The sequence below is a fragment of the Cnephaeus nilssonii genome, assembly GCF_951640355.1.
Source record: "Cnephaeus nilssonii genome assembly, chromosome: 10".
NCBI lineage: Eukaryota > Metazoa > Chordata > Mammalia > Chiroptera > Vespertilionidae > Cnephaeus > Cnephaeus nilssonii.
This window is the reverse complement of record NC_137081.1, coordinates 13,255,407-13,325,017: the sequence shown is the minus strand read 5'-3', so window position 1 is coordinate 13,325,017 and position 69,611 is coordinate 13,255,407. Positions and strand designations below refer to the sequence as shown.

Genomic DNA, 69,611 nt, shown 5'->3' with positions numbered 1-69,611 from the left:
TAAAAAGAGTACATATTGTGCAATTTCATTAGTAAAACAGAGGGAAAGCTTCATGACATTGGACTTGGAAATGACTTCTTGGTTGTGACACCAAAAGCACAAGCAACGGCCCTAGCCGGTTTGTTTCAGTGGATAGAGTGTCCGCTTGCGGACTGAAGTGTCCCAGGTTCTATTCCAGTCAAGGGCACATGCCTGGGTTGCTGGCTCAATCCCCAGTAGGGGGTGTGCAGAAGGCTGCCAATCAATGATTCTCTCTCATCATTGATGTTTCTATCTCTCCCTCTCCATTCCTCTCTGAAATAAATAAATAAAATATTTTTAAGCACAGGCAACAAAAGTAAAAACAGACAAGTTGGACTTCATCAAAATTAAAAACTTTTTTGTGTCAAGGGACGTTATCAAAACAGTAAAAAGGCTAGACAACAATAGCAGCAGCAACAAAAGGCAAACTGGACAAAAAAAAACAAACTTAGGAAATTAATAAATTAATATTGATGAAAAAATAAAGTGGGAAAGACACAGAAGTATATTTTGAACAAGAAATGATGATCTCTTTCCAAGGGCTGTCCCGTCTGGCTCCGTAAAGGAGGAGAAGTGTTTCCCAGCTTCAATATTATACTATCTCCTATTATTATTGTATAATATTAATATATTATTATTTTGTATAATTACACAATATTATACAAAAATCACAAGCATTATGTAAAATGTCAAATTTAGCTGATTAAAAAAACAAACAACTCTCACAAAAGAGTGAAAAGGCAACTCACAGAATGAGAGAAAATATTGGCAAATCATATATCTGATAAGGGATTGATATCCAGAATATATAAAGAAATCCTACAGCTCAATAACAACAACAAAAACTCCAACAACCCCCTTTTATAAATGGACAAAGGATCAAGCGACATCAACAAAACGATGAAATAGGAGTTTTCGACTATCTCTCCCCTACGAACATCGATTCTGATAACCATCCACAGATAGAAGTACCTTTGTGAAAGTTCAGGGTCCAGCGAAGAAGTTCCAGCACACCACTGGAGCACAACATCCAAAGCTACGTGCATTGAAGAGGGTAAGAAGAATAGTTCCACTTTACCCCATCATCTCTCCCCCAAGGCAGTACCGCTTAAGAAGAATAGTTCCACTTTATCCCAGTCAGCTCTCCCCCAAGGCAGTATAGCTCAGTGCCAAGAGACACTCCCACAATCTGAAATTTCTCCCAAAAGGAGAAGGGAGAGCATACTGTGTGAGCACCCGGGTTCCCTGGCTACGCAGGAAACACTGTCCAAGAACCCCACTTCTTTCTTGCTCCACACTGAATACTAAGATGACTGACACAACTGAAAAATTGGAAGAAGTTGGGAGCACAGCAAGCAGGGCTCATAATTCATCAAAGAACATGGATTCTACTAACAACTTCATGGATTCCATCAAGAAGCCCGCTCATAGCCACCAGGGACACTTTGACTGTAGACACCCTCAACTGGCCGATGGGTACCCCCAGTGCTCCAAGTGCCTCACCCATACACCCTGCCACGGTTGGCTCACACGTACGCTCTGGGGATGGCATGAGAATGAGCCTTTACAGATGACATGCGAGTCTATGCAGACAGCCAACCGGAGTCCGTGGGTTTAGGAAAAAGCACACAAACTTGAGCAATTCAGAGAGCACTGTCCTGGGGGCTCTCAGCCTGGTTTTGTGGGATCAAGAAAACCCATATGATCTTAGGAGTTCCTCTCTCACCCCCACCCCCAACCCCCAGGAAGGAGCAAGAGGTGTGGAGTGGGCACATCCATAGAGATTCAGAGAGAGCCTCAGAATCCCTAAGAGGGCTGAGTGATGAGAGAATTTCTCTCCCACAGGCAGTCAGTAACAGTGGAGGCGGTGATTGCTTCTTCACACGAAGACAGCAATGCACAATCTCAGGGAACATGAAATGTCAAGGACACCATGACACCACCAAAGGAATACAATAATTTTCCAGGAACCAGTTCTAAAAAAAAGTGGAGATCTACAAATTGCCTGTCAAGTAGTTCCAAATAATTGTTTTAAGAAAGCTCAGTGAGCTCCAAGAGAACACTGATAGACAACTCAATGGAATCAGAAAACAATACATGAACAAAATAAAAAGTTCAACGAAGACAGGAATCATTTTTTTTTTTAATATCAGACAGGAGCTGAAGAATGCAATAAATCAAATGCAAAATGCAGTCAGAAAGATGGTGACATAGGTTGTTCCTAACTTCAGTCTCCCTTACAAGAAAACCAACTAACAAGTATCCATAGGCGAGACACCATTGTAAAAATCCCAGGGGTGAGGTGGAAGCGCCCACTGGACCACAGAAACTGAGAAGAACTGCATGAGAATGGTAAGAAGAGGGGCTTCCCTCTGACCACATCGCCCTCAACTGGGCTGGCACAGCGCCACAATGAGAGGGGCCCCCACGCCTATAGAGACCCCAGTGTGGTCATCTGGCTCCCCCAAGATTGGGTTTCACTTCACAGGGATCTCAAGTGGAATCTGTGGGGCTTGAGTACTTGAAATCGGATTGTGACAGAGAAGGGAACAGGGCTTAGAGCAACCGGCACTTGTGTCTTTGCAGATTGAGTTTCTACTAGCAGCTGCACCCAAGTGGAAATCCCAGCCAGCAGCTTTGCCCATCTGCGGGGACAGGACAGCAGTCCTGTCCAGCTACGGAGCTTGGTGAGCTGTTCTCCCTGATTTAAGACCCCAAACAAGGGGCCTTGAAGCCTGTTCTTCTGCGCTACCTAGGGAAAGGAGGCTAATTCATAACCCTGCCCACTGTTCAGGGCACACCCACTCCATCCTCCCACCCAATCAATCAGTAAGCATGGCTAGGGAATCCAGGCCACTGCAGAGCCCAGTCTATAGCTGCACTTGGACAGGGAACCAAGCCAGCAGTCCTATCCAACTGTTCCCAGCCAGCAACACACCCCCACACCTCAGAACTCCAGCAGTGGCCTTGCCCAAAAATAGACCCCATAGCAAGCCCCACCTGACTAAGGATGCTACCAGCTGACCAGTCCAAAACCTCACGCTGAACAGTGGAAGACTGTTCTGCCAAAGCAAACCTGTGAAGTCTGGAAGAGGGGACTGCTTACTTAATGCACAGATAGAGAATCAAGAATCTCAAAAAATCATGTGAACATGACACCACCAAAGCAAACTAATACAAAGAATACAGAATTACCCTCTTAAAGAAGTTTAGTGAACTTCTTTAACACAGACTCGAAGGAGCAGAAAAAATAATCCTGATATTTGGTACAACATGGATGAAACAGAAGGACATTGTGGCAAGTGAAATAAGCCAGACACAGGACAAATACTGCATGATCTTACTTACATGTGGAATCTTAAAAAAATCAAACTCAAAGCCAACGGTGTAGAATGGTGATTGCCAGGGGCTTAGGGGTGAGAGGAATGGAAAGATGTTGGTCAAAGGACACAAAGTATTTTAATTATAAGGTCTAATGTACACCCTTGTGACTATAGTTAATAATAATGTAGTATATAATTAAAATTTATTAAGAGACTATTCTCAAGTGTTCTCACTACACACAATCATACTTCAATAAAGCTGGAAAAAATAAACAAAGGACTTGAATAGACATTTCTCCAAAGAAGATAATACAAATGACTAATAAGCATATGAAAAGATGCTCTCCATCCCAAATCACTAGAGAAATGTAAATCAAAACCACAATGAGATACCACTTCACACCATTTGTATGGCTATTATTTAAAGGAAAAGAAAAAAAAACAAGTGTTAGTGAGAATGTGGAAAAATTGGAACCCTTGCCCACTGATGGTGTGAATGGAAAATGATGCAACAGCTATGGGAAATGTTATGATGATTCCTCAAACAATTAAAAATAAAATTACCATATGATCAAGCAATCCCACTTCTGGGTATATAACCGAAAGAACTGAAAGCAGGGACTCAAACATATTTGCACAGCCATTTTCAAGCAGCATTATTCACAAAGCCAAAAGAGTCCATCTATGATGTGGTACATACATACCATGGGATATTATTTAGTCTTAAAAAGAAAGGAAACGCTGACATGTGCTACAACATGGATGAAACCTGAGGGCATTAATACTAAGTGAAATAAGCCAGCCACCAAAGGACAAATACTGTCTGATTCCAGTTACATCAGGTACGTAGACTAATCAAATCCACAGAGACAGAAAATAGAATGTGGTTGCCGGGGATCGGCGACAGGAGAGAATGAGAAGTTACTGTTTAATGGATGCAAAGTTTCAGCTGCGGAAGATGACTGGTGGTGATGTCTACATAACAATGTGAATGTACTTATGGCTTCAGAACTGCACACCGACCATTGGTTCAAATGGTACATTTTGTGTGTTTTATCATAATAAAGAAGTAATGTGCAACAAAACATGGCCTGCAGCTATCGCTGTCTATGCCAGCACCTCCCAAAAATCTATCAGGACACTAGACTAGTGCCCAGCCACCTGCATAGGAATTGCTTTAAGACTTTGGATAAAATACAAACACTTGGGCCCACATCAATACTCTAATTTATAATGTGCAGGGTGGGGCCTGAACATTTTCATGTCCCCGGGGCAATTCTAAGGTGCAGCCAGGTGTGAAGAAAGCTATTCTGCCATTTCCCCATATCAGATTTAGAGGCAAAAGAAGCAATTCCTCTGTTTATAACAAACTCAACTCTAAATGTACTAATTTTATATAACAAAACACACATTTTTGTTTGTTTTGTTACATTATGCTATATTGACATTCAAGAAAAGCCCAAATTGAATAAATCAAAGTCCGAAACCTTCACTCCACAGACGTTTATTACCAAACAATTGATGGATGTTAATCTTTTATAATTAAGTTTTAGACACATTTTCTCAACTCCCTGTTAACTTTGTGTTGAAATTTCTTAAAAAGTCCACAGAACACTTCCTGAGCAGCAGGGAAATGTCATCTCACATTGTGCTTGGCAAGTGCTGGCATTATAAAATGTCTGATTCTTTGCTCATGGGCACATCACAGTTTATATTGTAAATGTCAGCTTCCACCTGAAATAATCAGTGGATTGCTCAGTGAAAGCACTACATAGTAATTACATCCCATTTGCACCTACAGATTCATTCATTATTAACAACTTTATGATTTTATATTACCAAACAGCATCTTTCTGGAGGCAGAAAATGTATTTAATTACACGCTAAATCAAAAGCCTAAAGATGTCTACAGGCAATTCTTGATAAGTAGTGACACATGGTGTCATGGAAACATTGAACTGAAACCCAAAGACCTGATAAGCTAGACCGTGTGCACCCCGACCCCCTCTTCTAAGCACTCATTGCCTCAGCTGAATGAAAGAAAGGGCCGCCAGCCAAAAGGTTCTGTTTCCTCCCAGAATCAGGCTACATATAAGGACTGATGGACCCAGACCTCTTGCCTCAGTTCATACATCTCTGAAGGCTCAGCCCCACTTTAGTTTCCTGGCTAAGGCTTGCCTCTGAGACAGCTGCATCACTGTTCAAGCTCTCTCTGCCCAACCCTGCTTCCCTCACTCCAAAGAGCTAGCTCTAATAAATCCTTGGCAACAGAATCTTCATTGCAGAATCCGTTTCCATGGAAACCAGACCCGCATCACCTATTCTCTCAACTAGCTCGGTAACCATGGCAAAGTCACTTAATCATACCACTGTCTGTAATTGAAGAAGTCTCACTGAGCTTGAGGCCACCGGAAATCCCCCAACGCCACACCAAACAATGTTCTGTGGTGGCAGAGACCTGCTCTCAGGTCTGCTGTGACGAAGTTCATACATTTTACAATCCATCCCTTTGTATTCCACCCCCGTTCCATGGCAAGGAAGGGAAATTCTGTATCACTACCAGGTGCCTTTTTAAGGTTCATCAATTCCAAAGGCATCTAGGGCCTTTTTCTGGAGAGAACATGCCCTGGGGTGGGGGGGTCGCTTAGTGCAATCAACTCACCCAGGACTTCTCCAACTTGAGCACTAACAGTCCCATGTCCCAGGAAGCTCTCAGTCTCCGGCAAACCTCAACCATCCTGCACTCTAATGTAGTTTCATATGTCCCCTGGCCGTTGGGCTTGCACATGGGCTGCCTGACCTATACACAAGGCAGAATGTAAGTCCCAACCCACATGGCCCTTTCGTTTTTCCTTTGTTAGGCTTATCAGACTTGCAATTAGTTATGCAATTAGTTGTCTAATTTTTGTCTCCTCAGCTAGACTGCAAGAGGCAAATGGACCTCTGTGCCTTGTTCATGATGGTATCCTTATCATGACGGTCAGTCAATATTCGTGATGAAGGCGGGAGGAAGGAGATGGGTAAAAGAGGATGAAAGACTAAGAAGAGGACCAAGGGCGGGTAAGTCAGAGTGGAAGTAAATAAAAGTCCATTTTCCTATGTCACACCACTACATGCCTGAACTATCATTAAATGTTCAGTAAATTATGACACTCAGATTTGACATCTATTCATAACTTACCATCAGATCAAGTACACTGTGCCTAGAATATAGCAGACCCTCATTAAAAAAAAAAAAAAAACACCAAAAAGAAAAATGCTGTCTGAATGGATAAGCTGCATTGCCATTGTCAGGGTCCCTGTTTCAAATCAGTTCCCTGACAAGAATTCAGGGAATTAAATTCTTAGGACCATAGCACTTGATCTAGAAGAAATCCTAACAGGGATTTGATCAAGCCTTCCCCTTCCTCTCTCAAGGCAACTGCATAGCACATCTTTGTTTCCTTAATGTAGTATTTTCTGTGGGTGTCTATTTTCTTTTCTCAGTGACTACTGCTGGAATAAAGCAAGTCCTTTCATATCACTTAAAAACACTGAAATTCCCTTTTTGTATATCCTTGGGACCATAATAAGAATTGTTCTGGTATAACTCCCCACCCACATAACAGCTTTCTGATCTTGATGCTTAAACTGAAACGGGCCTAAATTGAAACATGTGCTTAAGGAAAACAAGGGACTTCTGTGTCCTGTGAAGTTACTTATCAATACTGAACGTAATCCATTTTGAACAGCAATTCATAGAAACAGAATTCATGTGGAAAATGCCAGCCGATCAGATGCTGGCCTAATGATAATTACTTCTGGAACACCAACCTGGATTTTGCCAGTATGAGATACCGGAATTGATTGCTGCCCTCGTCCTTTGCTTCTGGAAGTGACTTTTATCCCTGGACCACCTATAGCTCTATAGAAGCTGAACAGCTTCATTTGTCAAGCTGAAAGATTATCTTTATCTCATCCATCTATTTCATACCAACTATAAAATATTTATAAAATTGTATTGATGAGTTCACTGCTGTAGCTTATAATGTAAACCATGTGAGCCAAGCAATATAAATAGCAAACAAAGCAGATGATAAATAGGTAGTTGGTAGACTAAACAGGTCAGAGCTTCTTTGTCTCGCTCCTAACTTCAAAAGTGTGACATTTGCAGCCCCCTGCCCGCACTCTCAGGGCTCAATGGCTGGGATGGAGAGGGAAGCTCTTAGGAGCAGCGCATTTGGGGGAAAAGATACGCTAAGGCAGCAGCTCCAGACCACGACCCGTAGACCACGGGGGATATTGGAGACCCTTTCGTGGCATCCATGAGATAAAGAAGCAATTTCATAATATTACTAAGGCATTGAGGTTTTTTTTGCCCTACCATGTTAGCATTTCTATTGATAGCACAAAACAATAGTGAGTGACTCTGCTGGTCCCTACGTTCCTATCAAGACAGTGGCTCCAAACTGTGCTAGGGGTCATTACATTCTTTACCAAAATGCACTTATTGAAAAAAAAATTTAAAAAGTAGGTTTCACTTAACAATTCCCTTGATGAATCAGTACAAATTATTAAGTTTATTAAACATGGACTGTTGAGTACATGTCTGTTAGATAGTCTGTAAGATGAAATGGAAAGTACACATAAAGAACTACTGTACGCTAACGTAAGATAGTTGTTTCTAAGAAGAGCGATTGTGCATTGATTTACAAACTGGACTAGCTGCCTTTTCATGTAATACCGTTTTATTTGAAAGAACAGCTGGCAGGCAAAGCATGCTTATTCAGATTGGAATCTTTGGCAGACATTTTATTGAAAATAAAGTGAGCCTTTAGCTTCAAGGAAAACAACTGACAATATTGCTGCCAAGGATAAAATACAAGCTTTCAAGTAAAAATTAGGGTTTTAGAAATCTGTATTCAATACTGTGAGTTTAACGGGCTATCAATACTTAAGGATTTTTCTGATGAAAATTGGTAGCAATATAAACAAATGTGATTTCTTGATATTGTATAATGAAACATTTGGAAGATCTATGTAAACTCAATATTTTCCAAATGACCAATGCATAATGTAACAAAATCATGCCTGGGTAAAAAAATCCATTCAAAGTGCAAAACAGGCCAATGGATTTTAATGTAACAAAGTATAAAAAGATCATTGGTATGGTTTTAGATTCCACTTTACAATTATCCTTTACGAAACCACCACTTGTCAAGTTTGGTGTAATTTCCAAGACAAATATCCACAACTACCTGACAAGGCTATTACAATACTCCTCTTTTGCTCCAGTTTACATCTCTGTGAGGCCAAATGTTCCTCATAAGTCAATGACAGCCACAGATCCAATGCAAGAGGAGATATGAAAACCCAACTGTCTTCTATTAAGCACCAAAAAGATTTGAAAAATTGTAAAATAATGCCACTCACCGATGTTTTCGTTTTGTAAAATATAGTTATGTTTTGTTAAAGATGTATTATTTATGTCAGCATGTAGTGGGATCTTTATTGCCATGTTTAATGTAATTAATAAATACTTTAAACTTTCCTCCGGTTTAATTTTAATGTAATAAATCTCAATAGATATAACCTATATAATCAAACAAAAGACAGCCCTTTGTGATCCTCAATAATTTTTAAGAGTATAAAGAGGTTCTGGGTCCAAAAATTTGAGAAACACTGATCAGGATGGGTTTTTGTTAGTTTGTTTGTTTTGTCACTTGCAACAAAGGTTGGAAATGAAATGGAGGGAAAAGAAAAGAGTTGAGTTCCCAGTTTGGCGTCACATCAACACAGAGATAGAGAACCAGCTTCAATATTCATAACAAAGAGCAAGAATGCTGCCAATGCAGGATATAGGAACTAGAGGTGACTGGAAATTTCAGCCTTCCTCACGCCCCCCACTTAAGGATCTATAGAAATATTGAGGAAGCTCAGATTTGGAATTTATTCAAAATATGAAGAGGAAAGGTGATTCAAAGTGACATCTGGGTAACAAAACATTCTAATAGAAAAATCACCCCCATAGAAATTTGATTTCAAGGAATTATACCCAAATGTCCATCATTGATGAACAAATAAACTAAAAGTGGAATGCCCATACAATGGAATATTATTTGGCCATAAAAAAGGAAGGAAATGCTGATTCATGCTAAAACATGGATTAACCTTGAAAACATTATGCTAAGTGAAAGAAGCCAGACCAAGATGCCACATTTGTATGGTGCCATTTACATGCAAGTTTCAGAACAGGCAAGTCCATAGAAACAGAAAGGTGATTGCTAAGGACTGGGGTAAGAAGAATTGGGGAGCTGCTGATAATAGATATGAAAATGTTCCAGAATTGGGTAGTGGTCAAGGCTGTACAATTTTGTAGCTATACTGGAAAAAAATATCACTTAATTATACATTTTAAAGGGTGAATGTTATGGCATCTGAATTATATCTCATATAAATAATATTATAAACCTGGTATATTAGCATCACATGGCTGCTATAATCACCAACCATGAATTTGTGGCTTAAAATAACAGAAGTTTATGCTCTCACAGTTCTGGAGGCCAAAAGTCTGAAATCAAGGTGCCAGTAGAGCTGAGATTCTGGGGGAAAATCTGTTCCTTGTCTCTCCAGTTTTGATAGTTGCTGGCATTCCTTGATCAAATTATTACAATCTCTGCCTGCCTTCAGTGTGTGTGTGTGTGTGTGTGTGTGTGTGTGTGTGTGTGTGTGTGTGAATGATCTCCCTCTGCCTCTTTCTAGTAAAGACACTTGTGGTGGCATTTAGGGTAATATTATCTTCATCATATCTATAGAGATTCTTTTTATAAAATAAGTATTTCACAAGTTCTGGGGATCAGGAGGTGAACATATCTTTGAGAGTCATTATCAACCTACCACACCTGGGTGTATATGTAAATCACTGATGTGGTATGGCAGCCAACAATGTGTGCCAATTGACTCTATCTTTGAGAAAGAACTTGCCAATCAGCATATGGCACGCAGTTAGCTGACATCCTCCAGTTACAGTACCTCAAGATGTGCCATACTCTTTCTGGCAGCCCAAGCCAATAGCCGAGCATGGCATGTGTGCAAGGGATTGGTCATCTGCACAACATGGGACCCTCTACCAGCAGTCTTTGTGCCAGAGCTCTCCATTGAGTCGACTGAGCTTTGACGACTCTTCCTACTTAATTTATCTTCCCTTTCCCTCTCCTTACCTACCCCTATTCCTATCCCTCTCCCTTTTATATTTCACAGGGTCACTCCATGAATTTCTTGTGCTGCCCAATTCAGCCTGACACCTTCTTCTCAGCAGATCCAAGTTCAGTCAGTTAATGCTGAGAGTGGTCCAAGGCAGCTGATAGCAGAGTGGACTTTCAGGACTGTTACTCACTGCCCAGCTGCAAATGATGACCCTTTGCCCCAGACTCATTGATGGTCACTGGCACCAGGTAGCAGCCTATTCATTCAACTTTTACCAGTGGTGACTCAGAAGAGGGTTCTGGTGGAGGAGACTTCTCTGGCCAGTACAATAATTCAGGCATTTGAGAGTGAACAACACATAGAAGGACAATGGAATTGGCTGGTCATGATTAAGGGACATGAAGGGATCATTAGAAACTGAAGGCAGTTAACATTTTAAAAATAAGTGTGAGCACCAACAGACCTCCCTGACAACTTACAATGAGACTCATCTCCTGCAGTGAAAGAACAGACACAGCTGTGGAACAAATTCAGGACAGCCATACTTCGAAGACTATTGAATACTCAGCCAAGCCAAGTCTGTTATGCTAAGATCAGGGCTCTGGATAGAAAATACAGGACCATGGGAAAAAGACTTTGGCTCTGTAGCTTACCCTGAACCCTCAGACTTCAGACACTACCTATGCCTCCCCATTAAGAGTTAGCACTTTCTCCATGAGTCCCCATAGTGAGTTGGACTTTCCCTGTGCAGAAAGACACTGCAGAGATCTCTCCCCTACAAAACATCCCCACTCAGAAACTGACTCTATCTCCTCACCTGGTTTCCAGATAGATCACTAGAATGAATGAAATCCCAGCATAACACAACTGGGCTCTTGCCAGAAAGGATTAGAAAAGAGGAGATTACACCCTAAAAGGAGCTGCAAGGATTCTCCAGGATGTGCTAGCAGAAACCATAGGATTGGATTTTGAGTGTGCTTGATCAACTCCTATACCCACAAGCAAGAGTTTATTGACTTAGGGCCACTCTCTCAGAACACAAGATTTAACACTTGGCAAGGAAGAACTCAAGGGAATGGGGCAAACTCACTGGTAGGGAGCCTTTGAAAACCTGGACAAAGCAATGGCCCATGCTAAGTAAATTTGAAATGTGTGAGTTGCTATGGCAGGAGGTGGACAAAGTAATTGAAAGGCTCAGGGAATTAGGCATGTTGAGATGCATATATCATGTGGGTCCAGAAGACCCATCAGAGTATTAAGTTCTACAGGAGAACCTAGAGGACACATTGTTCACAAAGGCTATCAGAAATGTAGTGCTGAGAGGGCCACCAACATCTCTAAGAAATTCAGTGGTGTCCTCTTCTGCAGTTTAGGGCTGACCATAGAAGAAGCAGTCACTGAGAATGGCTTGTTATTAGCAATGGTGGTAATGGGTCCCTGAAATAGTAGAGACCAGGTAGTGGCACATAACTGTTCAGCAGAAGCCCTTTACAAAATGGGAAAGTGCAAGTGGGATTAAGCTCATGCAGGACCAAAGAGCATGTGTAAGTTGCAAGAAGAAGTAGTCCAGACTCCCATTTACCTTACAGGATGGTACCAGTGCCCCTCCTTTAATGTACACTTTATGCTCATGTGGACGGCCCCACGGGACCACTTGAAGCAGGAGGAGGAAACTTGAGTTCAGTTTATAAGTGGGTTATCTCTGAATGTGGGAGAAAGCTGAAATAGATGCTGCTGCATTACAGTCCCAGCCAGGGGTGATGTTTAAAAACAGGGAAAATCTTTACAATGGCCGGAGCTTTCAACTGGGATCATTCACTTAGTGTGGAAGGAGAAATGGTTCGCGGTGAGAATATGTATAGAATCACAAACAGTAATGAATGCCCTGATTAGCTGGTCAAGGGCCTAAAAGGAATATTCTGGGAGTTTGGAGCAAAGAGTTCTGCAGTTGAGGCAAGTGGGTGGATATATAGGAATGAGCACAAAGTATAAAGATGTTTGTATCACATGTTAAATCCCATTAGAAAGCACCCACCACGGAAGAGGCAATCAACAATCAAATAACAAAATGGCTCAACCCACTGACATTACCTAGCCTTTGGCATCAATCACTTGAGAACTGAAAGATGGACATTTAAGTAGATTAGTCACCATGTTGGAGATGGAGGCCACACAGGGGCCCTACAGCATGGACTCTTTGAACCCACGATATGGTGCTATTTGTCAAGGGAATCGACCAACTAGTCACTTGAAAGCAAGTTGACTACTTTGGACATTGCATGATCTAGAAGGACCAGTGATTCATTCTGTTAGAAATAGACATTTACTTCAAATATGTGGTTCTCTTTCCCGCCTCCACCTGTCTTCCAGCATCATGATCTGGGGACTTCGAGTGACTTAATCTGCAGCTATGAAATTACACAATATAGCATCCAAACTACTTCACAGCAAAGGAAGTACAGTAATGGACTCATGACCATGGGACCCACTGGTCATGTCATACACAATATCATCCAAAAAGCAACCAGCCCACAGCCTGCTAAGGTGCAGGCTTAGAGACAGTAACTCTGTAACAACCCCTGGTGACGCTGCTCCCCACATGTATACGGAGAAGTGTGGAGCTGCATGGTTCAAGGAAAGGACTGTGGTGCCCATTACCCATGGAGGTGTGCCTCTTGGGTCTCCCTTTAAGAAGAAGCTGCTATCGATCAGACCATTAAACCTCAGAGGAAAGGTAGGGGAGGGTGGGGACAAGGGGAAGAAATCAACCAAAGGACTTGTATGCATGCATATAAGCCTAACCAATGGACACAGACAACAGGGGGGTGAGGGCATTGGCGGGCGGGGGGGAGGTTAGTGGGTGTAATGGGAGAATAAGGACACATGTAATACCAAAATCAATAAAGAAATTTAAAAAATAAAGAAAAAGCAAACTTAAGAAGGAGGAGGAGGAGGAGGAGGAGGAGGAGGAGGAGGAGGTCAGCAGTTAGGAGTGCCATTACCTGACAGCTTCTAGCTGCAACACCTTCAGAATCCAGTAAGTGTTTGAGGTGAGCCCATCAGCCTCCCGAACAGCCCCCAGCCAGTGACTGAGTCATTTTTGTCTAATATGGAACTCTACTATGCGCCATCTTTGTACTGACGCTCCTTTGGGGCTGCCCAAAACTTTATCAGACTGCACCACAGCCTGTGGCTCTTCTCACCCAACCCTCTTTCTTCCCTCCTCTCCTTTCACGGGCATCAGACATACACTGCATCTGAAGGCTGTCTAACTGCTCTTGCTCCCCTCTTCTCTTCTATTTCACAGGTATTTTATGGGACAGGTATGTTTCACAGTAAGTCTCTTCATGTGTTTCCCAGTGTTTCGTCCTGGAAGATCTGAACTGACACATGCAATAAAAAAAATTTTCTTAACAACCAATACAATAAAATTCACTTACAATTCCTGCCTCACCACTACCCCACCAATGGACCTCTACTTAGCACCACGCCATTCAAGCACTCATTAATAACCTCAATGTGTATTGCCTTAGCTACAGCACCTATAAAAAGCCCAGTCATTAATTTATTCATTCAGCAATTATTTATTGAGGATCTACTCTGTGTTAGATATAGGCACTGGAAGCAAAGCAATAAACAAACCATAAAAAAATATCCTTCCTTTTATGAAACTTACATTCTATTGGGGCAGACACACAATTTAAAAAGATAGACCTGGAAGTGCCTGGCTAGCTCAGGTGGTAGAGCGTGAGGCTCTTAAAAAGATAGACCACCAGAAAAATGTATATCTGCACTATATTGCTTTCTTTCCTCAGTGGAATCACCTTTCTGGACATGACAATATGAAAGCCTCAGCTTTTGATTGTGGACGAATATAAGAAAGAGCCATTTCTAAAACCTCTGCTGCATTGTTTTGGTAGAACAACTAATTATAAAACCAATTTAATCTATATTTGAAAAATCACTTATTAAAAATGCACATAGGCTTTGTTCCAAAAATTTCATTTCTAGGAATTTATCCCAGAAAAATAATCATGAATATTCAAAAAGCTTTATCTATAGGAATATTAGTCGCAGGGTTTTTATACTTGAAAAAAATAAACTGAAAACAGTAATCTAGAACCATTTAAATAGACATTTTGTCACTCATGCAATGGAATACTGCACAGCCATTTAAAAAATGGAGAAAAATATGACAAGGAAAGATGTTCATAATGTATCTAGTAGGAGGACAAGCTAGTTACAAAGCAATACTTCATACCCATTTATAGAATCATCCCATTACAATGTGGATCTGGAAAACATACACTGAGTGGCCAAATTATTATGATCTCTGAATGCATAATAATCTGGCCACTCAGTGTATATCCTATATAATAAAAGGCTAATATGCAAATTGTCCCTCGACCAGGCATTCAACCAGCAAGCAGGCCTGCCAACCGACCATGTCCCCTCCCCCTGGCCAGGCTGGCCGGCCCCCACCCATGCACAAATTCATGCACCGGGCTTCTAAGATATAGATATATAGATATATAGATATATAGATATATAGATATATAGATATATAGATATATAGATATATAGATATATAGATATATAGATATGTAGATATGTAGATATGTAGATATATAGATATATACACACACACACTGAGTGGCCAGATTATTATGCATTCAGAGATCATAACAATCTGGCCACTCAGTGTATACCAAAATACACTATTACTTCTGAATGATGGGATTATGAACAATTTCAATTTTCTCAGTTTGCTTTTCCAGAGCTTCAAAATTTTTACAGTAAACAGGTAACTTCATTTTATCTGCTAACTTAAATTTCTTAAAGTTGTGTTTTTTGTTTTGGTTTTGGTTTTGGTTTTTTAAAAGTCACTCAACATTTCTGCCTTGAATATCAATGAGTAAACTTTTCAAATGACTTTCAGGTAGCTGGGGATGTCCTAGAAATAAATATTTTGGTGGCCACAACTCTCCCCGTGACAGCACTCTAGCTGGGAAGGGGGTGAAAGTGGCCTTAGCTCCCTAGTAATTAGCCTAAAGGAAAACTAGTCCCCAAACACAGTGTCCTCAGAAGCCTCTGTCAGGGATGCACAGGTGCAGAAAGGGACATCAGAAATGCTGCTGGGACAACAATGCTCCTTCAGCACATTGATTATTGAGTAATTACAATCCATCTAACCTCTCTGTGTCACAGTTTTCTCCCATATAATAGGACTTCCCCTCCCCTACCTCTCCTAGTTAAGAAAAAACACACGTGTGAACACATATGCTCTCTCTCTCTCTCTCTCTCTCTCTCTCTCTCTCTCTCTCTCTTTCTCTCTCTGTATGACCCCCCCCCCCCAATAGGATCTTGCGATAGCAATTTATTAGAGAGGATTTTTAATGAAATTCAAGGAACAAAAGAGGAAAACCCTCTTTTGCATAATAAGCCAAAAACTTCATGGGAGTTGACAAGAGATTAGCTCTTCCAGAATCCCAATGCTAGGGTTTGAATTTTAATATCTGTTTTCTAAATATATGTAACACTTATTATAGATAATATTATATGATATTAAAATATAATAAATTATAATTTAATAATATATAATTTATTAAGTTATATATTTTATACATAATATATAATTATTTATAGTATATATTTTCTAAATAATTTATTATACATAATTTTATATGTAGTATAAAAATGATTATGTACAATTTCATATATGTATAATCTTTTTCAAGGCCAATCATTTAAAAAAAGCAAGCTGACACTCCAAGTGTATACCTCTCAATTAATTTTCTCTTCTCCATCCTCAAGATATTTTTCTACTTGACTTTCAAAGTTGAAAAAAAAAGTGACTCACAACCCACAATAAAGTCTTGAAAATTCAAAAATATATAGGAGAAATAACCGAGATCTTGAGTTAAAAGCTTATGGGCTGAGTTCCACAGAGGAGGGCGGCTCAACCAGGTAAAGAAGGTACAGCCCACGGGTCTAGGTTGCGAGGACTCCCACTCTGGATCAGGGTCCTGTAAATCACACAGCAGCAAGGAAGATCAAGGCCAAGTTTGGCTGACGGATTCAACTAGGACTTTTTATATTTAGACAGGTTATTATTTACATGGATGGCAAAAGAGTAGCCAAACTCCAACTCCCTTTATCCTTGTCCACACAATAAAAAAGATGGCCCCCAAACAATAAGGACAAGAATATTGCAACACAAGCTGTGGCACATCCCATCGCTGCAGAGCTAACTCTAGACTGCCACTGGTTGGTCCTCTAGTCCAGTGGTAGGCAAACTACAGCTGGCGAGCCACATGCGGCTCGTGAGCCGAAGTTTGCCTCTCTGTTGACTAATGAATTTGCCGACTACTGGGATAGGGGCTTAATCACAAGGAACAACAACAGCCTGTAATTATTGGAATCGAGTGTCTAAGTCAGTGGTCGGCAAACTCCTTAGTCAAACAGAGCCGCAGTTTGCCGACCACTGTAGTCCATAGCTATATTCCAAAGGGGGAAGGCAAAAGCTTCATACCTCAGCAGTACTCCAAGGCAATGAGAAAGTCAAGGGAGATGGCCTTGGGAAAACACTTAAAAAACATTTTAATAGTGTAGTAATGTCATTAACCTGAAGTCAAAACTTCTGGGTAAGGGTAATGCCCTAGCTCAGTGGTCGGCAAACTCATTAGTCAACAGAGCCAAATATCCACAGTTCAACGATTGAAATTTCTTTTGAGGGACAAATTTTTTAAACTTAAACTTCTTCTAACGCCACTTCTTCAAAATAGACTTGCCCAGGCCGTGGTATTTTGTGGAAGAGCCACACTCAAGGGGCCAAAGAGCCGCTTGTGGCTCGCGAGCCGCAGCTTGCCGACCACGGCCCTAGCTCATCACAGACCTTCTATCCTCCTGTGTTCTGGGAGAATAATAAGGCATATTCTGCCAATACTCACATTAACTGTCTTTCAGGCATTTGCCTGTGTGATTTATGTGGGTATGCATAAGGTTGCCAGGGTGCCAAGTGGAATTGCTCCTCTACAGGCCTCACACAGAGTGTATGATTGTGAATCTTATGCAAAGACTCAAACAAACTTTTGGACTTATGTGGATGCTCATTTGCAAAGATTAGGAGGAAACCACTCAGCCAGTCATGCCTAGTAGGGAGAACCAGGGAAGTCCAGAATTTCCTGCCCTAGAGATCACGTGAATGTTAACAGTGAACCAATTTTATTAATGTTCTTTCCCACCTACAAGATAAGAAAATTAGTGACTGAATTATAGAAATAATGATATCCATCCTAGAGTGGTTGTGGAGCCTAAATTTAGATAAATAAATAATTCTAGCACAGTGCCTGATATGTAACAGATGCTCATCAAATGATAGTTCCTTTCACTCATTAATTTGTTTGTAATTTATTTATGCAACATATACTTTATGAAAACTTGATGTCAGCCCAATATTAAATCAGATACTAGATAGATACTGGTGAGTAAAGTAGAAAAGTCCCCATTCTCATGAAATCTCTAAGCTAGTAGGGAAGACAAGTACACAACAAATATATATTCACAAATTATGTATTCTAAGTGCTAAGCAAAAAACCATATATTATACTAGACATATTGAGGAACACAAAATGTAATAATTACATCTTAAAGGAGCATACATCACTTAGTAAAGAGGACAAGATGTATAAGCTTTTCAGCTTCCAGAATTTCTATTTGGTTCTTTTTTCCAATTTCTCTTTATTGGTATTCCCTGATGAAACATTTTTTTAAAATATGTTTTTATTGATTTTTATAAAGAGAGAGGAAGGGAGAGGGATAGAACAGATAGAACAGTAAGAGAAGAGCATCATCCATCCGCTGCCTCCTGTACGGTGGTAAAACATTTTTAGACACATTTTCCTTTAATTCTTTATATTTATATGTTTCTAAAATCAATATTTATAAATATTTATTTCTATATTTAAATCATAAATTATATATATATATATATATATATATATATATATATATATATATACTTAGGACTGATTTAAAGTCTTTGTCTAGTAAGTGCAACATTTGGACCCCTCAGGGACACTTTCTACAGACTGATTTTTTCCTATGTATCAACCATACTTTTATCTTTCTTTGAAAATATTTTAAACTTTTTCATTGAAAACTGGACATTATAGATGATATAATGTGGCAACTCTGGAAGTCAGATTTTCCCCACCCTCAGGTCTGTTGCTATTGCTATTTTATTGTTGTTGCTGCTGCTATTTGTTACTTTAGTGACCTGACTAGATTAATTCTATAAATTATTTATTCTCTGTAGGGTACAGCCACTGAATTCTCTGACCAACTAGCTTAGTGGTCAGCTAGTAATTGGTCAGAGATTTTCTTAAATGCCTTGAACAAATAAGTATCTTCTGCTGAGAAGCTCTGTGTGTAGATATGTTAGGGCATGACCTTGACACTCAGGCAGTTTACAGCTCTGCCTTAGCCGTCACTTCCTGCTTGTGCAGGGCCTCTAGTCAGCCTGAAGTGTGAGACTGGGGTCCCCCGAGTTTTCCCAGAAATACACACAGCCTCGCACATTTGTAGAGCCTTTTAGATCCTCGAGACTATATCAGTTTTTCAACACCCCATTCCTCAGATCTGCCTTTTAAGTCTTGGCTGGGGTCCTGTTTCTCCCAACTGGCATCACAGCTGTGATGTTAAACAACTGCCTCTGGTTGTTTTCAACAAATGCCCTGAGGATGGAGTTTTTCCACAGATTAAACTCAAAGTCAGGACAAAATTAACAACGCCCCTCATTGAGCTTTTCTTTCTTTTTATTTTTAAAATATTTTTATTGATTTCAGAGAGGAAGGGAGAGGGAGAGAGACATAGAAACATCAATGATTAGAAAGAATCATTGATCGGCTGCCTCCCGTAGCCCCCCCCCCCCCCCCCCCCCCCCACTGGGGATGGAGCCTGAAACCCAGGCATGTGCCCTGACCAGGAATCAAACCACGATCTCCTGGTTCATAGGTCGATGTTCAACCACTGAGCCACGCCAGCCAGGCTCCTTGAGCTTTTCCAGAGAGCTGCAAGATATGTCAAATAGTGTCAGTGTTCTGGAGACAGAACTTTCTGAGGAGCTTCATACACAGTCTGCCCCTTCGAATATCTGCAAGGCAGATATGGGAGAGGGTGATGAGAGCAGGACAGGTTAAAATGCCACAAAGCCCACTGTCCTGAGATTCAATTGTTTTTCTTGAATAAACATTTCTCACATTATTGCAAGCCTTTGGTTAATTTACAGTCTGAAAAAGTTTATTTTGACCATTTGTGCCATGTTTTTATGAAGGGAAAGATTTACAGAGATCTTCATTCCATTATTCCGGGAGCCCCCACTTCTTTTAGAATAAATCAGGCTGGAGATGATAGAGTTCTAGACTAGGTTACTGGTCACAGGAGTGGAAATGACCAACTTTGGAGAAATTGTAAGTCAATATTTAATACAATGTTCTATTACGATCTGGTGGCCAAGAAGGATGTGGGGAGACAGAGATGGTGCCAACGCTGACCCAACTTGCAGGATCATTATGTTCATTCAGAGGCTGAGAGATTCACCGCCAGAATGGGCTCTGCTCCAAGAATGGGCCCGGCCCTAGCCGGTTTGGCTCAGTGGCTAAAATGTCGTCCTGTGGACCAAAGGGTCCCAGGTTCGATTCCGGTCAAGGGCACCTCCGTTGCAGGCTCCTCCCCGGGCCAGGCCCTGGTCACTGCTCGTGCAGGAGGCAACCAATCGATGTGCCTCTCTCATACGGATATTTCTCTCTGTCTTTTCCCCTCTCTAAAAATCAATGGAAAATATATACTTGGGTGAGGATTAAAAAAATAAAATAAAATAATGAAGAATGGGCCCTCTTCCTTTATTCAGGATAAGCTCTCAATGCCTCCATTTAACACCATGCACTTGCATTTCAAGCAAGTGTTTGAATGATTTTCATGTGGTTTTATTGTGGTTCAGAAGGAAAAGATAATTACTTTGGCATGAATGCTAAGCCCTAAGTACTATACTAGTATAATGTAAACACTTCTCTACGCCCAAGAGAAAGATAGGTCACATATTGATGATGTAATCCAAAATTTTCCCATTGGACAGGGGTTGAGGAAGGATATCAGGATTCACGATCATTTCATAAAGTAATTTTAATTCATAGAATCTGCATTAAAAATATTTTAAGCACTTACCCTGTTATATAAAAAATCTGTGCCCACAGTATACCTGCACATAACTAAAATAATTTTTTGCCCAGTCTCACCTATGGCAAGTAAATGAGCAGTATTATGATTGAAAAAAACAGAGAGACCAAGATGGAGGCAAATGCCTGTACTCTCTGCCTCCCACACCACATCAAAATTACAACTAAAATACAGAACAATCATCATCCAGAACTGCTGGAAAGTTGGCTGAATGGAAGTCCTACAACTAGAGAAGTAAAAAAGAAAGCACACAAAGACGAATAGGAGACACAGAGGCACTGAACGGGCTGGTCTGGCACCCATGTGTGCCACTTTTTTCAACGAGAGGGAGATTGTCTCTGCAGAGGCTGCCCGGAGGAGCAAGGGGTCCCAGCCCAACGCCAGACACCCAGCCCAGGGTCCCAGAACTGGGAAAAGAAGTCTCCATAACTATGGGCCATAAAAACCAGTGCGGATTGTGGCTCAGTGACACAGAAGATGCTGGAGACCTAGCTGCTCCTCTTAAAAAGCAGGCACCACGAACTGAACTTACAAGGTCCTGCTTCCTCTGAGCTCCAGCACCAGGACAAGGCTCTGGGGGACACAGACACACACGAGGAGAAACTGGATTGTCTGGCATCAGGGCAGGAACTTGGGGGCAGCTTTCTTCCAGATGGAGATGCTTGTAGGAGTCATTGTTCCTATGCTGGGACCTTCCTGGTTGCAGGGCTTACTGGCAGCCCTTTGCTCCACCCTGGTGATTCCCTGAGATCCCTCCCCATCCAATTTGCAGTCCCAACCAATCTGTGTGGAGTGGATTTTGCATATGAATGGCCTGTCCTTGAAATTGTCAAACAAGCTGCAGCTGGGTCATAGAGCCCCAAAACTATCAATAAAAGGCCCAAGACTAGGCACCAGCACCAGCCTGCCTTGTTTCACAGCTGGGCCTCATCTGGGCATTTCCAAACCTGATACAAAGAGGAGGAATCTGCAGATCTCTCTGTAGCTCCTATTGGGTGACCTCGGGCAGTAGCTGACTTGACTCCTCCCTGGAGACCCAAGAGCCAGTGTACTCAGTGGTCAGTGTCAGACCATACCAGATTATAATTCTACACATCCATAAGTGACAGTCAAGGGGCAGATTTAGTGAGCACCAAAGCCCCAATGAAGCAAGTCCTGCTCCACAAGGGTGTCTCCTGCACAACAGCTCTCCCACTGTAGTTGCAGCTGGTCTTCACAGACAATTGGCCGGGAGGTCAATTCCTCCCAGTGACGCCAACAGAAAACAAGTCTCAACTACAACAAGATTATGCACACAGCCCACAAAGGGGTGCACGTAGAGTGTCCACCTCAGGTGACTGGGGAGGCTGAGCCACTGTATCCTATAGGCCCACTCTATCAACTCTAGGAGACATAGCAGCTCTACCCAATACATAGAAACAAACACAGAGAAACAGCCGAAATGTGGAGGCTAAGAAACATATCACAAATGAAAGAAATGGAAGAAAGCAAACTACTGGATATAGAGTTCAAAACCACAGTTATAAGGTTACTCAAGAATCTTCTAGAAACCTCCAAGGACTCAGTGAGACTTTCAAGGATCTTAGTGAGAATGCAAAAAAAAAAAAAAAAAAAAAAGGAAAAGGACCAGTCAGAAATTAAGCATACACTGACTGAAATAAAGAATAATATATAAGGATTCAACAGTAGTCTAGAGGATCCTGGGAATCAAATTAATGATTTGAAATATGAGGACAACAGGATGGCAAAAGCCTGGAGCAGGGCAGGAACCAGGTGGAGGGGAGTAATTGGGGGAGGACATCTGTAATAATCTCACCAATAAAGATTTTAAAATAATAATAAAAAAGAAGAGAACATAGAAAAAAAGAATATGCTTCTTCCAGAGAGTTTAAATTTACATAACTTAAGCCACATCATCTGGAAACAGTAAAATCATTATTAATTGGGAAGAAGCTATTCATCCTTGATTAACACTTAAAGTGGCCATTTTTCTTCAAAATAATGCTCATCAAATCTTTAATTCGGCAGAAACTTCATACATTTTCTAATTATCTCCAATATAGAAATGTTTGTCTGAATCTCAGAAAGTGCCCTGCAGGACCCATTCTGATGTCTTCTGTGGGCTTCATGGTTTTGTTCAGAAGCCTTCAGAGATGGTTGCTTAGAAATAATCACATAGCATGTTCTTGCCATGTTTCCTTAAAAATTTCTCCCTCAAAAAGGGGAAGGGATATGGCTAAGATTGGTGATCAAAGGAAACACAAGTTATTCAAAGTTTTAATACCTTTTTTTAAAATATATTTTTATTGATTTGGGAGAGGAAGAGAGAGATAGAAACATCAATTATGAAAGGCTGCCTCCTGCACGTTAGACCGAGCCCACAACCCAGGCATGCACTCTTGACCGGAATCAAACCTGGGACCCTTCGGTCCACAGGCCAACACTCTATCCACTGAGCCAAACTGGCTAGGACTTAATACCTTTTTTTAAAAAAAAGAGGAAGTGACTTGAAGGAAATATAACACTATGTTAGCTACCTGGATGGAAATAACATGACGTTTACTAAATATTCTTGCTTTTTCCTTTATTTTATGAATCAACATAAATGATAAGATAGATGGTGGCAGATGTGCAAAAGGGGACATCCAGAAGGGACTGCTGAAGGTGGGCCACACCAAGCTAGGCCTGTTGCCAAGTTGCAGAAATCCTATATAATAAAAGGCTAATATGCAATTTGTCCCCTCAGGAGTTCAACCGACTAGCAGCTTGACTGCTTGCCATGAAATATGCTGACCACCAGGTGATGGCTCGGAACGAAGAAAGGCCCCGGCTGACAGCCAGCAGCCAGAGGAAGAAAGGCCCTGGCCGGCAGTGGGAAGGCCCCAATCAGCCCTGATCGCCTGCCAGGCCTAGGGACCCTACCCATGCACAAATTTCATGCACCGGGCCTCTAGTGCAACAATAAAAGGCACATCCCTGCCATTACAGTGTTATATTGGAGTGGTAGAGGGAAGAAAGAATTTCTCACAATTCTGTGATAGAGGTAAGCCAGGAAAGACCTCCTGGAGGAGGTAACATCAGAACTGTCATTGAAATCAAGGTTGGGGCCCATCAACTGATGAACAGATAAATACAATGTGGTATGTCCTTACAATGAAATGTTATTTGGCAATAAAAAGTAATAAAGTACTGACACATTCTACAATGATGAACCTTAATAACATAAGGTTAAGTGAAAGAAGCCAATCACAAAAGGCCACACATTGTATGATGCCAGTCTTATAAAATGAGCAGAAGAGAAATTAGAGACCAAGAGTAGATTAATGACTGCCAGAGGCCGAGATGCAGGGGGGTTGGGGAGGTGGAGGGAGCATTGTGGGGGAGGGGGAACAACTGCTAATGGGCAAGGGTTTCTTTTTGGTTTCAAATGCATAATAAATCAAATGGATTAACTGTGTATTGATTGCTAATGTGCAAGAGGTTTTATTGATGAAGATGTTCTAAAACTGATAGTGATGATGGTTGTACAACTCTGAATATACTAAAAACCATTGAATTGTACTCTTCAAATGAGTGAATTTTATAGGATGTGAATTATATTTTAACATAGCTGTTATATTAAAAAATTTAAGTGCTAGGTAATTTTTTTTCTAGCTATAAGAAATGTATTTATTTATTTATTTATTTATTTTAAATAAATCTTTATTGTTGAGAGTATTACATATGTCCCTTTTTTCCCCCATTGCCCTCTCCAACCCCCACTTCCCCTCTCCCCGCAAGCCCTCACCACCCTACCGTCTGTGTCCATGGGCTATTCACATATGCACATGAGTTCATTGGTTGATCTCTTCCCCCACCTCTCCACCCTCCCCTGCATTGCCTCTGAGGTTTGACAGTCTGATCGATGTCTCCATGTCTCTGGGTCTATTTTTTTTTCCATTAGTTTATATTGTTCATTAGGTTCCACAAATGAGTGAGATCATGTGATATTTATCTTTCTCTGAATGGCTTTCTTCGCTTAGCATAATGCTCTCTAGTTCTATACATGCTATTGCAGATAGTAAGAATTCTCTCTTTTTTATAGCTGCATAGTATTCCATTGTACCACAGCTTTTTAATCCATTCATCTGCTGATGGGCACTTAGGCTGTTTCCAAATCTTAGTTATTGTAAATTGCTCTGCTATTAACATAGGGGTGCATATATTCTTTCTGATGGGTGTTTCTGAATTCTTGTGATATATTCCTCGAAGTGGGATCACTGGGTCAAATGGCAGTTCCATTTTTTATTAAGTGCTAGGTAATTTAACCAGATGATCCAAACATACTAAAAATGGCCCAGCTGTCGGGGGGGAAGCAAAAAAAAAATGGCCCAGCTGTAATCACCTTTTAAGGGGGCCACTTTATGATAGTTTATACTAATATTTTTGTTTTTATTCTGCCACTTATAACTACCTCGTGTTCTGTGCTCTTGTGTGATCATCTGGTACAGTTGAAGAAATGACTGGCTCCCAGTGCTACCTGACAGTTGCTATTGATTCTACTGGGCACTTTGGGGTTACTATGATTTGTTTGTTCCTCAAAGGACTGTCCCACATTGTAATGCCACATTTTATGTAGGAACAGGAAGAAGAGGAACTTTGTAATTCTGCTAGTTTATAGATGTGTTAGGTAGTATGCCAGTATGAAAACTGAAAAATTACCAGTTATAAAAGTCAAGTTGTTTCTTTGACCCTATAGAGATATCAAGGCTACCTCAAAGACTCAAGTAAATATATCCTTGGTCCATAGTATTTCACTGTGTAAAAACTTCAGTAAGAGGCTACGATTTGATACAGTAAAATAACTCCTTTTGTTTATGTTTTGTTAATCCTCACCTGAGGATATTTTTTCCACTGATATTTATTTATTTTAGAGTAGAAGGGCAGGGGAGAAACAGAGAGAAACATCGATTGGTTGGCTCTCACATGTGCCTGGGATTGAGCCTGCAACCAAGGTACATGCCCTTGACGGAATCAAACCCGTGACCCTTTAGTCTGTGGACTGACACTCTAACCACTGAGCAACCAGCTGGGGAAGAACTCATTTTCCAGTAGTCATTTATCTACTAAAATAGTTTCAGCTCAATGGATGGCAGATATCACTTATTTCATTACCTATGACTAGAAACTATTTAAACAAAATCCTCTGTTTCTCAAGTTCAAAAGAGCTGAAAATTTCTCAACTCAAAAGCTAAACATCTGATGAATATACCAAATTGTCCTTAGGAAATCATTTTTGTGCTAAGATTAGTAACTAAGTGAGTCTGTGTATCAAACCAACATAGAGAGATTATTATATATTTTTTTTAGTGTAAGAAGTCACTTTTTTTAATCTTTATTGTTGAAAATATTATGTCCCCTTTCCCCCCCCCCATTGACCTCTTCTAGCCCACCCCCACCCCCTAACCCCCACCACAGGCCTTCATTTACCTATTGTTTGTATCCATGGGTTATGCATATATGCATACAGGTTCTTTGGTTGATCTCTTCCTACCCACCCACTGTTGAGGGGATTACAGATGTCTCCCATTTCCCCCCAGTTCTTACCCCACCCCAGGCCTTCACCACACTATTATTGTCTGTGTCCATAGATTATGTATACATGTATATAAGTTCTTTGGTTATTCTTTGCCCATCCTCCCCTCTTCCCTCTGAGATCCATCAGTCTATGCCATGCTTCCATGGCTCTGGGCGTAATTTGTTCATCCGTTTATTTTGTTCATTAGATTTCACATATAAGTGAGATCATGTGATACTTGTCTTTCTCTGACTTATTTCACTTAGCATGATACTCTCCAGGTCCCTCCATGCTATCTCAAAGGGTAAAAGATCTTTCTTTTTTACAGCTGCATAGTATTTCGTTGTATAAATGTACCACAGATTTTTTATCCACTCATCTACTGATGGGCACTTGGGTTGTTTCCAGAACTTAGCTACTGTAAATAGCGCTGCTATAAATATAGAAGTGCATATATACTTATTCTTAAATAATGCAAACACAGGAAAACAATCTTTTTGGATAATGATGAGACATGCCTTGCAATGGGTCTCAGCACATGGAGAAATTTTTCAATGCCTAATAGCAGTATCTTGTGTTATCTATTTAGGTTTATTAATGAGCTTTAGGACGCATACAAATTATGTTGCAAGTCCACTGACTTACCACTATTGAAATTCTTTCACTCTTATCAGTTAATGAGAGGAAGAGAGATCTGCTTGGTTGATGCATGGAGCCTTGGCACCCACCAGAGAGCCAGGCACATAGTAGTGGTATAAGTAATATTTGTAAAATGTATGGCTAAGCTACTATCTTATCCTATCTAATAAAAGAGTAATATGCAAATTGACCATCACTCCAACACAAGATGGCTGCCCCATGTGGTCAAAGATGTCTGCCCCCATGTGGACACAAGATGGCCGCCACAAGATGGCCTGCAGGGGAGGGCAGTTGGGAGGGACCAGGCCTGCAGGGGAGGGCACTTGGTGGGGACCAGGCCTGCAGGGGAGGGCAGTTGGGAGGGACCAGGCCTGCAGGGGAGGGAAGATGGGGGCGACCAGGCTGGCAGGGGAGGGCAGTTAGGGGTGACCAGGCCAGCAGGGGAGGGCAGTTAGGGGTGACCAGGCCAGTAGGGGAGGGCAGTTAGGGGCAATCGGGCCAGCAGGGGAGCAGTTAAGCATCTATCAGGCTGGCAGGCAGAAGTGGTTAGGTGACAATCAGGCAGGCAGGCAGGCAAGCGGTTGGGAGCCAGCAGTCCTGGATTGTGAGAGGGATGTCCAGTATGATCGGGCCTAAACGGGCAGTTGGACATCTCTCGAGGGGTCCCAGATTGGAGGGGTGCAGGCTGGGCTGAGGGACCATATACCCCCCCTGCATGAATTTCGTGCACCGGGCGTCTAGTCTATAAGTTAGATAGTAAATAACTGCAATTTTCAGTAACCGTGGCCTCAAAATTCAATTGTGAAAAAATATAACTATTTGTTAATTCACCCTCTATGAGAGCCCCCCATTTTAGATTATCAAACGCTCACCTTCTAAAATAAGGACAAAGACTGGATATCTTTAATCACCACTTTATTTAAACAGACATCACATAGTTGCTGTTATGATACACTGATAAGTCCACAAAATTACTGCCCCCACACACACAAAAAGCATTAATTAATTATAAAGAAACACCAGACAAACTCAAATAGAGAGACATTCCACAAAGCAACTGGTTTATACACTTCACTTCAAAATGTCAAGTTATCAAATACAAAGAAAGGCTGAGGAACTGCTCCACACTGATAGAAACTAAAGTCTTAACAGTGTGTGATGCTGGATCAAATCCTGGACCTACAGAGGATATTTTGGGGCAATCTATAAAATCCAAATAAGTTATATGGAGTAGAGGGTTATATCATCTCGATGTTAATTATATCATATCAATGATTTTGGTGATGTGATGGTGGTTATGTAGAAGAGTAATCTTAAGAATGTCCACCATGACAAGTACCATCAATACTTCCTAGCTCTATGGCACATGAAGATTAGGATAATGGGCATTCTGGATATGATTCTCCGTTCGGTCACCTGCAAGCAATATGTTGTGAAAGGACCTAGAACACAAAGCAAGGTGTTGACACTGAACGTGAGAATTCATAAAGCACAGTAGAAAAGAATGCCCAGATAGGCAGTAAAGGGAATAAGAGTCAAAGACAGATGAAGCATAAAGCATTCAAGTATTAGATAAGAGCACTCAAAAAGGCAGATAGCTGGTTGGTCTTGGAATTGGGGAGCAATCAAGGGTAACAGGTATGAGAAGTATAAACAACTGCTAGCCTCCAGCCCAACAGCTTCTATCATATTTGTTATCGGCAGACCTGCATTCTGTTACCAGCTTTAGTAAAAACTAACTGTAAATACTACTCAGCAACAAAAAAGAAAATACTGGTCCATGATACAACATGGAAAACGCTCAAAAACATTATGGTAAATGAAAGAAGCCGGACACAAAAAGACTACATATTGCATGAGGCCACTTATAGGAAACTGTAAAGGCAGAAGATAACTGGTGGCCTGGGAGTAGGGATGGGGATGGCAATGGAGATTAATTTTAATTTCAATTTGATTACAGTAATAATTCATTTGTAATCCCAAAATTGAGGGTCTATGCCTCACTTTTCTCATTTGCTATTCGTGACAATTATAGTACCTAACTCATAAGGGCTCTTTGAAGATCAAATGAGATCATTCAGGTTAAAAGCTTAGAACAATGTCTGGCACTTAGTAAGGGCTCAAGATGTACACACACATGTCCAGCTTAAAAACTTAAGGGGAAAATGCATGTAAAATATAACATGCATGCAATAAATTATAAACATAGGGGAAAAAATTCATACTTATTTAAAAATCCAGCAAAGCCCTGGCTGGGTGGCTCAGCTGGAGCATCGTCCTGTACACCAAAAGGTTGCAGGTTCGATCGCCAGTCAGGGCACATACCTAGGTTGCAGGTTCAATCGCCAGTCTGGGCACATGCAGGAGGCAACTAACTGATCAATGTTTCCCTCTCACATGGATACTTCTCTCTCTCTCTCTCTCTCTCTCTCTCTCTCTCTCTCTCTCTCTCTCTCTCCCTCTCTGCCCCCACTTCTTCTCTCTCTAAAAATATATCCTTGGGTGAGGATTAAAAAATGATTCAGCAACAAACTATACTTCAACCTAGACCTATCCCTTAATCAAAGTAAATAGTTGAAAATACATTGGGAGAACTTTTAAAATATATTCATAAATGATAAGAACAAAGGAAACATACTAAATGTATTATTTCCTTAAGAGTATAAGGAAATGTTGAGATTCTTCCTCAGCCTCCCATCTTTGAAAGTTGACATTTTGATGTGTAATTCTCTAATTACATGATTTTTCAGTATTTTCCATGTTTTTTCTATACATTAAAGTCCTTTATAAGAGACTGGACTTCCATTTTATATTTTTACTTTAGTAATTTTTTTTTATTATAGAGCAGGCTGTTGTTCATATATAATACAATCTTGGACCAAAATAAAAACAAAAACAAAAACAAACAGAAGTCACTACTACTGAGGCCAAAGGCACCTACCTCATTGACATACATACACTCTTCCATGTTTTCTTGTCCTTCGTAACATACTCTATGGTATCGGAGGAATCAAAATTCTCTTCCCAGCAGGTGTCATATAATGATAGAGATACTGCCTCCAGAACTCAATCCTGTTCATTGACTCTTTAAATACAGGTACACAAAGTGAAAAGTTGCTAACCCACCACTCCACCAGACAAATAAATACTTGCTTAATTTTAATCTTTTGAAGTAACTACTCCATTGAACATAACCTGTATATCTTTGGTTAAACAATATTGTCTCACCAGCATCAACATTTACATTCTCTTGTTATCTCTAAGACCATTTATAAAACGAACTTCGTTTTCATTATTCTCTAATTCCTTAAGTATTCCCAGAAAAACCTCCTAACGTGAGAAAGTAGAGACAAATTTCAATATTTGATAAATTTTATCTTGATAACATCGAAAACAAATTTACTCTTTAAATTGCATTATAAAAAATACATTTAGTCTTCACATTAATTTCACATGGAAATATATAATTGCTTGAATATTTAAATATAGCTTTTCTTTACCAAAAGTGTCACTCAAAGCCCTACTTACACAAATAATTTAAATGCACAAATGCCAACACACTTTACACAATATTGCCCACATACTATTCAACTTGGGACAAATATAATAAGAATCTATGCAAGATACTGAACAAGTACAAGATTAGTAAAATATTCATTGTGGCGGTAACTCAATTTTCACTATTAAAAGAACTTAATGCACTCTTGAATACACAAAAAACATCCAACTGTTTAATCTGCAAATTAAGCCAAAATATATTTTGACAAAGGGGCACATCTTGTAACCTACCAAATTCTGAAAGTAACTCATTTCTAATTTAACTGAAATTATAATTTTTACAACTTCCCGCTTTCAAGCTTGTCTAAAATAATGATTACAGCCCTAACCGGTTTGGCTCAGTGAATAGAGCGTCGGCCTGTGGACTCAAGGGTCCCAGGTTCGATTCAGGTCAAGGGCATGTACCTTGGCTGCGGGCACATCCCCAGTAGGGAGTGTGCAGGAGGGAGCTGATTAATGTTTCTCTCTCACCAATGTTTCTAGCTCTCCCTCTCCCTTCCTCTCTGTAAAAAATCAATAAAATATATTTTAAAAAATAATGATTACAGGAACTTAGGTAAACAGTTCCAAAATGTTTTAAAATACATCAGGACTGTATACTTTAACTTTTAGTAATATAAATTTTTAAATATAAACCTTTTTCCTCAAAAAAAAATGGAACTTAGAACAGTTTCTAACATGAAAAAGCTAGTAAATTTTTATGTTTGATCATTTGAATTATAAGAATTGTCTTCTTTGCATGATGTAATCACAATAGATATGATACATCATAATTACACAGTGCATTATTTCCATATCATCTGTAGCTTTTAAATTTACACTAACAGTATGCAGAATGCCTACTGATAGTACTTAGGGGAATTATATGTCTACTTCATAGGAAAAAAGATACCAATACCCACAAATATAATATTTTCATATATTAGCTGCTTGTAGTTCCTAATCAGTAGGACAGTATTCTTCCTAAATTAAAATTGGAAAATTATTTTAAATCAGTGATCCACAGTGATATTTTAAGAAAGGAAATTAAAATATTTTATATGAGGCAAAGTTAAAGTTGCTTTACAACTAAAAGTATAAACATTTATCCACTTTTTCAACATAATTACTGGTTTAAATTTAATGTAAATAAATTTAGAAGTAAAGAAATTAACACCATCATAGCATACGCACAGGTTAAATAATGGCCCCTGAAATAAACTACACTTAGAAATCAACTGTTACAACACTATATTTCATTAATTCTAAGATAACAACACATTTTTATCTCTGAAATCATGGTACACTGATATAGTTTCAATGAAATATGGTTTTATACAATATAGTTTAAATTCATGTTTTCCTTTAACATTAACAATAAATAATCCAGAATCCTTGGCTTAAGGATAAATGGACCCATCTGAACTACCTCAACCAATGTCCTTGAATAAAGGATCTAAACACATTCTGAGTATCTCAGACTGAAAATCTGCTTATATTAACATCTTCTATTTGATCATTAAAATAGTTAGCAAGTTGCCCTGCCGGTGTGGCTCAGTGTTTGAGCGTCGACCCATGAACCAGACAGATGGTCACGGTTCGATTCCCGGTCAGGACACATGCCCGAGTTTCGGGCTCAAACCCCAATAGGGTACGTGCAGGAGGCAGCAGATTGATAATTCTCTCTCATCACTGATGTTCCTATCTCTATCCCACTCCCTTCCTCTCTCTGAAATCAATAAAACATTTTTTTTAAATAAAGTAGTTAGCAAGTTCAAGGAAAGCCAACCTAATGTTCAAATACCTAATTTCTCACTTGCAAAACAAGCCTCCATTGATTTGTCGATTTTATTAGATCTTTTCAGGTATCAAGATTATAAATACGTAATTGGTTCATGACAACAATCAATGGTCTGGTAATCAAATTACCAAACCAATAATTTCAGTTCAAGCTATTAAAAAGTAGTATGGTAGTGTCTAAAATATTTTTAAGAGATACGGCCATAGATAACCTGGATTCTCGTATTAAACCACCAACCCTTCAGGTGCAAGGGAATAAAGGTGATAGAAAAGTATACTCACATTGGCAAGATTGTTTTCCCCTTAAGATACAATAATGCTAAAGGAAAACAGAGATTGTTTATTACAGAGATTGTGTATGTGCATGTGTCCAGATGTGGAAAGTTAGAGATTTGTAGATCCATTTTAAATAAAGCAGAAAGAGTTTGTGCTATGTGTATAAAATTACCAGGCAGTTTTTAAAATCTGGATTAAAGATTATGGAATCTCATTATCTGGAATGCTTTTGAAAGAAAGGTTAAGTCATATCTCGTTTGTGATTAAGTCAACCTCACTCAAAAGTTGAGATAATTACAGTTTCTTCTTTTAATTATCCAGTTAGAATACAATGTTGATAGTGCCACTCTGAGACACACTGAATATAAGTAGATAATCATTGTTCCGATATTTGAAAAGTAAATATAAGATAGCGTTAAATGTTTGTCATATTAAATCTTATAGTATTATAACCTGCTGACATGAGATACAATCAGAAAAATAAATAAATAATCGGGGCTTGAGTTGGGGGAGAAAATTATATATTCTGTGCTAAATTATGTGACATAAATTAAGATGAAGTTCTTCTATAGCAAATGGACAAAGGGTCTTTTGAATCTTTTTAAAAAAGGACCTTAAATGCTAATTTTAAAATAATATAAAAGTTCTGATAAATGATGTCTATAGCAAAATAGTTGAAGGTTAATTTTTTCGCCATAGTTGGGAGAGCTATGTTCTCTAATTACCAAATATATTTCAACTGAAGCTCTGAATCTCAACTGGCTTCAGCATGAACACTTGTGGTTTGCCTTACTGAGCAACAATTTGTGTAAAAGTCGAGTCATCCTTCTATCAGAATATGGTACCTGAGAATATAAACTTCTCAGCTCATATATTCTGACAGGTTTAGGACGCTTTTTTTGCTTTCTTCTGGGGCGTTTTTTATTACCCTTCTTCTTAGTTTCTGCAGTGCTGGGAGAATCCTGCACACGTTGCTTGGGAGAAGAGCTCTTGACAGCACTGAACTGCTCTTCGGCGTCAGCTGATGGAACCGAGTTTGAAAGCATTTTGGCTGGTCTCTTCGACTTCTTTAACCTTCTGAGAACAGATTTTGTCTTCTTAAGATGCATTCCAATAAAAGCCCTTCTGGACTGATATTTGCGACGCAAAAAAACAGAGTATTTTGAAATATACTTTTTAATGATATCATTTAGTTTGGAAGGAATCCAAGTTGACTGTTTTTCTGATGTGATTCTGGTTATTTCCTGAAGAATAACTGGTCGGTACACCTTTTTGAGTAAACCTGGCTTATTATTAGTTGTCACCTTCCTTCTCTGAACTTTCTTTTTACTTTTTAAGTACTTCTTCCTCACTGATTTTCGTGAGATTTTGGCAGCATCACTGTTTAAGAGAGTTAACTGGAAATTCTTCTCTTTCAGAAATTCACTAGAGTTTAAGATCTCCGATTTTGCCAGAAACACGGAAGACCCATTGGCCCCCTGGTCGGATGTTACTTCATGTCTTACTGACACTGTAATAAAAGGTGATGAAGTAGAGCTTTGTACATGAGCATCGTCATCTCCTGCACTGGAGGTTAGGTCACTAAAGCGAATTTGAATCCAGTCATCATTCTTGTCAGACTCTGGTATTTCCATGTTCAGAGGATCATCAATTACAGTTTGTTTATTCAATGGGTCATAAGAATCAAGTTTACATTTGTACTGGATGTTAATGTCCTGTTTGTTTTTATCATTCTGCTGGCTAATTTCAGAGACGTTAAAGGATTCCCCTTCATTCAGCTTAAGATTTGAAGAAACAACATAGACTAAGGCATTGGGGTGCAAAGGCTTCAAAATGTTAGCATATGATTCAAGAAATTCAAGTCTTCCAATTTGGATTTTCTTTTTTGGTCTCCTGTTGTTGTTTAAAAGTAAACGTTTCAGTGATGGCGAGTATGTCTCATGTTCACTTACTCTTTTTGTCACTATGTAACTCATGAGACTGGTTTGACCTCCACTGCTGACTTTCACAGTCTGGTATCTAGAAGTCACTCGCCAGGTTTGTTCATAAGGCATCTTTTCTATAGGGTCATGGCTAGGTTTATCTAAGGCTACTGAAAAGTCATCAACATTATAATCACACTCTAATAGAACTTCAATGAATGCAGTGTCATTTAGGTCCGATGAGACAATCTTCCGTTCTTCATTGGAATATGTTTTTTTCACTTTCTTAGGCTCAGAGTCATCATCAAAGTAACAGTGGAAACGGCCTTCCTTAAATTCCCTCACAAGAGTGTTAATTTTTATGTCATCTTCTATCATTATTTGAGACCATGTTTTCCCTACAAATGAAGGAGGGACATGAGGCAAGGCTTCAAGAACTGGTTCATCAGACTTATCTTCCAAAACCAACTTTGCTTTTTTTGATTTCCTTCCAGAATCACCCTTAGAACCAGAGCTTGAAGGGGAATCACGCTTCATTTCTTTCAGGCTAAAAGACATCTTCTTCACACCTTTTTGAGTCCGGTCATTGTCAGACTGAGAAGAGCGATCACACTGAAGATTCACCCCAGAAACGCAAGTTTTAGAGTTCTTATTTTTTGGATCTGTACGTTTTAACTTTAACTTCAACTTCAAACGGTTATCTCCATTAGCCATTTGAAGGTCTGCTGACTCAGGAGAGGTATTACTATCCTTTGCAGAAGAACCGCGTCGACCGCGCTTACCTCTTGGGCCTTTCTGGTCTTTCCGAGTGTTGTCTTCTTTGTCAGCTTTATGCTGTTGACGAGTCTTTGGCGGAGAAGTTTCTTCCCAATTACATCTTCTTTTAGGACTAGTAGATTTACCTCTCTTGCCTCTTGGGTTATTTTTTTTTGCTCTTTTTTTGTCAGGCCCTGGTGATTGGTGAGTCTTGGGCTGGTGAGAGGCATCTTTTTGAACATTTATTTCAGAACCATAAGACTCACAGGCTGACTCTTCCAGAATGATATAGTCTTTCTTCTGGTTTACTACTTTGAAAGTCTTTCTGGATTGGTTTGACTCTGATTGAGGAGAGGCTTCACAAACATAGCCTAGTTCTGAATCACAACAGTCACAGCATGCACCTTCTAGATCAAAACTTTTTGCATTTATACCGGCAATTCCTTCCACAGTCACTTGAGGTGAGTCAATCACTGGCTGACATGAAGTATCAGAATCAGCAATCACTTCACAGTCACTATCACCGGTCACCAGGTTCACTAACAGCATCTTTTGAGGATCTGCTTCTTTGACTGACACCTGAAATTCGTCAACTATTATTTGAAGAGGGACATCAGAATCAGACATTATTTCAGAATCACTAGTCTTTTCTTCCATGCCAAGATGCGCTGTCTTCTGAAGGTTCATTTCTTTGCAAACCATTTGAGGTTGGTCAACTTCTAACTGCAGATGAATACCAGAATCACATTTTATTCCAGAAACACTCGGTTCACAGTGCTGATTTTCTAAGTCATTATGATCCTTCTTTTCCAAGTTTATTTCTTTGACAGCCACTGGACACTGACCAACAACTAATTGAACAGGAGCATCAGAATCACAACTGATTTGAAAACCATCTACTTTATAGTTATCTCCCAGGTAAATATGGCCTTCCTTCCAAAGACTGACTTTACCAGCTTTTTCAAGCTGGTCAGACTGAAGAGGATCGTCACAAGTAAAACTTATTTCAGGACCACAAGGATCATTGCTCTTATCTACCAAATTAGCATGTTCCTCTTCCAAAATGTGTGGTTGCTCAACTGCTGGTTGAAGATGGACATTTGAAACATAAATCATTGCAGAATCCTTGGGTTCATAGCCCTTATCATGCAGATAAACATGTCCCTCCCTCAGATTTATTTCTGTAGTAGCCTCTTGAATTTCATTAGCCACAGAATGAACATGTTGATTAGAGTCAAAATTTATTTTAGAATCACTACGTTTGACAATCTTACCTTCCATATCTACAGGCTTCTTCCAACGGTTAATCTCCTTAATAATTTCCTCAGTTTGGCCAGCCACTGACTGAAAACGGACATTAGAATCATACATAATTGCAAAACCATCCGGTTTATCCGTTGTCTCTTCCACATCTTCATCCTTCCAAAGGCTTATTTCTTTAACAGTTTCTCTAACCTGCTCAGCCACTGACTGAAGAGGGTCATCAGAGTCAAAACTTATTTCAGAACCACAGGATTTACGGTGTTTATCTTCTAGCTCAATATGCTCCTTCTCCAAAATAGTTATTTGAGATTGATCAACTGTTGACTGAGCCAAGTAATCAGAATCCAAGCTCATGTCAGAACCACTATATTGGCTGTTATTATCTTCCAAGTATGCATGACCTTCATTCTCAAGGTTTGTTTGTTTAACAGCTGCTTCAGGTTGATCAGGCACAGACTGAGGAGAAACATCAGAATCCTGTATTAATTTAGACTCATTAGGCTTATCGACTTTATTTGCTGGGTCAATATCCTTTACCTCCCACAGGTTTGTTTTTTTAATCACGTCCTGATATTGTGCAGTTAATGGCTGAAGAGGGTCATTAGACTCAAAATTTACTTTACAATAGCTAGATTCGCTGCTTGTCTTCTCTGGATCAACATGTTTCTTCTTCAAAAGCTGAGATTTCTCAATGACTGATGGACGAGGGGGACCAATATCCAAATTTATATCAAAACCTCTAGATTTAGTACTTTCAACTTCTGGGTCAACATGGTCCTCCCTCAAAACAGCCAGCTGAGGTTTTTCAGTCATCAAATGGGGAAGGACATTTATTTCAGAGCCACTATATTTATCACTCTTGTTTTCTAAAACATATTCATCTTTCTGGACATTTCTTTCTTTAACAGCTATTTGAGGTTCAGTCACTGAATAATGAGAGACATCAGAATCTAAATTTATTTTAGAACCACTAAATTCAGCATGCTTTTCTTTTTGAAGCCACATTTCTTTGAGAACTACATCAGTTCTCTGAATAACTGACTGAAGGGGGATACTGAAATCCAATCTTGTTTCAGAAACACTTAATTCCTTTCCCTTATCTTTTAAGTTTTTTTGTTCTTCTTTCTGATGGTTTATTTCTTTCACAGCTCTGTCAGGATGATTGGTCACTGAATGAGAAATATAAGATTTCAAACTGTTTTCAGGAACATCAGGTCCATTACCCTTATGTTCTAGCTGGACATGCTCTTCATTCTGGAGGTTTACTTCTTCAATGGGATTTTCAGAATGTCCAATTGCTGAATGAGAATTCAAACTTAATTCAGAAACACCAGGTTCAATGTGCATCTGTTCTTCTTCTTGAAGCTTCCGTCTTTTAACAAGAACTCCAGGAGAATTTGTCACTGAAAGAGAAGGGACATAAAAATCCAAACTTATTTTAGAGCCACTGGGTTCATCATTCTTCCTTCGTAAGTGTGCATGCTTTTCTTTCTGAACAATTACTTCTTTAACACCTACTTCAGGTTGATCAGTCTCTGAAGGAAGAGGTATATTGGAATCAAAAGCCATTTCAGAACCACAGAATTCATTATTCTTGTTTTCCCGATCAACAGGTTCCTCCTCAGCTACTTGAGATTGGTCAACTACTGGGCAAAGAGGAATATCAGAATTAAAAGTTATTTCAGAACTATTTGACCCACAGCTCTCATCTTCCATGTTAATGTCCTTTTTCCTTATCTCTTCAGCATTCAGCTCAGAATGCTCAGTAACTGACAGGAGAGGAGGATCAGAATCAAAGGTCATCTCAGAGCTGGAGCACCCATAGCTCTTAACTTCCATATCAACATTTAACTCTTTCATATTTATGTCGCCCAGAGCTCCGGGAGGTTGTTCATTAGCTGACTGTTGAGGAGAAGCATGAGAATTAACATTTACTTCAGAAACACTAAAGTTAGCACTCTTATTCTGCGGGTCAATAGCTGCTTCTTGAGGGTTTACTTCCTGAACTGCTACTTGAGGTGGGGCAGCCACCAACTGAGCATCAGTGTGGAAATTCATTTCAGGACGATAGTCTTCACAGTTCATCTCCATAGCGTCATTGTTCTCTTTCGGATTTATTTCTTCAGCAACCCTCTGAGGTTCATCAGTCACTGCCTCGAGAGAGACGCCACAGTCAAGATGTGCTTGAGCACTACTGGATTTGTTGTTATCGTTCAGGTTGACAGGGCTCTCCTTTAGATTGCTTTCTTTGACCGTCAGTTGGGGATGGACAATTACTGACGGAAGAGAGACATCACAACCAAAACTTGTTTCAGAACTGCTCGATCCATAGTTCATGTCAACCAAGCCAGGGTAAACCTTCTCCTGAGGTTCTGTGTCAGCGACAGCCCCTGGGAGCTGCTCAATCACTGGCTGAAGTGGTAAAACAGAACCAGCGCTTGTTTCAGAGCTACCAGCCCCACAGTTCTTATCCAAGTCCATGTGTGCCTCCTGAGGAAGGTCTACTTCTTTTGCAGGCTGTTGTGCGTCATCATCAGTTGGCTGAAGTGAGGTATCACCATCAAAATTCATCTCAGAATCACTAGAATCATAGCTTTCATCAACCAGGCGAACAGGCACTGCCTTCTGAACACTAATGCCTTTAACGATTACTTGAATTCGGTTGGTAGGCAACTGAAGAGGGGCATCGTGAACGGAACTTATTTCAGAAACACAAGATTCATTACTGTTATGCTGCAAATCATCACGTACTTCCTCTGAAAGGTTTGTTTCTTTGGCAGTCACTTTCGGTTGGTCAGCCAGTGAATAAAAAGAGGAACTGCAATCAAAACTCATTTCAGAACCTCTTGATTCATAGGTCTTATCTTCTTGGTCAATTTGCTCCTCGCAGCAAAGATCTTGTATGGCCACTACAGGTTGATCAGACACTGACTGAGAGCCACATGCAAACTCCATTTTAGTGATCACTGAGCATTTCTGTTCCAAAGGGGCTGGCTTGTTAAAAACCAAATGCTTTTTTTCTTGGGTACGATCCATATTAGGAACAGATTTCTCATGGTGCTTTGGAATGGTACCTTCAGCGATTCTTTTATTAGAAGGCGTATCATTTTTATTCTGATTGATTGTGGGGTTAACTGCTAATTTGGAAACAGATTCAACATTTAAGGAACCATCAGTACCCATAGATGCATGAGATTGAAAGCCAGTTGACAAAGTTTTACCCCGAGATTTTACATCTTCCTGTATAACCGATTTATCTGGATTTATACACACAGATTTGCTGTTTGACTCTTTAGGTTTCGGATTTAAAACTGAAGCATTTTCTAGACTGGATGAGGGCATAGGATTTCTAGAGCCCCCGTCTCCCTGTTCAAGGTATCTGTCAACTTTGTTTGGGTCACGTTTGTTAACCGAATCTGAATTGGCTGCTACTGGTAACCTAGCAGTACTAGTTATAACTGGTCGAGCATTAGAACTTTCGGGCAAAGGACGAGCAGGAGCAGTAGAAATCACTGAGGGACCTACTGGTTTTTTTCCAGTATTTGTAGCTTGACCAACACCTACTGGATTAAATTCTTTCAGGCCACTCCCAATTTTATAAACAAATTCCAAGGGCTGCTGCCGCCCCTTCTCCAATTTTTGAATAACTGATGGCCGAATTGGAACACCCTGTCTACATTCCTGTGACACACTAGGTCTAGAATGCAACTCTTCAGTAGGCTCAGGATTTTGGGTGGGTATCTCTCCTCTGTCTCCAGGAGCCTCGTCAGCCATTTCTTCAGAAGCAGAATCATCCATGAGAATCACTTCGGCAGGTGCTTCATCATCTCCAGCTGGTGCTGCATCATCCCCAGCAGGTACTGCATTATTTCCAGAAGGTCCGGCATTATTCTCATTTGGTCCTGATCTAAAAGGAAAGGGGGGCAATCGTAAAAAAAAATTTAATATCTGTTTTAAAATGTTTCAATAAGGACACAATGTTATTTTCTTTTTATCCTGGGCCAGATTCTCAGAGGACAAAGAATTAAGCCCATCACACCAGGCTTTATAATGCATTTCAGTAAGGTCATCAGTGCAGCTGGAAGTCGCTCCACCAACTGCTACTTAATAAACACAAATGGCTCCTAAGCGTACGAAAAATGTAAAGGCATACCTCACTTTTCAGTTATCAGAGCAGCAAAAAGCATAAAGTTTAACACAAGTTACTTAACCTTTAGGCTTTAGACCTCCCAGCCCCCCCCCGCCCTCCCCTCCAAAAAAGGATATAATACTATTTCCCTCATTAGATTGTTTTGAAAAGTAAACTAGTTGTTACATGTAAAGAGCATTTTTTTAAATTCTGGAAAGTAGTCATCATTCACAGGTATTAACTATTATTATTTTAACACATTGTTTGGGCAAAGGTGCAATGTCAGGCACTTTAACATATTATTGGTAGAAATATAGATGAGTTTATATGAAGAAAATTTTGTAATGCTTATTAAAATTTAAAAATGCCAAGAAGAGTCTAAGGAGATATGACAAGTTAATGTAATCTGATTATCCTGGATGGGATCCTGAAACCCGCCCCCCCCAAAAAAAAAGACATTGGGTGAAAACTAGGGAAACCTGAATAGCCTATAGAATTCAGTTAATGTATTACATTGGTTCATTAACTGTAACAAATGTACCACACTAATATAAGATGTTATTAATAGGGAAACTGGGTGAGGGGGTATATAAAAACTCTCTGCACTATCTTAATTTTTCTATAAATCTAAAACTACCTAAAGATATAGTCTATTGAAAATTATAAGAATTTTAAATATATTAACACCTAAAAAATTCCTTTATTACATATTTTTAAATTTGAGAGATGCCACAATTGCCTAAGATAATATGCATACAAGCATTGGCCACATGTAACTTTTTTAATGTCATAGGTATTACTACTGATTTTCTTTCCCATAAAAATATCACAATTAATACCAAGATAGTGTTTTGGTATTGTAAAATAAAAATGTTAACCCTGGCATCAAAAATAATATCATGATGAGCCAAAAATTGCCGTAAGTTTTCATACTTCTGAACTCTAATCAATAAAATTGCAGTACAATAACCACTTTACCCTAGTTTTTCAGAACCCTAGTGGAGTATCTCCATTTGTCTTAAACACTATCACAACATTCTCAATATAAAATCAATTTTGTATCATTTGGCTAAGAAAAGAAAGGAAGAAAAAGACAAGCAGAATCATAAAATCCAACAAGATGGCAAAATCCCAAAAAGGTTAGGAATCATCATTTACATGTTTTGATTTGTGTCAACATTTGTGTGTGTGTTTAAAGTTAATAACTAAATCACCATCTGTATTTATACTCATTTAAAACTAATTTTGCAACAAAAAAGCACTCCAAAAATCTAATGACTAAAGGTTAAAAACCAGTCTTTTCTATAACTCTTTTGCTTAAAAGCAAAAATTTTTAAACTATCTATAAATACAATAAAACATGTCAAAATCTATGAGATGTCAAAATGGAAATTTCACACTTTAAACCTTCCATTTAAAAAAAGAATTAGTAAACACAAATTAACTAAATGAATACCTAATTCAAGAAGATAGAAAAATAACTAAATTCCTCCCCCAAGAGAGTTGAAGAATTAAATTAAGGAAGAAAAAAAAAGAAAGAAAGGTAAGCAAGCTGATTTTTAAGAAGGCTAAACTATCCAGACAAGAAGGCAAGAAAGAAATTTTTTTAAAGTATAACAGAAAACTTATATATATAATTAAATAATGTGGTGTTGGCATCTGATTAAAAAACATGTGTATATGTATGTTGGTATTCAAAATCAAATATAAGCTCCATCAGCAGGTGGAATGGAAGACCCCTCCCACCCCGACACCTTGGGCAGCCAAAGGCATTGTACTCCTTCACTGCCTGTTCTGTCTAGAGGACCCACACATCAATGCCTTGTTTCTTGAAGTACTCCAGGGTTGATGGGAGCATCCTCAAAGCCCCACTCATCCCTCAGCCAATCACAAGGGTTTGCACACCCTTCTTGACTATGCCCTCCTCATCTGCAGGCTGCACACCAGGAGAATGCTCAGTTCCTGTGTCTCTCCAATCCCAATCCCAATATCCCCCTGGCCAAACTTGTGGTCCTTATAGATTTTAGTAGATCTTTGGCCTTCCATTTGACCCATGAAAAAGAAGCGATTTCAGGGGAAGACATAGGGAACTTCACTGAAATCCAAAGCCCTCTCTCCAGGGAGTTGCAATCCTAAATGGCTCCATGCTATTTCTCCTCTGTTACTAATCTTTTTTTTATTTCTTTATTGATTAAGGTATTACATATGTGTCCTTATCCCGCCATTAACCCCCTAATCCCCCCACTCATGCCCTCACCCCCTTGTTGTCTATGTCAATTGGTTAGGCTTATATGCATGCATACAAGTCCTTTGATTGATCTCTCCCTCTTACCCCCACCCTCCCTCTGAGGTTTGATGGTCTGATCGATGCTTCTCTGTCTCTGGAAGCTATTTTTGCTGCCGCCTTTTTCCCGTGCCTAATCATGACATAATTATAAAATACCTTAATGATATATAATTATTTACTGGCCTCAAACTTTTATTTGGGGGAAAAAAGTTATATAATCCATATCTTCCCTGGTGAAATGTGCAAAGGGGAGTTACTAGATACCATTTCACATTATATTCCCTGATTCAAAGATGCACTTTAAGAAGGACTGAAATGTTAACGCAAATACCTACTGTAACCTATAATAATAACTATGTACTAATATTATTCCACTCAGCTACTTTACCTGCTTTCTTGATAATGATAGGGGTGGTGCAGCAGGACATCCTGCAAGAATCGTTCCATCAGACTACTACTGGGAACTTCGGTGTCTCGTTCGCCTGCTCCTGCTCCTCCGGATGCTCCTGGTCCTCCTGGTGGTCCTCCTGGTGGTCCTCCTGGTGGTCCTGCTGGTGGTCCTCCTGGTCCTCCTTGTCCTCCTGGTCCTCCCTGTCCTCCTGCTCCTCCCTGTCCTCCTGCTCCTCCTTGTCCTCCTGCTCCTCCTGCTCCTCCTGCACCACCACCACTACCACCACCCATCCGTTCTCTATTCTGTGCAGTCATGAATCTGTGTTCGGGACTGTTCACATGCTGTAAAGAAGAAAGAAACTGAGTATTTTTAAATGGGTATATTCAGCAGTGAGAGTTTCACAACATGGATTCATTTACAATACACTGAAATACCTTCAATAAAGCAATTCTAAAATATGCATCTAAAATCCATAAGATTACCTTTCTCTTAGCTATAATAATTACATCTCTCTAAATCTCTCCTAAGAGAATCATCTTAAATGGGGGCGATTTGTGCAAAAAAAAAAAAAATGATGCTTAATCACAGCGTAACAAAAAAACTGAAAATCTCCTAAAATCCTTAAATTATAATACAAAGATTTTAATAACATAGCAAACTGTTACATGTTAAGGAAAAATTTAAGGGGGTGCAAAAATCCCATGTATGCTTTTATCTGGGTTTGCGTATGATCAGTCTTCCAAAGGGGCTGTTCCAATTTAGACCCTCACCAGCAGTGTATCATAGTCTCTATTACTCTACTTCCTCGTCAACATTTGATACTGTCAGTCTCTTTACTTGTAACTATTGTAGAGGGGGTTTCATGTTATCTCATTGTGATTTCAATTTGCAATTTTTGTGACACCTTTTCCTATTTACTGGTCACCAGAATAATCCTCTTTTATGATGTTTCAAGGCTCTTCCTGTTTTTTCAAATAGATGTTTTTATTTTAAATAAATCATAGAAAATCTTTATTTTATTCTAACATGAGCTCTTTTGTTCAATTATATGTTTCAAGTATCATCTCCCTCTCTGTGGCTTGCCTTTTCACTGTGAGTGTGTGTGTGTGTGTGTGTGTGTGTGTGTGTGTGTGTTCATAAATAAAGGTTTATTAGTGTGCTCCTACATACAAAGTACATCCAATATCTTTTCCAAGAGTACTTACAGGGTACCTTTTTTGCTTTCCTAATCATCTTCCATTGTTTCTAAACTTAATTGAGTCCAGTTTACCAATTTTTGCCTTTGTCAGGGCTTCTTGTGACCAGTTGAAGAAACCTTCCCCTTTCTCAAAGACATGAGGGCATTCTCCTGTCTGCCTCCAAAAGCTTTATTGTTTTTACCTACCATATTGACATCTACAGTATCCTTGGAATTGATTTTTATATCCAGGATGATGTTAGCAATAACGCTTCATGTTCCCCCATATGGATATCCAATTGACCCAGTCTCACTTATTGGAGAAAATGTTGTCATCACTGCTCTTTAGTGCCACCTCTGTCACAAATCAAATAGCCACAGGTGTCTTTCTGGAGTTTCTGGTGTCTGCCCCTGGTCTTTCTATCATGGCCCATTGTCTTAATGACAATTGCTTAGTAATGTTTTGATATCTGCCACGGTAAGTCCTCTGACTTTGTTCATCTTTAAAATTAGCATTCTGCAGCTGCTTATCCTTTTACATGTCCATACATAGTCTTAGAATTTTCATTTTAAAATTTTGCTGGAAGTTTTATTGGAACGTCACTGAATCAATATATCAGTTTGATAGAACTGACATGCTTACAGTATTTATTTTTCCAACCCATGATCCTGGTATAATACACCAATTATGTAAGTTTTCTTAAATTTCTCTCAATATTTATCATTTGCTTTATAAAGATCCTATACATATTTTGTTATATTCCCTGAGAATTGTGTTCTTTGAGGCTATTGTAAGCATCTTTTCTTTAAGGTTTGTTTTTTTTGTGTGTGTGTTTTTTTGGTATTGATTTTCAGAGAGGAAAAAAGAGGGGGAGAGACAGAGAGAAAGACATCTATGTGAGAGTGAAACATCAATCGGCTGCCTCCTGCATGCCCTGTACCAGGAATCAAACCTACAACTTTTTTGTGTTCAGGATGATGCCCAACCAATTGAGCCACCTGAGCCAGGGTATAAATATCTTTATTAAATCTCATTTTCTGTGTGGTGCTTGTATATAAAAGTACAATATCTTTTTATGTCAGCCCAACAAGCTTTTTTAACTCACTTATCAATACTAATAGTTTATCTAGATAACTTTTGGATTTTCTATTCCACAATCACATTGTGTACAAATAAGTATAGTTTTATTTATTCTTATCTGCTCTTTATCATTGTAATTCTTTTTCTCTTCTTATTTATCTCACTAGGACCTCTGGTAAAATATTGCATATAGTTTAACTCAAGCATCAAATCTACTTTTTCTCAATATATTTGAATCTAATCTTTGCTTTAATTTTTAAATCTATTTTTATTATTCTTGCTAATACAATGTCCCTATTTCTCTTCTTTCTTGCCATCTTGTGAACTATTTTTATTATTCCAATTTGTTCCCATTAACTTAGTTACAGATTTCTTTTTCTAGTCCATTAGTGGTAACAGTATATAACAAGCAACCTGACTTATCAAAGTCTAAAATTATTTGTTACTTTTACTCTCGTCTTGAGCAATGCAAGGTCCAATTAACTCAATTTACTTTCCTTCCAATTTATATGCCATTTCTGTTAATCCCATGTGACATTAATTATTTAAATTGCCTACATATTTACACTTCCACTGCTCTTTATTCCTTCCCATATCTCTGAGCTTCCAACTGGAATTCTTTTCCTTACACCTGAAGAAATTACTTTTGCTATTTCCTTTAGTAAGGGTCTGCTAGACATAGTTCCTTAATTTTTGTCTTTGTAAAATAAAATGTTCCTATTGCACCTACTTTTAAATGATATACTTATTAAATAGAATTCTAAGGTAGTGTTATTTTCTTTCTTTTGGCTTCCACTGTTTTTGTTTAATATTCAGCCACATCTGCCTTATTTCTTATTTCTTCACTGCCTTATAAGTTCTCCAAAGCCTTGAAATTCGAGCTTTTTTAGTTAGGACAAATTATTTTTGCTGTCATTAACACAGTCTTTTTAAATGTCAGTTTAGTGCAAGAATATCTAAATGTCTAAAAATTATTTTAAACTTTTAAGCAAAAAAAATTATACAAAAGCTTATTGCATAAAACGTGTTGTTAAAGGTTTAGTATATTTTATCATTATCAAAGGTTCAACAGATAATCTCCCAGTCAAGTGATGATATAATTTATGAAATAAATTTATGAAATAAATTTATGAAATAAATTTATGAAGTAAATTTATGAAATATTAAAAAGAGCTTTGAGATTTATTATCTGCCTCTTCATGTTTATAACCAGCATTAAAAAAGTATTTCTTTTTTAAAAGGCGGAGGTGTGGAAATCACAATAATAAAAACTTTTCCTTAATATAAGTTTAAGTGATTACTATTAGATAATTAAACAAAGCAAATGCCAGGAAACAGATTTTTTCACACATTATAAACCTGTGCTTGATATACAAGATGGAAGTTTAGCACTAGCAGAACCAGAACTTGATTATACTACAACTTCACCGATGACACGATTCCCTTATGAACATAAATGCAAAAATCCTCAACAGAATACTAGCAAACCAAACCCGGCAACACATAAAAAGGATGATACACCATGATCAAGTGTAATTTTTTCCCAGGAAATCTGAAACTCAATCAATTGTAATTGCTGTAATAGACTGAATTCTGTTCCCGCCAAATTTGTAAGTTGAAATTCTAACTGCCAAAATGACTCTATTTGGAGACAGGCAGGGCTTTTAGGAGCTAATTAAAATCACATCATCTAGAAACATTAACTCAAAGTGAATCAAAGACCTAGATGTAAAAGCTAAAACTTTAACACTCTTAAAGGAATACATAGGCATAAATCTTCATGACCTTGGATTAGGCAATCCTTATGAGACCCGTAACACAAGCAACAAAAGGGGGAAAAAGTTCAATTCAACTATTGTAAAATTTAAAATTTTTGTGCATCAAAGAAAGCATAAAACTAAAAGTCCTTACCTTATTTTACAATGTCTTACAGAATCTAATTCTCTGAATTCTTCGCCTGTCACTCAACCCACCTCACACTCTCCCTCTACTGCAGCCACAGTGACCACTTGGCTTTTGGTTAGCACGCCAACCACCCATCTGTCTCAGGGTCTCTGTCCTTGCTCTCCGTTCTCTCTACCTAGAAATTCTTCCCCCAGAGATAAGCAAGCCTGGCTCCTACACCTCATTCAAATCCCAGCTAACGTCACTTCCTTAACCTTACCTAGCCACCCTACCTAATATTATACTCCCTCCTCCCTTATTTTATTTCCCTCGTAACATTTATCACAATCTGACATATGTATTAAATTTATATAACTATTTTCTGTTTGATTGTACCATAGTATAAGTTTCATAAATAAAGGGACCTGGTTTTGTGCGTGGTCATATCCCTAGAACCTTAAACGGTGTCTGTCCACTAGTCGGTTGTTATTATGATCTGTTTAATGAATGAGTTTTAAAAAATGACTAGAATGTGAAAGAAGAGGTAGTCACTGCTAAGTCCTTTGAGGTGTAATAACCATATTAACAGGGTCCTCTCACCTCGTCCAGATCAGTATAGCGCACGAGGCAATAGCTGCAATATCCGTATCTGTTCGGCATGTTGAATAACCAAAGTCAAAAGGTATTGTCGTTGAGTATTCAAGGACTGGGGGAAAATGGCAAAAATCACAATTCCTTACTATCACAAGGATAATAGCCATGATTAATATCAGAGAACAGAGTTTCATTCTTGAGTCCTAACCACTCTTATTTCTCATAATTATGAAAATAGATAAGGCTTCTTCCCATGAGCTACGGTATCAATCAGTGAACCTACAGTGAAGATGATAGCATTATTAGGACTGATACAGTATTGAAGAACATTTTATTCAATTTTAAAGACAAATTACTATTTCTAAGTTGCGACTATCGTATATTTTCTATACACTAATGAGGCTCATGAGTGTTCCCGTTATGTTTCTATACAAAGTCCCAGGTTACTTAAATTGCCAATGTTATATGTAACATCTAATTCTCTGTCATGAGAGGAAAGATCACACTTGGATTTTCTGCATAGTCCAGAAAGAGGCAGATTTTGAAATAATTTACCCAACAAAGTTGCTGAAAATAAAAATAACAACAAATTTAACCTCTAAATGCAAGACATTTCTCTCTGACAATTACATAAACCAAATAAATGAGGAATATTTTTCCAATTGGTGTAATGAGATTTCTCTACAAATAGTTTCCAAGTTTCTACCCCTTAAAACTATTATCCTTTAACATTACATACTGCAGTGATTTCTAAATGAAAATGAAGAAATTCATATCAAAATCATCCCCCAAAATTCTGATTTAGCAGAGTTGAGACAGTCTAGAATTTAGAATTTTTTAAATTCCCAGGTAATTTTTATACACAGCCAATTCATTCACTGACACAAAGTGTATATAGCTTATGATTATTTGAGTAACAAATTCAATACAGTTTTTGCTGTTTTCTTAAAGTTAAAATAGAACTGTAAGAAATAAGTTTACCACATTTTAAATTCTAATTATTTTAAACAATGTAGGTTGGGAAATATATAACAGAATGATCCTATAGCATTATGAATAGTTCTGATAAGAAGGATGGCTCTGCAACAGAAAAAGTTGAGTCATTAAAATAAGTGTTTAAAAAATTATTTCAGAGCCTTAAAACAAGTAAAATGAGAACAGAAAATAGCTTCGTTAAGTAAAATGCTATAACATTCACTTACCTATTACTTTTTATTATGAGAAACTGACTTTTCTACTTCCCACACTTATGTGGAAAGTGAATCAATTAAACCAGCCTCTGAAATAAAGAATATATAAGAAATGACTTACTTGTAATTTAGTCTTACTTCCATTAATTTACTTCATTTGTAATCTGAAGCAACAAAGTGAATCAAGCTTTAAGTTGTATTTATAGATATGAAAATTTTCAGGTTGAGAGAACCCTAGAGCTTAAACCTAAACTTTGAAAATCATTATATATAAAAAACTTCTTAGTGCTTTCTTTAAAATACAATGAAAACATTCATTGAATGAAAGGCAAACACACACACACACAATCGAAATACTTCAAATATTTTTTAAATGTTTAACCTTTATGTCCTTCAACTCCCGTTGCATTATTACCTGCCATTTCCATCATCTCCTGTGTCATATACAGTACGTGCTACAATGACAATGAGCTACAATGAATCAGAAGAACCTGTCGGCATTTTTTTAAAACTCACATGCTAAGACTCACCTGAAAAACTTACTGAATCAAAATCTGCCGAAGAGACAAGCCCATGCATATTCCACATACTTTTTAAAACATACGTTTATTGATTTCAGAAAGGAAGGGAGGAGGAGAGATAGAAACATTAGTGATGAGAGAGAATCACGGATGGGCTGCCTCCTGCACTCCCTACAGGGGGGATTGTGTCGGCAAACCCGGGCAAGTGCCCTGACAGGGGAATTGAACCGTTAAGTCCTGGTTCATAGGTCGACGCTCAGACACATTGGCCCAGGCAATTCCACATATTAAAAATGCTCCCGGGTGACTCTGATATAGGTTGAACCAATAATATGTCATTCCTTTATGTACTAATAAAATTCTTACTTAAAAAGATCATTTCTTTGGGGTCTGGGGATTATATTACATTGCACGACTAAATAGGTCTTTTTATACAATCTCTGAATTCTACTGGTACCTGGTATTTTTTAAGAAGTATCAAGTCATTTACCTTCAGCAGAAAAGGGCAGGTATTTCATCAGCTGTATTAGTTCCAGCAAACATCTGTAAATTAAAACAATTTTTTTTGAAAAAGATAAGCTCCACAAGTGTCTAACATTTGCCAAATGAACACCTCCAAGTCATATTTGTTTGAAAAGGGACACAATTAAGTTTCCAAAAATAAGAAGAGAAAAAATATTAACTCTTAAACACAAAGCACCCTACATGACCGCCTAAGAGGCTCTGGAACAGAATACCTGGGATGGACCATATAATCCCCATCAAATACATCAAATCTCTGCGATTTGAGAATAGCAGCAGTAAAAGAATATAAGGCAAAACTGTGCCTCTAAGGTTAAGAACAAAGATACCATCAGACTCAAAACAACCTCCATCAGAAACGTTTGAAAGAAATATTTATGTGAAATTAAGTTTAGGTTCTGAACTCACCACCCCACTCTTAGTTCCTGGGCTAGTTTTAATGAAAGATACTGTCAATTCTTCACCATCTATCTATATCTACTGACAACTCAGCCAAATTATCATTTTTTTCCCCACACTGTTGTAGGCAAAGTGTTTATTCCAGGATTACTGGTGAACACAAAATGCCCATGCTTTAACTCAAAGGAGCTGGTGACAGCGCTGTATATTCCAGGAATATATATATATATATTCAGCACCTATCCTGTATAAGGTTCCATGGTACAAGCTTTAAGGGATAGAGAGAAATATAAGACAAGCTTTCTTGCCCTTAAGAAGTTTAAAATGGAATTGGGAAATTAGCGCAAAAATACCAGGTGGTATCTGAGAAATGCATTCTGCACAAATAATAACTGCTAATTGGTTTTAACAGGAGGGGCCAGGATGCATAGTAGATATAAGTTTTTTTGTTGTTGTTTTTTAAACTGGAAATTGGAAAATGGGTAGAATTTGCTTACACAAAGGTCAGAAAAAGATATTCCAAGTAACAAAAAAGCAAAAGTACAAAAGCAAGAAAGCACAAGGTATATTTGGAGATAATGAGCTGACAAGTTCAGATAGAGCTAAGGTTTCATTTAAGAATTTAAGGGGCAATAAAGCAAGAAAAGTAGATTGAGTTTTGACATGATAAGGTTTCAAAGCGGACTAAAGAATCTAGACCATATCTTTAGGCAGTATGGAAATATTTTGGAAAGCAATATATATATATACTCAACGAGTGCTTTAAGAAAATTCTGGAACACTGGTTCTTTCCTACTCAAAGGAGCTTTTCCAGGGTAAGGAATATAGCTGTTAAACTATTCGGCACCATTTCCTAGAATACTGGATAAATTAATTTATACCCAAAATATTCAAGTTCAAAGAAACAGTATCCCTTAGAGCAAAAATTTAGTCTCATTATGCTTGCAAATTAGGAAAACACTCACAAATTTTTTCTTTAAAAACGACTTTTGTTCATTTTTATTATGAAAGTAAAACGTACTTATTATAGTACAATTATATAGCTAAAGAAATGAGCATAAAAATCAACCATTAATTAACATTTATCATATATTCTTCTTTGATCTAAACATGTTTTTATAAAAATTGAATGATACTATTTGGTCTAGTCTCTAGCCTCCTCCATCACTTAACCATATGTGCTAAGCACCACTATATGTTCCATAATTCCAAAAAAGAACGTTTAATGATTGCATAGTATTTTTTTCATCTTATTAGTGTAAGAATAAAGCCCTCTTAACTGCTAGAACCCAGTAATTGGTGAACTTTTAAAAACTCAGTCAATAAGATGATTTTTAAAACACATATACATACATAATCTTACTATTTTACCTAACTTAAAATACAGAAATGTACTTATGTTTTATTTAAGATCAATTAGGCTTTTCTGTTTCACTGAGGGCTTTTTGTGCACAGGAGAGCGAGAGTTCAAAGTCTTTTTTTTTTTCTCATTCTTTCAAAAACCTCATCATATTTTACACTCAACAAGTTTCCGTTTTGCTCCTCTAAAGCAGAACAAAAACTTAAAGACATATTCAAAACTGAGAGCACCATTATGATTGTTTGGGAATTTGTGCAACCTTTTACAGTTGTCATGCCCAATTAAGAATTTTTGCAAAAGCGTTTTCTTATAGTCCAAAGCATTTAACTTATTTTTCATAAATATAACAATGCTTACACTCTTATTTCACTGGTTTATGTCATATTTAAAACTGCATAGAGTAACATGGGGCGATGAACAGAGACTCTGGACTGTCTGAAAGGACTTCAGCACAACTGTCTCAAAATCAAAATAAAATTGCATTTTTTTTAGATTATTTCTTGCACACCTGTTTTGTTGAAATGAGTTCAGAGCTATAGTATGTGTGTTTCTTGCGCTGACTTCGGTGTTGAAATATAAGCTAACAAAATTCAGAATCCCTATGGAAAATATTTGTCAACAGTCTGACAAGAGAGACACCAATTTACTAGAAAAGACAATAGAACAGCAATTGGTCTGTTGAATAAAATAATTTAAATTACCTGTCAGGGAAAAGCGATGCGATTGGGAAGCAATGGCCAAATACTATTTTTTTTTATCGTAATTTACTGTCTCTTTTCTTTACAACGTTAAACTGATTCGACTTCCCTTTTTTTTTTTTTTTAATTATCCATTTTATGTTGGTTTACCTCTGGTGACAAGCATTATCCTGGACACCTCAATTCAGTCTTATTAAAATAATAATAGCTTTTAGTGACTACTTAGTCTGACCCAGCGACTATGTCAACAGTTTCACAAGCATTATTTCATCTGAGTATCAAATAGATTTGCAAAATCTAGAAACTGAGGTTGAGAGAGAAGCGGTATTTTGTTCCAGGTCACACACCAATACCCAGTGTTGCAGGGATGTGACCCTAGGTCAATCTGAGCAGTCCCGCTCCTAACCTCTTCGCTACTATAAAATGTTCCCTCTCTGCATTTTCGGGAATGCTAATTGCTTGTTTTAATATTAGGTGAAAACAAGTAATTAGGAATCTAATTTGCCTCAATAAACACTGTCACATATTCCAAAGAAAAGAGTAAAACTAATATTTAGCATAATTGCATCATTGCTCCCATTCTGAGATGAGTGCTGACAGTACCTTGGATTAGTGACTTTCAAAATTAAATATCGTGGCACAGGGAAGCAATACACTGTATATCACAGCCCAGCAGGCACTCATGCACCAAGGCGCGCGCGCACACGCGCACACACACAGTTTTGCAAAAACAATACCTTCATGATGCGTAATGTAATGCATTCTGGTCTTTTCTATGCTATTTTGTTTCCCTTTTTTTTTTTTTTTTGAGTGCTAGTTATGACTCACCAAATTAATTTCACAATTTACCAATGAATGGACTGGAACCTACAATTTGTAAAAAAAGCACTGCCTCACATTATCAAGCAGAACAAACAGTATTTTATAAAAAGGTGGTTGTTACCCTTAATTCATTTTATTGCCATCCAATATCTTGGCCATTATAGTGATGCTTTATCAAATCTTTAACGAGCGTCTTTACTAAGACTGACCCTCGTTGGCCAAGGTGCAGGGGGGGAAAAAACCACTGCCTTCCACGGCTTGGGTCCAAATCCGTGCACGCTGATAAGGCAGTGGAGGGCTGTTTATGCATCTCTATAGGGAAAGTCGTCAATGTATTAAGTAGAAAAAGCAGATCACATTAGTTACAAATATGTAACAAATGAATATCATTAACGAAACCCTAATTAACAGTGACTCTCTTAAAGATGAGATTGCTATGGGTTTTTTTCAGTAATTTTTTTTCCTGATAATACCTATTTGCTGTAAAGATGTATATATATATATATACCTCTATTCTGGGGGGTAAAAAACGTTTTTGTTCCTTGAAAGCCAGTATCTCGTTACGCATTTCTTCCACGCGCTACCAGAATCATCGCGTCGGATAATGTTGGGAGCTGGAAAGGGGCCTTTAGCTGCGCGTAATGACGACGGCGTAATCTGACCAGATTTACACAACTGTTGCGCGGCGATAGTAAAATGATCGTTAACAACAAAAAAAACACCAAAAAACTAACGTTTCCAAAATAAATTCTAATCGCGGGAAGCTGGAAAAGACCTAAGTCTGGGGGCAACTGGACACAGCGCAGGGCACAAGGGGACGGGGATTCGCAGACAGGTGGCTCCGGACCGCGGTCCCACAGGTGCCCGCGCGAGTTCCCGCGGGTACAAAGCCCGAACTCCGACCTCCGCGGCCGCCCCTCTCCCGGCCCCCGCGCAAGGCTCGTCCGCGGACCCCTCCGATCACGGAACCCGACGGAGACACAAGGCAGCCCCGCGCCCCACCTCCACCCCGCGCCCCAGCCACCGCGATCCGCGCCCGGAGACGCCGACCCCGCTCGCGCCCGCGGGGCAGCAAGGGACTGGGGAGAAGGGAAGCCGAGGACCTGCGAGGCGGGTGCGGGAGCCGGGCGAGCGGTCCGTGGGTCCCCCCGGGAAGGAAGAAGGCGCCCGGGGCGCGAGGCAAGCAGGCCCCACCCCCGGCCGCGCGCACAGAGCCCGCGGGCGTCGCCCGGGCTGCGCGCCGAGTCGGCCAGCCCGCCCGCGCCCGCCCCTCCGTCCCCCGCCGCGGTTCTCACCTCCGTGGAAGCCGCGCGGATTCCTTCCGGGCCCCGGAGGAGACCGAGGACCGGTGGGTGCGCTGCCTTCCTATTCCGGATCCATGGCGAGTGCCCGGACCCGGAGCCGTCCAGAGCGCCGCGGCCGCCGAGCCTGCAGCCCGCAGCCCGCGGAGCCAGATACAGGAGCCGCCCGCCGCTCCCGCCGCTGCGAGAGGAGAAGCGGAATGAGAGCGTCACTGGCAGGACCTGAGCCCCCAGTCACGACTCAGCCCACGTCGTCCTCCAGGGGCAACGCTGCGTTGCAGCCCCGAATGAGGTTTGACGTCAAGGAAGGTGCGAAAACAAGGCCCCTTCTGACGCAGGCTCAGCGGACCGCCTCCAGCCCACCCCCACTCCGGGCGCCCGAGCCCCCTTCCTCCCGCCCCCAACACTCCCCTCCCTGCATCTTTTAAAGCGAACACTTCCTCCAGGGTCAGGGCCCCTCTCCGAGCTTGTGAAATCAAACCTGTTCCAAACAAAATGACCGGGCTGAGAGCGCAGCGAAGGCGCGAGATAGACACCAAGGTTGTAACTATCTGAGGGGCCAACTAGGAAATGCTTGCCAATTCAAAGCAACACACAGGAGCTGCAGAAAAGAAAATGGGGCTCAGAGGGGCTGCTTGATTTGCGCTGTTCCGGTGTGTTTACCGCAGTGAGCTGCATCTAACAAAAGCTGCTAGTTCAATGGGCGCTTGATTGGTGCTAGACAGTGTTTTAAGGTTTATATGGGATTCTTGCATTTCATCCTCAGGGCGAGCCTTTATAGGATCGGAGGATGAATCCTACTATACCTTTTGACAAACGGGGAAAAAAAAACAACCTAGGCATGGGAAGGTTAGGTATTCAAAGACCTGTACTGCACACGAAAGGGTTACGAATATTAACCAAAACCCACTCAGTTATTCAGTGAGATTCTGTACTACCCACTGCGAATGCAGTTTTGTGCAAAAACAGCTTAGTGTAATGAGGGACACAAACCTGAATTCATCATGCCACTGAATGTATTATAACCTGTGACAAGGAAAATAATCATACCTAAAATGGAGAAAGACTCTGTTTGGAGAGCTTGTGTCTTATGTAAAAAAAAAAAAAATCATAGAATGCGCTATTCTGGTCTCTGGTTATTGCAATAATTATCATTACATGTTTTTTGATAAGCATATGGATTTGTCCCCCCCCCCTTTTTTTTAACTTGCCCATTGCTTTCGCATTCCTAGTTTACATTCTTTGTGTATTTTTTCAGCTCCCGCCTCTCCTATATCTTTCTCCCATTTTAAATCGGCTTTCGCAACTGTTTGGTTTATCACCCCCTTCAGATTTCTTTAAGACACAAACAAAAGCACTGATTTATTTTTTTGAGGCAAGGTCTTTGCACATTTCAACCTTGGAATTGGTGAAAGAAAACTCATTATACATTAACCCAGCCACCATGACATAATGTATTTCACAGATGCTAAGACACACATTTTTCACCCTGAAAACAGGATGCGTTTTACAAACTGGACTCCCAACATTGGCCAGGGGGCTGTATTAACGCGGTTGCCATTGCCTCCACATATAGACACTTAGATATAGCTAGCTGTTCACATTGCCCTTATTTACTGAATTAAGTGCATTGTTTAATAAAACTCCACAACCCTAGAAGGAGTGAATTAACAGGTATCGGAGTCTCTCAGACTTGAAGAGGATTTTTCCTAGGAAAAGGGGGAAGATTTTTGTAGGACCAAAAAGATTCCTCCAGCAATGAGCAAAGAGAGATATGGGACCGGCTAAAAGCTATTAGACCCCTGAGTTACACACTAAGTACATGAGTTCTTAATGCATTTTGGAAACCTATATCCGAACATTGAAATCATAAGCCTAACACACACACACACACACACACACACACACACACACACACACTCCCAAAAAATGAAATATCTGAGTTATTTTTCCTAATGGTATGGTTAGTCAATTGCAATCCCTCTACGTTTTAGTCAAAGAAAAAAATCATTAAAGAAGGAAAATGAATCCTGAATGTAACCTGAAAAGAATCCATTAACCTCGTCTGGTTAGATCAAGCAAGTGCCAGCAAGAAAACTTTCTGAATAGGATGAGCTGCTTGGGGAGAATCTCGGGTTCAATAGCGGAGCACTGTTAAGTCTTGATGCATCGCCACCACGTTTGGTGGCACGGGAGACAATACAGCATGGAAAACCACAGCCGTTCAATAACGGAACCCAAGAGTGACTTAGAACAATGTAAAGTTCTTGGATCATCGCAGCCCTTACGTCTCCCTTTTTATACGTGTACCAGATTGATACGTAATAATCTATTTCTAAGGATGAAAGAGTTTTTCACTAAGGTTGAAATACAAATACTAAATGACAAGAAATCATGACATTTTTAGTTTACTTGGCAGCAATTTTTTTCATTGTTAACCCTCACTCAAGGATATGTTTCCATTTATTTTAGAGAGAGTGGAAGGGAGAGGGTGAGACAGAGAGAAACTTCCAAGTATGTGCCAGACCAGGGCTAGGGATCCTGCAACCAAGGTGCATGCCCTTGACCAGGATTGAAACCCTGACCCTTCGATCCGAAGGCCAACACTCTATCCACTGAGCGAAACCGGCTGGGGCTGGTTGGCAGCATTTTTTTTTTTTTATCCCAACATGATATTATCATAAAGGTGGAGGAAGTGCTATCGTGCGTCAGATGCGCAATCTTTCCAGGCCAGATTTCTGTCCAGTGGCCGTGGGGACTTTTTAGCAGAGCTTAATTATCTATAAAGTTGAGCTCTGAAAGTTAATATTTCCCCTCAATCCTTTGTTATCCCATTATAGATCAAAACCCATTCATTCAGCAAATATTTATTTAAAGGATCCTAGGTTGATTTTATATGCATTTCAGTCCCTCCCCCATAGAGAGAAAAAAAATTATCCTACATATGTGTTATTTCACATTCTTCTTTCTTCATCAGAATGAAAACTGCTTTTTCTATGTCCAGAAGTCATAAAAATTCCAGTAATTCCTATGTTTTGTAAGCTGTTGAAGCGAACATTAGGCTAATGTCTTAAAGGAAAGGCTATAGGGAAAACCTAGGTCCCATTTCTTTCTCTTTTTTTTAGTTTAGTTTTTTAATTTTATTTATTTATTTGAGAGAGAGAGAGAGAGAGAGAGAGAGAGAGAGAGAGAGAGAGAGAGAGAGAGAGATCTGTTGTTTCACTTATTTATGCATTCATTCGCTGATTCTTGTATATGCCCTGACTGGGGGCAACCGTGGTGTATCCAGAGGACGCTCTAACTAACTGAGCTATCTGGCCAGGGCTAGGTCCTAATCCTGAATCGTAAAAAAATTTAGATTCCATCCATTAAGAGATTGGATTATTTTCCTCAAAAATCATATTCCTGTACACATCTACCTATTCATAGTCAGGTGAGGGCACTATAAAGCTTTTACCCACTAGCGTGACATTTCAGCTCTTTAAAGAGTATAATGTCCTCTTTAAAGGAAAAGGATTCACTCATATTCCCCATCCAAATCATAACTTTAAAATGAATTAGGAGGGTCACAAAATATCTCCATCCATTATGTCTTGCTCTTGATTCCTCCCTGTAAATTTACCTCCATCCTTGACAAAAAAAAAATTTATCTGAAAGGAGAGGGAAGGATGATAATGTAATGTCTTCATCTTACTGATCATTGGAACAAGAAGAAAACCATAGCTTAAGGCTACAGACTTATATGGTGGACAAATGGAGGATGGCAGTATAAATGTGGGGACAGGCTGGAGTGCAGGAGGAGATTGTGCGAATGGGTTACAGCCTCATCCATCATATAAGAATTTAATGTATAATGTGTGAAGTCGGAGAATCACTAACTAGCAACATAAGCCTATTTTGTAACTAAATCTATAGATGACCCACTAGAGCTAAAGACAATGTGTTTAACGGTTGCTTCTATTTGTCAGGAGTAAATGTGGGCAAAGGCATGGCAATGGAGCAGGCGACTACACTTCTAACAGTATTTCCCACACATCAACTTTAAATTAGGCACAATGAGCCCTGGCCTGGTGGCTCTGTTGGTTGGAGTATCATCCCGTGCACCAGGTGGTTGCAGGTTTGATTCCTGGTCAGGGCATGTGCCTGGGTTGCAGGAGGCAGCCCTTCGATGTTTCTCTCTCACATACATGTTTCTCTCTCTCTCTCTCTCTCTCTCTCTCTCTCTCTCTCTCTCTCTCTCTCTCTGACTTCCTTTCCCTCCCTCCTTTCCTCCCCTCTCTGAAAATCAATAGAAGGAGCATATTTTTGGGTGAGGATTAAATAAATAAATATAAATAAATAAAATTATGCACATGAATGAGATTTAGCTTCTCTGCTATAGTTTTCCCATCTTATTCTTCCTTCCTTGTAGTCAGAACCAATTCCTTTCCACTTTTACATTCTGTAGATAAAACTGTAATACAACTCCATACAATGACATAGCTGGGACATGGTTTGACATAGTTGGTTTCCAATACACAATTCTTGACCAACTCTTACCATATCCTACACCTTTCTCTTTTTTCCTTTCTCTCCTTCCCCTCTTGTTTCTACTCACCCATTTTTAATTTTTTTCCTTTCTTTTTTTCTTGCTAGCAAAACCACAATTTGTAGCCCCTAAAGATAGTGCTTTTAACTTCTGATAATTAGGACTGACAATGTTACTTACCTCACCCTTGTTCCTTCCTTTAATTCAAAGGTCATTTCAAAGCTTATGTCCTCTGGAGTTTTAACTTTTTTTAAAAAAAAGTATTATTATTGCCTTTCCATACAGTGAAGTCATTAACATGAGAATTATATGTATACTTGAGCTTTGTCTCCTATTTAAACTTCCAAATGCCTTCACTGGTTGACTTGCAACAATGTAGAATTATTTCATGGCTGAAGTATCTCCCATACTTACCACCAAAGCCTCTACAAGCTGCCTAAGTATCACAAGCTCAATTGTGTCACCTATATTTTCTTCTTTTATGTGTTCCTGAAGCTCTGAAATTTGAAGCCCAAGGACCCAGGGATCCCACCTTCCCAGGATTAACTAATTCCGAGACATAGGAAAACAATGTGCCTGCCAGCAAAGCTTTGATGTGCAAGTGAAACCTGTCCCTGAGTCCAAACTGCCCACTCTCCTCTGTTTATCAGACCTCTGTCCCTAGCCCTTCATTACAGGGCCAGTTATCAGACAACTGGAGATCCAATCTCCAGCGCAGCCTGCAGAAACTAGCCAAACCGTCCAGCTATGGTCTGCATGTGCCCTTTGCTCACCTTGCTTAGCCCATTCCTTCCCCCTTCTCCAGTAACCCTTCACGGACAGACCTGCTATTTCCAGGAGATCATGAATATAAGGAAAATATTTACCTCCAGGGCAATCATTTTTGTGTCTGTGTGTCTTACTGTATCTGCGCAAAACAAGTCTGGGGTACTTTTTTTTTTAGAGCAATTGGAGCAGCGAGCAGAATAGGTTTGCACCAGATTTGTATGCACTTAGACGGTTGGGCTCACCAACAGAGGGGCCACCGCTGGGTGCGGTCACCCTGGCTGCTTTCTGGCTGTATGGTGTTGTTGTTGTTTTCTCGGGTATTGCCATGATTTCCAGCCTAAAACTGGAGAGGTCAGGGAGTGACTGGAAAGTAGACTGCGTAACAAGGCTTGATTCACACAACTATCTCTTCTGGCCACAACGGTGTGAAGACAGAAATTACTAGTGAAACAAAACGTGAAAAATTAATAATATGTGGACATTAAACCACAACTCCGGAAGAACTAATTGAGTCAAAGAGGAAATCATGAAAGAAATCATAAGGTATCCTGATACCAACAAAAACGGGGCGGAGTCAAAGTTTGTACCATGCGGCAAAAGCAGTTCTAGAAGGGATGTTTATAACAGAAAAACACTATAGTAAAAGTAAAAAAAAATACCTCAAATAACCTAACTTTAACCTCAAGGAATAATAGAGAGAACAACACGCTAAGCCAGAAGTAGAAGCAGGAAGAAATAATACAGATTAGAGCAGACGTCAGTGAAAGACTGGAAAGACAATAGAAAAAAAATCAACGAAGTAAGAGTTGCCTTGGTGAAAAGAGGAACAAAATTGAAACCCTTTAGTTAGACAACCAAGACAAACAGGGGGAAGACTCAAACAATAAAATCAGAAATGAAAAAGGACACATTGCAATTCTTACCAAAGAAATGCGAAGAACCATTAGAGACCCCCAACACAATTATACGCCAGCAAACTGGATCACCTAGAAAGAAGTGGATACATCGTTAGTCTGTACCTCTTCTTTGCTTTGCACATTCCTTCCGGAGAAACCCCCCCCCCCGCCCCCCCCCCCGGCTCCGCTCCCAGGTCCCCTCTCCCCTCTGCCTGCTGATCTTGCCGGCCACTTTCCCAGGGGACCCTGTGTTTCCGGCCCGGCCTCCTGTTTGCAGGAGACCGTGAGTATCATGCAAACGTCTTCCTTCATAGCAGTCATTTTTGTGTCTGTGTAGCTTACTCTCTCTGCTTCAACCAAGTCCAGGGCATCTTTGCACAACCATTGGCGCCGTGGAGCGCAGCAGACCACCCCAGACGGCGAAGATAGGGCCTGAGACCGCTTGGGCTCTCCAGCGGGACCCAGCAGAGGCCACACCTAACCAGCCCTGCTCTGCTGGCTGTGGTGAAATAACTTCCTGATGCGTATCGCATTGTGTTTTGCTTTCTGTTTTTTGGTTTGGGGATTTTGGTTTTTAGTTTCTGGTTTTGTGTGTTTGTGTGTATGACTTCCCAGACTAAACGAGGGAGCTCCTGCACTTGAGTCCTCCTCCTGATGCCTGGAAGAAGGCTGTGTTGAAGAGCGCCGAGCCACCCCACCCCCACCCGCACCCCCCACCCCCGCAGGGTGCTAGGAGGAGCCCAAACTGCGACTTGCAGGTGCGGGCTGTGTGACCCGGCAATAGAGGGTTCAGGACCCATGGCTGTGCACTAGCGCACTGCTGGTGGTGTGGCAGCGTGAAATAACGCTTAAGATGGTCAGACAGTGTTATTCAGGACCACCGCAATAGGTGCAGGGACAGCTCCAAGGAGTACTTCCTGGTGGGAGAGATGCAGCGCTGAATTCCTAATACAATAAGGTCAAGTGGGCATTTACAGCCGAGGAGCAGGGTGGGCATGACAAAATGACTACGAGGAAGCATCAGGGAGAAGGTGGGCTCCAACTTACCAAGCCAACACCATTCTTGCCGAGGGCAGTCCAGGGTGGTCGGTTAGGGTGAGGTTTCTGATCTGATATCCCAGAAGCTGGGGGATTCTGGTGAAAATGGATTTAGCAGAGCTGGTGCTAAAACTGGGTTTAATGGGGAAGTACACAGATGCGCCCAGAAGAAGGTCTGGAACCTTGACTAAGGGGGTGGTGAAGCAAAGAATCCTTGTCACCTGGGTGCCTGGGCACCCTATGGTGCGGCATTTGATGGCGCTCCTGGTGCCCCTTACGATGCAGAGGTAAGGTGCCGCCCACAAAGAGGCAGGACGTGTCTGCACACTACCACGGTAAAAAGAAAGAGCTCTTCAATGGTACTTGTTACAATAGTAAGATGGGCTTTATCCAGGGCCATCGCAGTAGGTGTCGGAACCTCTGCTATTAGGGTTTTAGAGTCTCGGAGAGACTGGGCTCAGCTCCAAATGCAGTAGTTCCGACGACAGAACTAAGAACTAATAAATGTGTTTCATTTAAGCCACTAAGTTCTGGCAATGTGTTACACAGCAATAGAAAACTATTACAGCAATCAATGTGAGCGCAATTGTATTTATTACACAAGAGATTCACAAATACATCGTTCTTAAAATTGTTTGAACAATAGAAAAGTGGGATGAGATCAAACTTCAAAACTTCCACAAGTCCAAGAAAACAACAGGGTAAAAGGCAACCTGTGGAATGGATGAAAATAATGGTAAATGTTAAGTGGTTTCCTACCCAGCACATTTAAGAAGCTTATACAAATGAACAGCAAAACAAATAACCCAGCTGAAAAGGGAAACAGTGATTGAAGAGACATTTCTCCAAGGAAAATATACAAACAGCCAGCAAGCATATGAAGAGATGCTCATCACCACAAATCATCGGGGAAATATACATGTCGAGACCACAATGTAATATCACCTCACATGCATCAGGATGCCAGCCATCGAAATTGCAGAAAACAACAGTGTTGCAAGGGAAATGGAGACGTTGAAACCCAAGTGCACTGTTGGTGAGAAGGTAAGACAGTGCAGCCGTTATTAAAAAACTGTATAGATGTTCTTCAAAAACATCAAAAAGGAGGTTATATATTCTCTACCAACCCCACTTGGGGATATTTATCCAAAACCACTCAAAGCCGATCTCAAAGGAATATTTGGACCCCATGTTCATCACAACAGCTGGGAGAGAAATAGAGATAATAGGGTATTTACATATGATGGAACATTATGCAGCCCTAAGGACCTATGCTAAAAGAAATATGCAAAGTCATAAGAAAGAAAATCACTGCACGAAGTACGTAAAGTAGTCAAAATCATGGAAAGAAACGTAGAATGAAGATTACCAACTGCTGGGGAAGTAGAGAAGTGTTATTAGCATGAATTGCCTATACAGTTTCCAGATTGCAGGATCAAAAAGTTTTTAGAGATCTAGTGAGCACGAATATAGTTAACGCGCATAAGCTATGCACTTAAAAATGGCTAAGATGGTAGATTTAATATTATCTATGTATTACACAGCAAAATGCTGTATTGAAGAGCGCCGAGCCAACCCCACCCACCCACCCCCTCCCCGCAGGGTGCTAGGAGGAGTCCAGGTCAGAGAATAATGGACAGAGAATGAGGGGAATGGGAACCTGGAAGGGTTTGTATCGTGACAGCAATTAGGTGCCATAGATGGGGTCCTAAGATTCAAGATTGACTCCAGGATCCTTACTCTCTCCGTGACAAGGTTTTACACAGCCGCTGACCAATGTTATACCCCAGAGTTACCAAAACGATTCGAACTCTCCAGCCATAGCTCATGCACATGTTTATTTGCTTCGCTCCTTCCTGTCCAAGCAAACCCCCATAAAGGATCCCGCCCGCCCGCATGGCTCTCTCTCTCTCAGCTAATTTCGCGGGACACTTTTGTGCTGGCCCCGCACAGCCTGCTGGGCTCTCCGCTCTGAGTGATTTCATGATCGTGAAAACCCTCTTCTTTCGTGGCAATGACTTCTGTGTCTTTCCGTTTCCGCGCGGAAGTCCGGAGCACCTTTCAGAGCATTTGGCACAGCAGGCAGAGCCCTGCCGGCCGGGGGGAGATGCACCAGCTGGACCCAGCAACAGCTGCCACCGCCTTGGGGCACCTCTGGTTACGAGCATACATGTTGCATGACGGCTGCTACATTCCCCTGTGTGTTCTTTGTTTTGTTTTGTTTTGTTTCTTTGTCGGGGAAGTAACGTTGTCCTAGAGCTGCCTGGAAGAGTGCTGGGAGGAGTGTGCCAAGCGGTGCCGAGAGGGATGGTGTGTGTGTGTGTGTGTGTGTGTGTGTGTGTGTGTGGTGAAACTGGCTCAGCAGTGCTCTTGTGAACACGACACTTTACAAGGAGGATGTCAGAAGAGCCTAGGGCAGTGGTCGGCAAACTCATTAGTCAGCAGAGCCAAATATCAACAGTACAACGATTGAAATTTCTTTTGAGAGCCAAATTTTTTAAACTTAAACTAAATAGGTAGGTACATTGTTATGAACTTAAGTAGGGTACTCCTAAGCTGGCCTTTGCTAAAAACTCAAGGGGCCAAAGAGCCGCATGTGGCTCGCGAGTCGCAGTTTGCCGACCGCTGGCCTAGGAGAAGATTTGGGAGCCTAAACCAAGTATGTTGAAGTGAAGAAGTTGCAAAAAGTGCCCTGGAAAGTCTGCAAGGTACAGTGCCAAGGCACGTCTGAGGCACAATGCCAAGGTAAAAACCGCGGCACCACCGATGGCATCACAGGGGCAGCCACAGGACGCTGCCATGCCGGGGGCTGTGTATGGAGCTGCACAGGAAGGAGGGGTTCGTGCCAACTGAGGTGCTGAGCTGTGATGCGTAGTAGTGCCACTGTTACAGAGAAAAATATTCAGTGACACGTCGGGAAGATGGTAAGACAGACCATAGCATAGGTATAGGGATCCCTGCCCTTGTGACTTCACAGTGGAGGAGAGACTGGGCTCAACCCCAAACACAGCATGGGGGAGGGGGTGACAATATATAGCCAAGGAGGAGAGTGGGGGCAATGGATGGAAAACGACATCAGGGAAAAGGGGAGCGCTGGTTAAACAAACCGAGCACAATCCTTGCTGAAGATGGGACAGGGCAATCAAATATGACCTGGGAAATGATGAAGGGTTATGATCCTGATCGGATAGCTATGCAGAGCGATCCGACAGGGATGCAGGCAGGGCGGTTCTGGTGAGTGACAGGTGAGTTCTTGCTAAAACCGGGTTTCACCAGGCAGTGCACAGAGAGACCCAGGAGGCCAGGGAGCCAGCGTGACGAAAACGTGTAATAAAGCAGAGTCTTCCTCACCAGAGAGTGCCCGGCATCGCGGGGAAGAGCCAAGGAGCATCCGCCTGAGATGCTCACGAAATCCCGCAGTTACGTGCCTAAGTGCGCCCAGCAGGCAGAGCTGAGATGTGTCTGCGCGCAGTGGTGCGTGGGTCTGAAGTACAATGCCACCACGTACATCAGAGGCGCCGCTGCTGTACACCCCCGAACACCAGCTGCGGGGCCAAGGTCCACCTGTGGTTTAGTGTGGAGGTTCTGGTGAAAATGACTTAGAGTTCTTGCCAAAACTGCATTTTACAAGGATGTGCACAGATGAGCATAGGACAAGCATGTCAAACTCAAAGGCTAACACGGGCCAAATAAAGAAGGTTTAGGTTTATGTGGGCCGCAAAAAAACAAACAAACAAAAGCTTCAATTTTCATAGAAACGTAGGTTTATTTCGATAGACACATGCTGAATACAAAGGGCTGAAATAAATGAGGAATCGCTAACATAAAATAACAGAACATTTTAATAAATATTAATATTTTTTCTTGAACATTAACTTACCAGACACTGAATAACGGCACAAATTAATAAGCATAATGCAAATAAACCTGTTGTTGTTGTTGTTGTTGTTCTCTGAAAGTGAAATATCTCCTGTTGTGCACATCACACAAGTCAGTGCAAGACTAATGACGTGGCAATCGGCTGCTAAAATATTTCCTGCTGGTATTGGCGGAGAGAAATGGTGCGCCTGCCCGTCAGGCGCATAAGGGAAACGCACACAACATGATTATAGCCATCGGTCATTAGCGGACGTTATAGTTCATTATTAATAATTATGTGTAACAGGATATTGTAAAAATTAAGTTACAAAATTTTTATTAAAATGTTTCTCAAATACCGTTCTATCGGCTGGGCTGCAAAAATATTCATTGTGGGCTGAATGCGGCCGCGGGTGGCGAGTTTGACGCACTTGGCGTAGGAGAATGTTAGGGGTCGAGCCCACGTGAAAAAGTAAAATGAAGCAAACGCTCTTCACAGAGTGCTGCAGTAAGACCCAGAAGCATTAGGTTTGAGGCGCCAGGTTCGCCCGCGGAACCGAGCGAAGCACATCCTCCCCAAGGCGCTGACGATCTACCACTGTTCCGTGCCCTAGTGTCCACCGACAGAGCCGCTGTGTATCTGCGGGACAGTGTTGCGTGGTGAGTATAGTGCCAATGCGTGTACGTCGGAGGTACGGTGCTGTAGTACACCCGCGGTAGGTTGTTTCATTGATGTTTCTATCTTTCTCTTTCTCTCTCTTCCCCTCAATTAAAACATTATTCTTTAATTTTTAAAAATCAATAAAAAATATATATTTTTAAAAGTATAATGAGGCAAAGAATCTTCCTCAAAAAAGAATGCCACCAGTAGGAGCCGGAAGCGCTGGGTTCGAAGCACCGGGTTGCCCGCTGCCCGGTACCAAGGTGCCCCAGCCCCTAGACCAGTGATGGCGAACGTATGACACGCGTGTCAGCACTGACACGCGTAGCCATTTCTGATGACACGCGGCCGCATGCCGAGGATGAAACATTTGCTGCTCCTGAGGATGAAACATTTGCGACTAGAGTCTTGGAGTTAGTTTTTTCCTCAAAGTGACACACTACCCGAGTTATGCTCAGTTTTTTGGCGAAGTTTGGCACACCAAGCTCAAAAGGTTGCCCATCACTGGCCTAGACCCTAATGAACGTCCGCAGTTACACGCACAAATGCGTCCACCTTGTAGAGCTGACGTGCATCTGCGATACGGCGAGTGGCACTGAAGTACAGTGCCGTGTCCACCGAGGTACAGTTGTACGGTTCTAGCGAACCCCAGGCACTGTGCCAAGGTCCAGCTGTGGTTCCGGATGGAGGTTCTGGTGAAAATGGCTTAGAGTTCTTGCTAAGACTGCATTTTACACGGAAGTGCACAGAGGCGCCTAGGAGAAGGTTAGGGAGCGAGCCGGACTAAAGAATGTAACGAAACGGGGGTGCAGAAGAAGAAGGTGAGCCCCACTGGAGTTAAAGTTCCTCCTAATTTTTGCTTGTTGGAAGAACTTGAAGAAGGACAAGAAGGAGTGGGCGATGGTACGGTTAGCTAGGGCCTTGAAGACGATGAAGATATGACACTTACAAGGTGGACAGGTATGATTATTGGACCACCAAGGACGAATTATGAAAACGGAATATAGAGCCTGCAAGTAGAATGTGGACCTAAATACCCAGAAGCTCCTCCGTCAGTGAGCTTTGTAACCAAAATGAACATGCATGGCATAAATAATGCCAGTGGAACGGTAGAGGCACGGAGCATACCAGTATTAGCAAAATGGCAAAATTCATACAGCATTCAAGTTGTACTGCAAGAGCTAAGGCGTGTAATGTTGTCCAAAGGTAATGTGACACTCCCACCACCAGCAGCAGGACACGCATACAACGATTAATTTTAGTGGGTCTCAAACTTCTCTTAAATCAACCATCTCCTACTCACGTTAATGTCCGGGTTAAACATCACAACGCAGATACCCACACACTAAGTAAAAGAATGCCCGCTGGTAAACAAGACCCAGACATTCGTAAGAATATATTTAATATATGTATACACATTATGTTTTCAGGTAACAGGAGAAAAAATGCAGCACAATTTTTTTTAAGGCACTGTCATTGAAACATAAACCTGGGGTATTCAAAATAGAATCCAGATTGACAAGAATGGAAGTATGCTGATTTTTACTAAAAAGAAAAATCTCAAGAAGGAAAAAGAGAAATGGCATGCTTTATCCATCTTGCTTAAAGAGCTTCAATTTAAATTGTCTGAAGTGGCAAGTACAATGAATATTGTCTCAAATTGTTTTAATTTTTGAAGTGGTGTGGGTGCTGACTACCAATAGCATCAAAAATATGTTCAGGCCCTAGCCGGTTTGGTTCAGTGGATTGAGAATCGGCCTGCGGACTGAAGGGTCCTGGTTCAATTCTGGTTAAATGCACATGCCCGGGTTGCAGGCTTGATCCCCACTAGGGGGTATGGAGGAGGCAGCCAATCAATGATTCTTTCTCATTATTGATGTTTCTATCTCTCTCTCTCTTCCTCTTCCTCTTTGAAATAAATAAAAATATATATTTAAAATATATATGTTCAGGATTGTTTTGATACCGGTATTTATAATTTTAAAAATGTCATGGGAAAAGTCAATGAATTTCTGTTAAAAGCTGTTTCTGTGTGTTACATGTAACAGGCATGCTAAATATTTGTTTACAGTCTTTGTTTGACAAACCATGTGTTTAAGTTTAATGAAATCAGCAAAAAGGAAATGGGTGAATGGATATGTGACTTTTGAGATTAAAGTTAGTCTCAAAATGTAAATAAAATGTGGATCGTGTTCTCAGAAAAATAAAATAGTATAACGAAGCAAAGACTTCACACACAAAAGACAGCTGTGGTAAGACCCTGGAGCACCGGGTTCCAAGGACCAAGTTCGAAGCATTGGGTTCGCTTGCTATCCCGTGCGAGGTGCATGCACCCCAAGGCGCTGACCATCTCCCGCAGTTACGTGCCCAAGTGCATCCACCACACAGAGCTGAGGTGCGTCTGCGGTACACTGTTGCGTGATCTTAAGTAAAGTCCAATGCCGAGTGCACCGAGGTACCGCGCTGTTGTCCACCGCGGTAGGTTGTATGGTCCTAGCGAACACCAGGTCCTGTGCCAAGGTCCACTGTGGTTCAGTATGGAGGTTCTGATAAAAATGACTTAGAGTTCTGCCTAAAACTGCATTTTACCAGGAAGTGCACAGAGGAGCGTTGGTGTGTGAGAAGTGAGCCTGACTAAAAAGTATAAGGAAGCAAAGGCTCTTCCACACAAAAGTGCCTCGGTACCACCGTGAAGCGCGGGTACGATGCGGAGCGGCACCCGCCCCAAGGCGCTGACGAACCACCGCAGTCACGTGCCCCAGGGTGTCCACGGCACAGGCTGAGGTGCGTCTGCGGTCCAGTGAGGGGGTCTGAAGTACAGTACCGAGTGCACCCGCGGTACGGCGCTGTTGTCCACCCGCGGTCGGTTGTACGGTTCTAGGATACACCGGGTACCACGTGGTTCCGTATGGAGGTTCTGGTAAAAATGACTTAGAGTTCTGGCTAAAACTGCATCTTACAAGGAAGTGCACAGAGGAGCGTTGTCATTTA

General features: G+C 40.3%; 1 protein-coding gene and 1 pseudogene across 4 annotated transcripts; both read right to left on the bottom strand.

Moving 5' to 3' along the window:
• Window positions 1-27,859: 27,859 nt before the first annotated feature.
• On the bottom strand, window positions 27,860-55,405 carry ZDBF2 (zinc finger DBF-type containing 2). Of its 3 annotated transcripts, XM_079781840.1 has the most exons (7): window positions 55,353-55,405; window positions 54,866-55,052; window positions 50,260-50,312; window positions 49,261-49,337; window positions 48,065-48,170; window positions 43,320-43,663; window positions 27,860-40,422 (listed from the first exon to the last, which is right to left on the bottom strand). In XM_079781840.1, the coding sequence occupies exons 5-7, from the start codon at window positions 48,122-48,124 to the stop codon at window positions 33,339-33,341; spliced, it is 7,488 nt and encodes a 2,495-aa protein (XP_079637966.1). In that variant the 5' UTR covers window positions 48,125-48,170; window positions 49,261-49,337; window positions 50,260-50,312; window positions 54,866-55,052; window positions 55,353-55,405; the 3' UTR covers window positions 27,860-33,338. The 3 variants fall into 3 exon arrangements, with proteins under 3 accessions (XP_079637966.1, XP_079637965.1, XP_079637967.1); XM_079781839.1 differs by lacking the exon at window positions 55,353-55,405 and having other exon boundaries at window positions 54,866-55,144; XM_079781841.1 differs by lacking the exons at window positions 48,065-48,170; window positions 49,261-49,337; window positions 50,260-50,312 and having other exon boundaries at window positions 55,353-55,399.
• Window positions 42,361-42,728, bottom strand: LOC307105915 (mth938 domain-containing protein-like; annotated as a pseudogene). Its single transcript has one exon. The product of its transcript is annotated as a mth938 domain-containing protein-like (transcript).
• Window positions 55,406-69,611: the final 14,206 nt, after the last annotated feature.

What these genes read in the sequence shown, in the direction of transcription:
- ZDBF2 (XM_079781840.1), bottom strand. Translation starts at nt 48,124, where the DNA reads ATGCCGAACAGATACGGATATTGCAGCTATTGCCTCGTGCGCTATACT. An exon ending in GCTATACTGATCTGGACGAG is followed by an intron (nt 43,664 to 48,064) that starts GTGAGAGGACCC and finishes TCTTCTTTACAG; the next exon opens with CATGTGAACAGTCCCGAACA. An exon ending in TATCATTATCAAGAAAGCAG is followed by an intron (nt 40,423 to 43,319) that starts GTAAAGTAGCTG and finishes CTTTCCTTTTAG; the next exon opens with ATCAGGACCAAATGAGAATA.